This window comes from Zea mays, chromosome 7 (genome assembly GCF_902167145.1).
Source record: "Zea mays cultivar B73 chromosome 7, Zm-B73-REFERENCE-NAM-5.0, whole genome shotgun sequence".
Lineage (NCBI taxonomy): Eukaryota > Viridiplantae > Streptophyta > Magnoliopsida > Poales > Poaceae > Zea > Zea mays.
The window spans coordinates 177,226,205-177,298,293 of record NC_050102.1 but is presented as its reverse complement, the minus strand read 5'-3'; the positions used below and the strand labels follow the sequence as shown (position 1 = coordinate 177,298,293).

The window sequence follows — 72,089 nt, the reverse complement described above, 5'->3', positions numbered from 1 at the left end:
CAGCAGCAGCGCTGTCGTCGCTTGACAAGATCACTGAGAACTTGTCCTCGCTCCCGCTGTGCTCTCGTCCTGTTATATCCAACGACAAGGTAGTCATCAGGCCGTCGCTGGCAGGGAAGAAAGCCGGGATTTGCATGGCAAGTCGGGATTTTTATTTTCGGGTAGTAATAATGGAAACGATCCTCACATCCTTCTGAGTTCTGATTGAGAACTCATGCCAAATGATGCAAACTGGAAATGATTGCCACTGCAATAACTTGTGGCGTCAATGACTCTCTTGACAGAGAACTCAGTCCCGTACGTGATGCAATTGCACAGTTAGTACTGAAAACGGTTCTCATTGCAAAACTTGTCGCGCAATCAAATATAAATAAGTTATGCAGCTCAGACACTAAGCCAAAACTATGTCGGTGTACATAATGGATGGATACGTTCCAAACGCACACAGATAATGCTCGCGTGCCAGATCTTTCACCTTCAATTTCTTCTTTCATGTCCAGGTTTTCTAATTCAGCTAACAATGCAGAATCAGACGCCTAGCAAACTGTAGGTTCCTTGAGTCCTGTAAATCATCAGAGCCATATTATGTGCAGATAATCAACAGGGGTACATAACAAATAATTAACACATTGCACATAACAACTTAACAAGTCAAGGTAAAGAAAAAAAGTATTATACATGGAAAACAAAAGTTAGTTGAACAAAAAGGATCATGAACTTTGTGTACTCCTTAAGCTCCTCAATGACAAACTACAAAATCCCAGAAGTCAACAATATATCATATCATTCTTGCAATACACAAGCAAAATAATACAATTAACATAATGGAAAGAGCAGCAGTGAGCCAGTGAATACAAATGAGAATATTGGCAGATCAACTGAACATATTTTCTCAGTAAAGATCGGCATATGAAAATCTAGATTCAACATTGCCCTGTACTTTGTCTGTGAAAACTAACTCAAGGCATGTTTATAAAGGGGGCTGCCGAAGGCTCCCACATGAGTGGGGTCTAGGGAAGGGATAAGGAAAGCCTTCCCCCACAAATATGACATCTCTCACCACTGCACCTGGCCATGTTTATACGGCATGATTACTTACCTATGCTATAATATGGATTTGTTAGGACAGTGTACAGTACTCACTATATTATGAAGCTTCAGTGACTTACATTTCAGTGACGTTCCAGCAAGACAAGTTAGCCTTGCTTTTGTATTAGCCTCTGCTAATGGAGTAGGCTTTCCGTTCCCGATTGTTCGAATGTCCCATATCCTTATGACACCATCGGACGAAGCAGAAGAAATTAGATTGGAGAGCTGTGATCCATCATTGCTATTACCAAAAACAACAACCCCTTTTACACGAGTTGCATGGGCACCCTCAATGCGTGAGGAGACCTTGCCGCTGGACAGATCCCAAGCAGTAATACATCGGTCCTCGCCTCCAGTGTAAAGGACCCCACTCTGACAAATTGACAACCAACATATGAGCAAAGTGCAGTGGGAATACAATAAGGTAGTGGAGATAGATCAATCTGAGACCTAATGCATGGCCACATGGAGCATCTAAGCTGATGTATACATACATACAGATGTAATGAGTGCCTACGCTCTGAAGTCATAATATGAAGCTGCGCATAGAGGTCAATGCAGCATGTTATGGGCAACCAAAAATCTGATGAAAACTGGGGTTGCATTCAAGGAGACAACAAGTTTCAACAATTTGCATGTTAATTCACTTGTACAGTCATAACAATAATACGAAGCTGCACCTAGATGTCAATTCAGCATGCCATGGGCTTTGACGGAAGCTGAAGTTGCATTTGAGAAGACAATAAATTCCAACAATTTGCATTCTGACTCACACATAAAGTCTATAATAAAAATATGAACCGGCATCTAGATACCAATTCATTATGTTAGATGCCAATTCATTATGTTATGGGCAACCACAAGGCCAACGGAAGCTGAATTTGCAATCGTCAAGATGGAAGATTTCAACAAATTACCAGCGGCTGCATGCTAATCCACTTGTAATAATAGTTAAATCCTAAACATTCCCGAAACCTGATGACCAGGCAATGGTGGCAGTGGCTGTACCTTTGCGGGCGCCATGGCGAGCACCTTCTTGCCACAGTCCATATCATGAATAACCCTGGCATCCACGGAGTCGTGCACGCTGACCTTGTTCTCGGCAGCCATCACGAATCGGTCCCCGCCGTCCCTGTCCTCGGCGTAGGCGATCGCGGACGCAGGGTGCTCGAGGCGGCATGCGAAGCTGCGTCGGCCGCGGACGAGGTTGAGCATGGCAAGCGCCCCCGCGCGGCCGACGGCGAGCGCGACCCGGCCCGACGGGTGCACGGCGAGCGCCTCGGCGGCTTCGTGGCGCGGGAAGGCGCGGAGCGTGGAGAGCAGCGCGAAGCCGTCGGCGTCGTAGATGTGGAGCGAGCCGTCGTCGCAGGCGGCCAGGAGGTTCCGCGGCACGGGGCCCCGGGAGTAGAAGGCGAGCGCGGAGACGGCGGCCGAGGGGTCCAGGAGCGGGCCGAGGTCCGCGGCGGAAGGGAGGTCGTAGAGGCGGACGGAATCGTCCGCGCCGCCGGAGGCCACCAGCCCCGCCCGCGGCGCCGCGGCCACGCAGCGCACCGGGCCCGTGTGGGCCGGGTACGAGAAGAGCGGCGCGAGGGTGAGGGTCTCGGAGGGCGAGGCGCCGGTGGCGGAGGGGGACGTCAGGGTTTTGAGAGAGAAGCCCCAGATGAAGCGCTCGTAGGAGCCGGCGACGAGAGCCATGGATGCAAAGCGAAGCCCTCGCGCGGTCGCGCCGCCGCCGGTTGTTTGGGGAGGAAGGGTTTTGGGGTTCACGGGAGTGGGCGAGTACTGGACGTCTGTACACAGAATTGGGTTGCTCTGTGACGCCGACGTGTGGGGCCCACGATGTCCACCGTTGGAGTAGCATGAAACTTGACGCGCTTCGTCTCGGGCTGGCAAGCGGGCCCCAAGAACTGCCGGCCGGCGGTTCATTCGGTCGTGTCGAGAACCAGGATTGCGCACGGGCACGGCCGCCGCCGGGCAATCTCAACGTTTGAGGAATAGTCCATTATCTTTTCACTCCTCAATTTTTTATTTGGTTTATGAAATAGAGTGAGTTAATCTATCACCACATCATTCCTTATAGTTAGTTGTTTAGTACTAATATGTGAAATGTAGTCATCCTACTAAATTTGAGGAATGTACTCATGATGCACCACTTCATTTTGGATATAGTGATTCATCAAACCAAACATCTCATAATTTTACTATGGGATTCCTCTTTTCTCAATGAAAATGAACTAAATTACTTTGGATCCATTTGTTTCCCTTGATTTTGAGAAATTGGAACCTAACTATCAGAGTATGTTATCGTGACGTTCCATATTTTTTTAAAACTTATATATAACTCTATCAAAAATGAAAATTGATTTTATAAATTTACATGCTACTTTTCTAATGTACAACTTATAGCATATTCTTGTATTTATTTTTTTATAGCATAAGGGTAGTATATAACTGTCTATCTCATATAATTTAGGAGAATATACAAATAATTTATATATATAAATGTATTAACTTGATTAGTTTATGTTTAAATTATAATTATTAGAATAGAATTCAATTTCAACCAAACAAACGAGGTCTTGAGAAAATGGAAATCTCATAGTAAAATGGGGTTCTTAAATTAGCCCTAACAGAAGCAAATCGAGCACGGCACCCGTTGGGCGGAAGCTCTTAGAGGGGTAGAGATAAGATTGCGTGGGGAAGACGATGGTTCTAGGTTTCTGTTATTTCGCTGAGTTCCATTGTTGCCTTGGCGGCGCAGCACTCCGACACCACGCAACGGCACACGGCCACATGTTTTCACGACACACGCAAACGGCCACAATATTACACTGCCCACTGTGGCCATAGAATTTGTCGTTCCTGCGCCTTTCCCACGCTCCTCGTCAGCTGGAACGGCGATGTCTTTCTCCGATTGTTCCTCGTCTGTGCTCACATTTCCTCTCGCTTGGAACACAACTTGAGCAGCAGGGAACCGTGCGCGCAGCCGCGCAGGGCCTTGGCATCTTTCCATGTAGCAAGCTCCTCCAGCATGCCAGACCAACGGACTTTGACTTGAGCGATGAGCTCCCCTCCGTGATCAACCATGCGTCGCTGGAGAATCTGCACTGGCACCTGAACTGCAAGAACTTCAGTAGGCAATTGAGGAACCAATACGTGATTGTGTCCCACAGCATATTTCAATTGGGAGATATGAAACACCTGGTGCACTGTGCTAGAAGCTGGTAAATGGAGACGGTAAGCCACTGAGCCAATGCGTTCCAACACTTTATATGGACGGAAACGGAAGAATCTGAAGCATAGTTTGTTGTTTGAGCGAACGACCACTTAGGACTGAATATAAGGCCGGAGCTTGTGGTAAACCCAGTCACCCACGCTGAAGGAACGAGCAATGCGATCTGTCGCTTCATTCGGTCCCATGCTCTCTGCAAATGCAACTGAATGACCTCGGACATCAGTTCTCTTTCATGTACCCAATTAGCTAATTCTGGAGCTGAAACACCAAAGTGCTTTGCTTTGGGACATACCCGTAGATCGAGTACCTCGAATGGAGATCTGCCCAATGCTGAATGTGTCCAAGTATTATACTAATACTCCGCGATCGATAACCAGTGAGGCCATTTAGATGGACAAAACAGCGGAGAAAGGTTTCCAAGCATTGATTAAGTCGCTCCGTCTGGCCATCCGATTGCGGGCGGTAAGCCGACGACATGCACAACTTAGGGCGTGTTTGGTTCGGCTTTTTTCTGACTAGCTTTTCTGAAAAGCTGGCTGTGGGGAAAAGCTGGCTGTTAGGAAAAGCTGGTGGTTAGAATTTAGGTGTTTGGTTCGCCAGCTGTGCAGAAAAGCTGTTCGTGAAAATCTACGTGTTTGGATAACCAGATTGTGATAGTGCAGATTCTGTTCGAAGAAATGATAAAATAAAACTCATAACGATGAAAAGGTCATTACAGAATAAATAGAGCAGTTGATTACATCATTAGTCCCGTTACATTGTCATACTTAACTACGCCACTAAAGCATTAGCAATTGCATCTCGAAAAGCACTCATGTCTAACTCATCAGCTGTGGTACTACTCCTCTCACCTAAAGGTACATCCTGACTGCTGCTACTAGGTCCTACTTCATCAAAGTCTCTATCGTGTAGAGCACTCTCTCTAATGAAGTTATGCAATGTCATACAAGCAATAATTATCTTCGATTGTTTGGCAAGCGAAAATGAAGGGAGACTTAATAGAACTCTCCACTTCATTTTAAGAACCCCAAACGATCGCTCTATAACATTGCGTAGCGAAGAGTGTGCATAGTTAAAAACTTCTTTGCTGCCAACAGGCTGCCTCGCATTTTGCCATTCGGAAATGTGGTATTTCTGACCCTTATAAGGTGCAAGGTAGCCCTTTCTATTCGGATAACCGGAATCGACAAGATAGTATTTACCTGCACAAACATGAAATACATAAGTTCAATACGTAACCAAGTAGTTAATAGCATATGTCATAAAAACCAGATATATTGAATACCTTCTGGTGGGTGGGGGAACCTGTCCGCATAAGTTATCAAAGTATCTTGCAGTACTCTAGTGTCATGTACGGATCCAGGCCATCCTGTGACAACAAAAGTGAACCTCATATCGAAGTCACAAACGGCCATTACATTCTGCGAAGTGTAACCGTGCCGTCCAATATATTTGGCTTGCTCTGAGGCCGGGACTGCCGCTGGAAAGTGACTACCATCAATTGCTCCGATGCAGTCCTTGAAGTGTGGCCAAAATCTCGCCTCTCGCAAACGCGGATGAATCTCCGTGAAATATGGGTCTTTGGGCTTAATGATGTCAGATGACATCTTAAACAGTGCATCAAGGACTTCAGTATACTTGCGACTAATTGTTTCCAACGAGTGACCAAACTTATTCCTTAACTGCCTAAATGACTGTGGACCCCCACATGCCCACAAGAAAATGCCAAGTGCTTCCGTTGTACTGACACACCGGCTTGGAACTAGACCATAATTGTCCACCAATGTGTCATGCAATCGTCTAAACACAGTTCTTCGCATGCGAAACATATCGAAGCAGTCGTTACTATTCTGCAACGTTCTCTCCACCCATTGAATACCAGTTTCCACTAATGCTCTTCTAGGAACCTGACTGAAAGTCCTGCCCCAAACGTTAACTGCACATACAGCAATGATAAATTCTGCAGAAGTGTCATCCAATTCATTAACATCTGTGTCATCCAATTCATTAACATATGTGTCTGCAGAAGTGTCAGACATCTGCATGCACACAGATAACACAGACACATTACTAAAAACTGTACAACCACAGTTTACAAGCAACATTCATTATTATTCAGTTGTGACCGGAATACACAAAGTTCACAGACAAACATAGTTCACACTCGCACAACTCTGATTATTCAAATACAAGTTCAACTCAAAAATCTGCAAAACTGTTTGAAAGGGAACATTAAGCGAACGACAAGTTTAATCCTGACAACAATAAAACGACATGACTGTTGAAAACACATAAACAACGATAATAGTGAACATGTAGGCCTGTGTTGTCGGACGTCCAGCAGCTAAGTGCTCTTTTTATTAGTTTCTAACGCGTAAGCATTGCGAAGCCAAGCGATTCTTCCTTCTTTTGTCTGCAAGGTTGCAAAAACATCTCTATACTTCTTCTGAATCAAAAGATGAGTGGCAAACAAATGTAGTTCGCTCCCTTCTGGTGATCCATCATCCATTACTTGTTGCAACTGCTTTTTTAGCTCAAGGCGAACTGGGTCATTGTCAGCAGAGGTAATGGACTTGTTAGTGGTCATTGAGCGGGACTCAAATGCCTCCACTAGTCTTTTCATGTAGTCTTCCCTTGAATCTTTTTTCTTCTTTGGTTTAGGAGAATCATGACGCATCTTACGCTTCCCAGTAGCATTTGTACAGGGGTCAGGAGTGCTGTTTTCACCCCCACCTAAAGTGTACTCCAAATGATCATCAGAAGATGAATTAGCATCCTCCACGCCAGGAACCAGGGTTCTTTCATTTGTGCACACAATGGGTCCAAACATGACCTTTAGCTCGTCCTCATTCTCTAGGGGGGCTGTTTTGAACATAATACAACCTGGCATTGCCTGCACCAATTCGTAGTCCTACTTTTAGATGGCCAATACTAATGTTAGTCTACGAAAAAAAAAGTTGAACTTACTTCATTTTGCTTGGCCCACCACTCATCTGGCGCACTGATTGAACCAGTATGAGGGTCTCGACCAAGACCTGTAGCCCTTTCATTAAGAGTTTTCCACTGGGTGAACATTCTCTTCAACGAATCCCACCTATTCTTCATTTGATCCCTGGTGTAAGTGCGACCAGTGCGTTCCTTAAACTTCCTTATGAGGTTAGCATACCCTTCTGCATTTAGAAATTGTTGTGGCCTGTTCCGAGCATTGACCTCTTCTACACAAATTTCTGTGTAAATTTTTGTTGCTCTACTATCCCACTTTGCAATGACTTTGCCGGACTTGTCCATCTAGTGCATAACAAGTATATATAGTTTTCAACATTCGTAGTAGTGTTCTCCGATTGAAAACAACAAAGAAGATGAAGAATATACTGGGCATATTATGTTCAGACAATACCATTAGTACTAAGATTCCAATTTGCTTAATTACACAACAAGAACCTTAAATAAACTGGTACTCCACACAAAATGACAGGGAACACATTTACAGCAGCCCATTAACCAAAACAACAAACTGATTCCCTGTTTCCCTACGCCCTTAGTACACAAAAGCTACGGGACTTCAACCCTGTTATTGAAACACCTAACTCCAAGGTTCACTCCCTTCTACCTTAAACATCGTTGTCACTAAACGAAGGCATGTGATCGGAGTCATATTCAACTCCCCAGAAGTTTTGGAAATGCTCCGCAAAGTCCCAATGTGGAGTCAGGACGTCGTCAGATGGGGGTGGTGACGACAAGGTAGAAGGTTCATAGCTGCTGTCAACCGGGATGTTAAAGTTGTTCACGATGTCCAAATGCTCTTGCAACACCAGAGAGTCTTGCTCCAGCATGCAAGCTATCTCCTCCAAAGCTACACGAAGTTTTGTAGCATCAAATGAGGTCAACCCGCGTCCAGGACGGATTGTTTCCCTCGCTACGGAAAATATCTTGTCGGAAATCTCTTGCATCCGTCCAATTGCCTTGTCGGCTATGGAGTCTGCTGAATCCATCTGATGTGGATTAGGTCGTTAGTATAGCAGACATGGGGACTATCTACACAATTTAGTCGTACTTACATGTCCACTGGCAAGGCTGCTGACAAAGGAGGGTACAACTACGACGAATTACTAGTCTCCTATGCACTAATAACAATACGAAGAACGAAAACGTTAGTTCATCGATGGTAATCAGTTCTCATGTACTGAAAACCTGGACATGGTCTCAATCTACTACAATCCAGTTATTGAAATGTATTATTGCGTCGGCAGCTAACAAACAAAATTAGGGTACAATTACCAAATAAACAAATCATAGTGCAAAACACAGTTGAATGGTTTGCTCTAAACCGTGACCAACAATGGTTGAACACCATCTGTGCATCACGTTGGTACGAGTAAAAAAAGGGGGGATAAACATCTTAACCACGGACGTAGATGCAACCTAAACCCTAATCTTGACTAATGTTTGTGTTCTCTTATCCTAACCGTAGAGTCAAAAAAGGGGGGATAAACATCTAAACCCATAAACAATGTTTGTCTTCTCTTATCCTAACCGTCGACTAATTGTTCAGCTCTACTGACAAAGATTGAAGTAAAAGAAGCCATGGATCCACGTTATTGGAACAAATACACATCATGTATGCTGACAAATAAGTCATGAACAAATTGAGTGCTACGGTACCTTTGCTTCAGTGGAGGTTGCAACCGAAGTCCTCGAATCCCAGATGATCTTCGAACCCAACACCTACAACTCGAAGTGATACGAAAATCTGTACGCGGAAAGGAAGAAAAATGTTCTGTTATTACGTGGTTCATGAGAGTGGACCTACTGGACATGAGGGGAAGGGGTGTCGCGGGATCGAGGATGAACCCTAGCAACACGACATCACGCAGCGGGGTGGGTAACGATGGATTCCAGGTAGACCGTACCTTACGAAGATGCAGACGCGATGTTTGGGACGACGCGGAACCTTGAGGACGGTGCAAGGGCGTCGGCGTCACTGCGGCAACCATACGGAAATAGGAAAAGGGTGAAGGAAACGGGGCAATGCGAGGAAGAAGGTGCGGACGGCAAGGGAGGACGGATCCGTACCTGCGTACGCCGGCGGCGATGCGTGTTGTGCGGACCGGCGGCGGCGCTGCGTTCGGTTCGCGGAGGCGGCGGAGGACCGTGGGAGGGAACCCTAACTGCGCGCGGCTTCGGACGGAAGCCAACTGAGCGGCGCTTCGCGAGGTAAGTGAGCGGGCGGCTTCGTACCAAATCGCTTCGGCCAGAAGCCGCGGCAGAAGTTCGGCGTTTGGTATCAGCTTCAGCTTCTGGCGGCCAGAAGCCGCCCAGAAGCTGAACCAAACAGCCACTTAGTACCGTACCAGATAGTTGAAATAGGGTTTGCCCAAAATTGCCTGTGAAAATACGATCACGGTCGGCAATAATATTGGTAGGTAAACCATGCAACTCGTAAATATTATCCAAAAACAGTTTCACCACCTTGGCTGCAATGAATGGGTGGGATAACAGAAGGAAATGGCCATATTTTCAAAACTTATCAACGACCAATAATATGCACTTGACATGGTTCGATCTGGTCAGTGCTGTTAATTGGGGGTTTTCCCTTTATTAAAAAAAAGAGGAGAAAGGGGGTCAGCCAGACTGGGCCGCTAGAAGGCCTTACAGCCGAGCAACCCAGCTGGTGACTTAACCTAGACGCAAAGGCTGTATCCCGAGAGGCAAGGAAAAAATAGGGGCAGAGAGCTGGGCGGCGGCGGCGGCTGAACGGATCTCTGTTTTCAGTGGCTTGCTCGGCCGTAGCTTTCGTCCTCTTCTTGCGCGACTAGCTCCTGCTTGGCTCCTTATAATGGGAGTTCGATTTCCTGACTTGGGATCGGTATATGCGATATTCCTTCTCCTCTCTCTCCCTGTTCACTGCTCCAGTTGAGAACTGGATCGATTGACTCGATCTCTGGCCTTCCTGTGGTGATTCTTGCTGGTTGTGATTGGAAGAAAGCTGTAGCTGGTGCTGCGCACGTGCAGCAACGGTTCCTTGTGCTTTTCTTCTGTGCTCTGACGCCTGTGTGGTGCTGTTCTCTGATCTTTGTCCACCGTGGCCTGGTGTTTGGGCTCCCTACTGCGCGGTGTTCCTCTTCTCGGGCTGGTGCCGTGGACGTCTCTCTCGGCTCCGGCAGCGGCTCTAGTATCTCCGTCAACCTCCCGCCGTGCAGGCCCGGACGTGGGCGGCGGAATTGGTTTTCTGGGACAGAACCTTGTGTTCGCTGAGCTGGTCTTCCCACGTAGATTTTCTACGTGCTGTGAGTTACCCATTACCTCACTTTATTTACTGTTTAATTTTGTGCAATCTGCTAGTATTAAATACTTGGGTGTGATTGCACTGTTGTGGGCGGATTTGTGTGCTCGATGATGATAGCGGTGTAGTGAGACAGCGTGACAGTCTGGGTTTTAGTGTATTATCATTTTCATCATTGATATTATTTGTGCCTAATTAAATCTCTCTTTGTTGAGGCTGTTTACCTGTGTTAAATTCTGTTAATTTATTTAGTACACAGCTCCTTTCTATCAGTGTTTATATTTGATTATTAGGCTTATTACATCTGATCTAAAACCCTTATTTGGTAAGATACGACTGTCACGTTAGTCGAGGATCTCTGATCACCTTTTAGCGTTGGAGGGCTGTTTATTACAGCAACCCGCTATTTTGAGAGCAATAGTTTAAAATAAACAATTATGTTTATTTGTTTAATCTGCCTTCTTCATCTGCGAGCCATGTTTAATTATGAAATGGACCTGTGTAGCTATTTTACATGTTTACATGTCTTAGAATTGCTACTGTTCATTGCTGCTATAATTTCATATGGTATTTATCTGAGTTATATGATTGTTTTATTTGGAATTAGAATATTTAATTTATTTAAATATGAAGGAAGCATGTCACTTATTTCTATAATATTACAACAATCCAGAAAACCAATTCGTATAATGGCCTCCAGTTCTGATGTCATTAAGCCTGAAGCGTTCGACGGCGCAAGCTTTAAGCGCTGGCAGATTAAGACTCGCATGTGGCTCACTGACCTAAAATTATTTTGGGTAGTGACGTCGGCTGTTCCCCAGGCTGCATCAGATGATTCTGATGATGCAGCGAAGGCCGCCGCACTAGCGGAGAAAGCCAAGTGGGACGAAGCCAATGAGGCATGCTTGTCTCGTCTGCTGAACGTCTTGTCGAACCGCTTATTTGACGTGTACTCTGGTTTTACCTCCGCCAAGGGTCTATGGACTGAACTTGAGAACGAGTTCTCTGAAGTTGACAATGGCAATGAGTCATTCACAACGGAAAACTACCTCAACTATAAAATGGTTGAGGGAAGGTCTGTTATGGAGCAGCTACAGGAGATTCAACTCCTTGTTAGGGACTTGGTCCAATATGGTTGCGTCCTACCAGACAGTTTTCAGGTGAATGCAATACTGGCAAAGCTCCCGCCTTCTTGGCGAGACTTTGTGACTTCACGCCGCCACATGAAGAAGCAAATGACTCTCACTGAGTTGTCAGCTGCGATAAATGTGGAAGAGCGTGCAAGGTCCAGTAACAAGCCATCCCAGCAACTCCAGGCTCACGTTGTTGAGAAGGGTGGAGATAGAAAATTCCAGAAGAAGAAGAAGAACTCTCCACAGAAGAATATGAACCAACCTAAGTCCAAAAAGATGAAGAAGAAAAAGGAGGACTTTATCTGCTATGTTTGTGGAGTCTCCGGGCATACAGCTCGGAGGCGCAAACTTAGGAAGGGAAAAGGTCCTCCACCTCAGCGCAAAGAAGGGAACATGGTGGTTAACTCCACCCTAGGGTATGCACTTCAGGCCTTTATGGCAAGTCCATCAGATGACTGGTGGATGGATTCCGGTGCTACTGTTCATATTTGTGCTGATCGATCCATGTTCTCTTCATTCCAGGGATACATCAGCGCACCAGTCTTGATGGGAAATGGTGTTCCGGCAGCAGTTCGAGGTACTGGACAGGTCTACCTGAAGTTAACTTCAGGAAAGACGCTCGTGCTGAAGGACGTACTTTATGTGCCCTCGATGAGCCGGAACCTCATTTCAGTGTCGCTGCTATGTCGACAGGGTCTCAAATTAGTGTTTGAGTCTAATAAAGTGGTCCTGTCTAAGTTTGGTACTTTTGTTGGAAAGTCATATGAGTCAGGCGGTTTGTTCCGTCTTTCTGTTTTGAACAATCATTCTTCTTACCATGTTAATGTGGTCTGTAATAACGACTCCATTAATAATATATGGCATTCCCGTTTGTGTCATGTGAATTTTGAGGCCATTAAGAGATTAAGTGACATGTCTTTAATTCCTGAATATAAACATGTTAAAGGTGTAAAATGTGGTATTTGTGTGCAAGCTAAGCAGCCTAGAAAACCGTTTCATACGGTTGAAGGCAGAAGTACCACTCCTTTAGAACTAATTCACTCAGATATCTGTGAGATGAATGGTATAATCACAAAAGGCGGTAAAAGATACTTTCTTACCTTGATAGATGATGCTACCAGGTTCTGTTATATTTACTTACTCAGAACTAAAGATGAGGCACTAGAACACTTTAAGATCTATAAGACTGAAGTTGAAAACCAGTTAGACAAGAAAATTAAAAGGCTACGGTCTGATAGAGGAGGTGAATACCTTTCCAACCTTTTTGATGAGTACTGCAAAGAGTGTGGAATCATTCATGAAACCACCGCTCCATATTCACCTCAGTCAAATGGGGTAGCTGAAAGGAAGAACCGAACAGTGTGTGACTTAGCAAATGCTTTGTTGCAAAGTTCGGGGATGCCTGACATCTGGTGGGGTGAGGCAGTACTCACGGTGTGCTATGTCCTGAACAGGGTGCCGCCTCGCAACCGTGAGGCCACGCCCTATGAAGGATTTAAAGGAAGGAAACCAGATCTTTCGCATCTTCGGACTTGGGGTTGCCTTGCAAAGGTGAATGTCCCGTTGCCGAAGAAGAGAAAGTTAGGCCCTAATACCTGAAAGGGAAATGTGCCTTTGGGCCATTTCTAAGTATTTTGGTGATTGAGTGCCAACACAAGTGTTTAAATGTGAATCTATGCCCATGGGTGAACAAAGTGCAAATCAAGAGCAAAGGTATGTTTCTAAGTCTTAGTACATTGGTTTTGTGTACTAATATACTTGTCTAAGTATCAGAAACAGAAAGAAGAAGAAAAGAGAAGAGTTGGCTGTGTACAGCCAAGAGGCTGTTTCGGTCTGGGGCACCGGACTGTCCGGTGGTGCACCGGACTGTGTCCGGTGCGCCAGGCTGCCTCGAACGAAGTGGCCGCTCTCGGGAATTTGCCGACGGCGTACGGCTAAAATTCACCGGACTGTCCGGTGTGCACCGGACTGTCCGGTGAGCCAACGGTCGGCCGAGCCAACGGTCGGCCGCGGAATCTGCGCGCGACACGTGGCCTGGCCAACGGTCGGAAGGGGGCACCGGACTGTCCGGTGTGCACCGGACATGTCCGGTGCGCCAACGGCTCCCAGATCTGCAACGGTCGGCTGCGTTGTTTAAGGAAGGAAATCGGGCACCGGACAGTGTCCGGTGTGCACCGGACTGTCCGGTGCGCCCGACGACAGAAGGCAAGGATGGCCTTCCAGATTTGTTCTCAACGGCTCCTAGCTTCCTTGGGGCTATAAAAGGGACCCCTAGGCGCATGGAGGAATAGAACAAGCATTCCTACAACATTCCTAAGCACCAAGACATCGATCTCGCGCATTCGTTTCATTGTGATAGCATATAGAGCTCTTGTGGAGTTGTGAACTCTTTGAGTTGTGTTGCAAGCTCGTGTTGCTACTTGTGTGCATGTTGTTGCTCTGATCTTTTGAAGTCTTGTGTGCGTTGCTCATTCCCCCCCTTACTCCGTATTTCTTTGTGAATCTCAAGTGTAAGGGCGAGAGACTCCAAGTTATGGAGATTCCTCGCAAACGGGATATTGAAAGGCAAAGCAAAACACCATGGTATTCAAGTTGGTCTTTGGACCGCTTGAGAGGGGTTGATTGCAACCCTCGTCCGTTGGGACGCCACAACGTGGAGTAGGCAAGCGTTGGTCTTGGCCGAACCACGGGATAAACCACTGTGTCATCTCTGTGTTTGATCTCTTGTGGTATTGTGTTTTGTTGAGACTCATCTCTAGCCACTTGGCAATTATTGTGCTAACACTTAACAAGTTTTTGTGGCTATAAGTTTAAGTTTTACAGGATCACCTATTCACCCCCCCCTCTAGGTGCTCTCAATTGGTATCAGAGCCGTTCTCTTCAAGAAAGGGACTAACCGCCCGAAGAGATGGATCCTAAGGGGAAGGGAATCGTGATCAACGATAAAGAGAAGGAGTCCTTCGTCAACGAGCCCAAAGATGACAAGCCTACCGACTCCGGCTCGGGCCATAGACGGAAGGAAGGGAAGAAGAAGAAGACAAGGCGCATCAAGGAGATCGTCTACTACGACGACAGCGACGAATCTTCCTCTTCCCAAAAGGACAACAACGACAACGACTTTGACAAACAAAAGACGGTTAACTCAAACTTTTCTTTTGATTATTCGCGCATTCCACATAGCTCAAATGCTCATTTGCTCCCCATTCCACTTGGCAAGCCTCCTCACTTTGATGGAGAGGACTACGGATTTTGGAGTCACAAAATGCGTACTCACCTATTTTCTCTCCATCCAAGCATTTGGGAGATTGTGGAAAGTGGAATGAAATTTGATTGCTCGGATAGCCCTTCGTTTATTAATGAACAGATCCATAAAAATGCACAAGCTACTACTGTGTTGATAGCCTCTTTGTGCAGGGATGAGTATCACAAGGTGAGCGGCTTGGACAATGCCAAGCAGATTTGGGACACCCTCAAGATCTCTCATGAGGGGAATGATGTCACCTTACTCACCAAGATGGAGTTGGTGGAGGGCGAGCTCGGACGATTCGCAATGATAAGGGGCGAGGAGCCGACACAAACATACAACCGGCTCAAGATCCTTATCAACAAAATAAGGAGCTATGGAAGCACGCGATGGACGGATCACGACGTCGTCCGCCTAATGCTAAGGTCATTTACCGTTCTTGATCCTCACTTGGTGAACAATATTCGTGAAAATCCTAGGTACATCAAGATGTCGCCCGAAGAAATTCTTGGAAAATTTGTAAGCGGGCGAATGATGATCAAGGAGGCGAGGTACGTGGACGACGCGTTGAATGGCCCAATCCATGAGCCTCAACCCATTGCTCTCAAGGCAACAAGGAGCAAGGAGGCGCTACCCAGCAAGGTGGCGCAAATTGAGGCGGCTGGTCTTAATGATGAAGAGATGGCCCTCATCATCAAAAGATTCAAGACGGCACTAAAGGGTCGCAAGGGACAGCCAAGCAAGACTAAGATCAAGGGAAAGCGATGATGCTTCAAATGCGGTAAGCTTGGTCATTTTATTGCTAACTGTCCCGACAATGATAGTGACCAGGAACACGGGAGCAAGAGGGAAAAGAAGAAGCATTACAAAAAGGCCAAGGGCGAGGCACATATCGGAAAGGAGTGGGATTCGGATTGCTCCTCCTCCGACTCCGACAATGAAGGACTCGCCGCCACTGCCTTCAACAAGTCATCCCTCTTCCCCAACGAGCGTCACACATGCCTTATGGCAAGGGAGAAGAAGGTATGTAATCAAAACAATGTCACTTATGATTCTTCCAGTGATGATGAGTCTAGTGATGATGAAATAGATTACTCTAGTTTGTTCAAGGGATTGGATAGAACTAAAGTAGATAAAATTAATGAATTGATTGATGCCTTGAATGAAAAAGATAGACTCTTAGAAAAACAAGAGGACCTTTTGTATGAAGAGCACGACAAATTTGTAGAGGCACAAAAGTCTTATGCATTAGAAGTTAAAAGAAATGAAGTGCTTTCTAGTGAACTATCTTCTTGTCATGAAACCATTGCTACTTTAAAGAGTGTTAATGATGACTTAAATGCCAAACTAGAAGTAGCTAGTAAATCTAATTCTTGTGTAGAACATGTTGAGATCTGCACTAGGTGTAAAGATTTCGATGTTGATGCTTGTAGTGATCATTCAGTTTCAATTTCTAAATTAACTGAGGAATTGGCTAGTCTTAATGCCCAACTTAAGACTAGCAAGAATGAATTTGATAAACTAAAATTTGCAAGGGATGCCTACACGATCGGTAGACACCCCTCAATTAAGGATGGACTTGGCTTCAAGAGGGAAGCCAAGAACTTAACAAGCCATAAGGCTCCCATTCCCGCTAAGGAGAAAGGGAAGGCCCCTATGGCTACTAGTGATAAAAAGAACCATGCCATTTTGTATCATGATAGGAGACAAACTAGAAATGCTTATAGGAGTTATAATACGTACGATGATTTTTCTCATGCTATGTTTGCTTCTAGTTCTTCATATGTGCATGATAGAAATGTTGGTAGAAGGGATGTTGTTCATAATATGCCTAGGAGAAATGTTGTTAATGTTCCTAGGAGAGTTAATGAACCTTCTGTGAATCATCTAGGCCCCTTTGGTAATGTTTTGGTAATTAATGACAACTACTTGTGGACTAACGATTCTTGGAGAAATAAGAATGCAGGGTTGGACCACATAGAACAGGAAATGTAGAAGAGTCATTCGCATTGGTTGTGGATCAGATGAAGGCAAAGGTATAATATAGGTTTTACTTTTGCCGGTCTTGAGGAGTTTAGAGAAGATACCTGACCGGATTAGTAGGCTAGATAGCCGTACTATTAAGAGGGGTCAATGACTTAGATCTGTGTAAAACTTAGTGCCTCATAGAGCATCAAGTAGTTGCATTTGCATGAGGACTAACAGCGCTTCACATTTCGCAAGTCAAAAGTTCTTTCAAAAGCATGTTTGAAATTGTGAAGTCTTGGTCGCGCGGACCGTCCGGCCGTTGGGGGCGGACCGTCCGCGATCCTCCAGAGGGTCCGAAGTCTGACCAGTTGTGTTGGCAATGTGTTCTATTGCACTACGGACCGTCCGGGCTTTAGGGCCGGACCGTCCGCAGTCCTGACCAGAGGAAGGGTGGCGTCGGGTCAGTCCCTGAATTATAGGCGGACGGTCCGCCTGTGAGGCGCGGACGGTCCGCATGTGTCTAACTCGTTTTTGGACAGGGACTGTGTGTTTGTATAGATTTGTACTACGGACGGTCCGGGGGTCCAGTCCGGACAGTATTGTCTCAGGTCGCGGACGGTCCGGGATTTATAGCCGGACGGTCCGCGTGTGTTAACTCCGTTTCATCCGAGGCTCGAGTGTTTGAAATTGCCAGGTCGCGGACGGTCCGGCCTTGAAGGGCGGACTGTCCGGACCCACCTTTTGAGTCTGCTCTGACATGTTTCAACGGTCATTATAGCCGTTATGGTGTACGGCGGACCGTCCGGCCCTAGGGCGCGGACGGTCCGCGTGTGCGCAGACTTGCCCCCTTTTGCACATAACGGTTGGTTTTAGATGGGGGACTATAAATAGAAGGGTAGCTCGTGTGTGAGACCTCTCTTGGCCATTCCTTGCACACATTGAGCTCATTTGTGATCCTCCAACTCACTCTCTCACACTCTTTGCTTGAGATTGCATTCTAGTGAGAGATTGAGGGTTCCTAGTGCATTTGCATCATTTGGTGATTCTTGAGGCACTAGGTGGTACACCGAGCAAGCGTCGTTGGCTTGTTACTCTTGGAGGTTGTCGCCTCCTAGACGGCTCGGGTGATTGTCTCCGTCGAGCTCTCCAAGAAGATTGTGGAGAAGCCGCGGTGTTGATTGTGAGGGGTTCGCGCCTACCTCGCCGGAGCGGCAAAGGTGACATTTTGGAATCGAGGTATTGAGTGATTTCTTGTCCACTTGGCTCAAAGATCAAGTCGTGTCTTGATAGAGGAGCAAGTGAGAGCTTGAAGTCCACCTCAACGTGGATTAGGGGTGATCGGCAAATCACCGATACCACGGGATAAATTTCGGTGTCTATTCCTTCTCGCATTACTTATTGCCTTGCAATTGATTAGTGTTTTGCTTATTGTTCTTCAAGTATTCTATCTCCGTAGTTGTCTTTCATACATTGTTTACTTATTGACACTAGTAAATTTATTCCTCTTGTTGAATTGATTAAATTTACTTAGTATTGTTGTTTTTAGTCAAAACCGTCTATTCACCCCCCCTCTAGCCAGTGTCCTAGATCCTTCAAGTGGTATCGGAGCCGAGGACTCCATTGTTTGTGGATCTAATCATCCCGGAGTGGGACAAAATGGCTAGTAACAACAATGTGCACATTGGGAAGCCACCGCACTTTGATGGAAACAATTATGATTATTGGAAAATAAGAATGTCAATGCATCTTAGAGCAATGGGTGGAAAAATTTGGCCAATTGTTAGAGATGGATTTGTTGTATTGAAGGAAGATGAACCATCCGTTAGTGATAATGAGAATATCCTCACAAATGATCAAGCCATGAATGTCTTTTATGATGCTCTTGATATAAATGAGTTCAATCGTATCAAGAATCTCACAACCGCTCATGAGATTTGGGTAAAACTAATGGAAATTCATGAAGGAACTACAATTGTGAAGAGTGCCAAACTATATGTGTGCAAAGGGAAGTTTGAGCAATTTATTATGAAAGAAGATGAGAGTGTGTCCGATATGTTCAATCGGTTGAATGAGATAGTAAATGAACTCAAAGGACTTGGTTTTAATATACCGGATGTGGATTTCACACACAAGTTCCTTAGATCACTTCCGGAGAAATATGAGACTATTGTGACAATGCTAGTAAGGAGTGATCTATCTACAACCTCTCCAACCAAAGTATTGGGAGAAATTCTCACTCAAGATATATTTAAGAAGTCACAAGCCGATGCTTTAAGTTTGGCAAAGAAGGTGAAAAATGAATCTATTGCTCTCAAAGCCAAGGCCTCAAAGGCAATTGAAAAGGAAGATAGCAATGATGAAGAAAATGAAAGTGAGAGTGATGGTGACATGGCTTTATTTGTAAGGAAATTCAATAAATTCATGAAGATGAAAAGAGGTCAACCTAGAAGAGGTCAAACATCTAGAAGAAATGCTTTCAATGATAGAAAATGTTTTGAGTGTGGGGAACCCGGTCACATTGCCATGAATTGTCCAAGCAAGAAGAAGAAGGGCAAAGATGAAAGTGACAAGAAGAAAAAGAAATACTATAACAAGAAGAAAGATGGCAAAGCCTACTTAGTTGAATGGGACTCGGATGATAGCTCGGATGATGATGATGATGACACCTCATCCAAGCTTAATGTCGGAATTGCCATCAAGGAAGCTCCCTCACTCTTCTCATCCCCCCATTGCCTCATGGCAAAGGGAGATGCTAAGGTAAAAATCATCACCGATTTAAATGATATAAATGATGATGATGATATCGATGATGTTGATGATGATGGCTATTCATATGATGATCTTGTTAGAATGTTAGGTGAGGCCGATGACTACATGCACAAAGAAAAAGAAAAATTTAAGGCCTTGAAGGAATTGTATAAAAACCTCCAAGTGTCTTTTGAGGAGCTCAAGACCTCTCACAATGACCTCAAGGAAAATTGTGAGAAGCTTGCGGATGCTCAAAAATCATCTATTGTGCATGAAGTTGAGGTGGTCACTAAGGATGTTGGAGTCACTTGTGACTTACTTGATAGTCTTACAAGTGAACCACTACCTACTAACTCTATTTGTGATAAATGCAAAATTTCTCTCAATGATAATATTGCTCTTGATGAATCAAAAATTATTGTTGAGAATGAAGTGTTAGTGGATAGAATAAATACTCTAACTCATGACCTAGAAAAGGCATATGGTGGTAAGAAGAAATTGGATTTCATATTGGGAAGTCAACGATGCTCTCTTAACCGTGAAGGTCTTGGATATGTTCCCAAGAAAGGAAAGAATGCTTTTGTAAAGCAAAAGACATTGTTTGTGAAAGAATGTGACAAAGTGTGTCACAAGTGTCACAAAAAAGGACATGTTAAGAAAAATTGTCCCAAGTTCAAACATGTATCCTCCACTTGTTTTGAGCATTGTTATGTTCTTTCTCATAATGCAAAAGGTGTTCATGCTAAATTTGTTGGTACTTCAATTGTTGGAAACAAAAAGAAAGCTATTTGGGTGCCAAAGACCTTGGTCACTAACATCCAAGGACCCAAGCAAGTTTGGGTACCTAAAAGAGATTGATTTCCTTTTGTAGGTAAACTACAAGGCGGGAGGGAATCATTGGGTGTTGGATAGTGGATGTACTCAACACATGACCGGGGATATGAAGATGTTTACCCAAATGAGTGAGGAAGATTGCTCAAATTATGATAGTATCACATTTGGAGATAATCGTAAAGGAAAGGTTAAAGGTTTGGGTAAAATTGCTATCTCAAATGATCATTCTATATCAAATGTGCTATTGGTTGAGTCTTTGAACTTTAATTTACTTTTCGTAGCTCAATTATGTGATTTAGGATTTTGTTGCAACTTCACGGTTGAAGATGTTATTATCTCTAGTGTTGATGGTAGCAATCTTAAATTTAAAGGTTTTAGACATGAAAATCTTTATCTTGTTGATTTCTCATCTAATGAGGCAAAGCTCACAACTTGCTTATTTTCAAAAGCTTCACTAGGTTGGTTATGGCATAGAAGACTTGGTCATGTTGGGATGAAGCAACTCAATCGGCTAACCAAGCATGACTTAGTTCGAGGCTTAAAAGATGTGAAGTTTGAAAAGAACAAATTGTGTAGCTCTTGTCAAGCCGGTAAGCAAGTGGCAAACACTCATCCAAATAAAAGTCAAATGTCCACTCATCGACCTTTGGAATTACTTCACATGGATTTATTTGGGCCCACATCTTTTGTAAGTATTGGTGGTAATTCTTATTGTCTTGTGATTGTGGATGACTATTCAAGATTTACTTGGGTTTATTTTCTACGAGACAAATCCAATGTGTTTGAAACATTCAAGTCATTTGCTATATTGGCTCAAAATCAATTTGACTTTGACATCAAAAAGGTTAGAAGTGATAATGGGTCGGAATTCAAAAATGCAAGAATTGATAAATATTGTGATGACAAGGGTATCAAACATGAATTCTCTTCCAAATATACCCCGGAACAAAACAGTATTGTTGAAAGAAAGAATAGAACTCTTATTGATATGGCAAGGTCTATGTTAGCGGAATATAATATATCGGATTCTTATTGGGCCGAGGCAATAAATACCGCTTGTCATTCATCAAATAGACTATATTGTCACAAGCTCTTGAAGAAAACTCCATATGAATTGCTCATTGGTAGAAAGCCAAATATCTCATATTTTAGGGTATTTGGTTGCAAATGTTATATTTTGAGAAAGGGAAGCCGACTTTCTAAATTTGAGAAGAAATGTGATGAGGGTTTTCTTCTTGGATATTCATCAAATAGTAAGGCTTATAGAGTCTTCAACAAAACTCATGGTATTATTGAGGAAGCATATGATGTTGAATTCGATGAAACAAATGGGTCTCAAGATGAGAGTGATAATCTCGATGATGTTGGGGGAACTCAATTGATAAATGCAATGAAAACAATGGCCATTGGTGAAATAAAACCAAAGGAAGATGATGATGAAGATAGTGTGGTTGTCATTCCTTCATCCTCAACTATAAATGAGGAAGATCACCGAAGCCAACAACTCAATGAAACCATGGATACTCATGATCAAGGTACTTCAAGACCTCCAATTCCTCCTAATGCTTCAACAAGCAATTATCAAACGGTATCAAGAATTCATCATTCCATTGTGAAGGATCACCCGGTTGATCAAATTGTGGGTGATATTAGTAAGGGTGTTCAAACTCGCTCTCGCATAGCTTCGTTTTGTGAACATTTCTCTTTTGTATCTTGTATGGAACCTAACCGTGTAGATGAAGCTCTACTTGATGTTGATTGGGTGAATGCAATGCATGAAGAATTAAATAACTTCGCTCGAAATGAAGTTTGGGAGCTTGTTGAGAGACCAAAGAACCACAATGTTATTGGTACAAAATGGGTGTTTCGCAACAAGCACAATGAAGATGGTGTGGTAGTAAGAAACAAGGCAAGATTAGTTGCACAAGGATATACTCAAATTGAAGGATTGGATTTTGGGGAGACATTTGCTCCCGTAGCAAGATTAGAAGCAATCCGGATTCTACTTGCTTATGCTTGTGCACACAATATCAAGCTCTACCAAATGGATGTAAAGAGTGCCTTCCTAAATGGTAAGATTAGTGAACTAGTGTATGTTGAACAACCTCCCGATTTTGAGGACCCCAAAAGACCTAACCATGTGTTCAAGCTTTCTAAAGCTCTCTATGGGCTTAAGCAAGCTCCACGCGCTTGGTATGAAAGGCTTAGGGATTTCTTGCTTTCCAAAGACTTCAAAATTGGGAAGGTTGACACTACTCTATTCACTAAAAGAATTGGCAAAGATTTATTTGTTTGTCAAATCTACGTTGATGATATTATTTTTGGATCTACTAATGAACTATTTTGTGAGGAGTTCGGAAAAATGATGTCAAAAGAATTTGAAATGTCTATGATAGGAGAATTGAGCTTCTTTCTTGGCCTTCAAATCAAACAATTGAAAGATGGAATTTTTATAAGTCAATCAAAATATTTGAAGGACATGCTCAAGAAGTTTGGTTTAGAAAATGCTAAGCCTATCAAGACTCCAATGGCAACAAATGGTCATCTAGACTTAGATGAAGGAGGTACTATAGTTGATCAAAAACTTTATCGTTCAATAATTGGTAGTTTGCTTTATATTACCGCATCTAGGCCCGATGTTATGTTTAGTGTATGCATGTGTGCTCGATTTCAAGCTTCTCCTAGAGAGATTCACTTGAAGGCCGCTAAAAGAATTCTAAGATATTTGAAGTATACTCCCAATATTGGTCTATGGTATCCCAAAGGTGCTCAATTTGAATTAATTGGATATTCGGATTCGGACTATGCGGGGTGCAAAGTTGATAGAAAAAGCACCTCCGGTTGTTGTCAATTTCTTGGTAGATCTCTTGTTTCATGGTCTTCTAAGAAACAAAATTCGGTTGCTCTATCTACCGCCGAGGCGGAATATATATCGGCCGGAAATTGTTGTGCTCAACTTTTATGGATGAAACAAACCCTATTGGACTATGGAATTATTTTCAAGAATGTGCCTCTCATGTGCGATAATGAGAGTGCGGTAAAATTGGCTACCAATCCGGTCCAACACTCAAGAACCAAGCATATTGATATACGGCATCACTTCTTAAGAGATCATGTTGGCAAGGGAGATATCTCTATTTATTCCATTGGCACCGATGATCAATTAGCAGACATTTTTACAAAACCTTTGGATGAAACAAGATTTTGTTCTCTAAGAAGTGAAATGAATGTGATCGATATCTCAAATGTGGCTTGAAGTTGATCACACATGTGTCGTATTGCACCTCGGGTCTCAATATGCTCTTTATGCTATTTACTTGGTATTTTTGGTACATTTTTCATTCCAAACTATTCTAGTTCGTTTAAATTCAAAATTTTACATTTCTCAATTACATCATATGTATATGCATGCATACTAACTCTTGGATTGGTCAAAATGTCCATATATGAGCACCAAATCGGATTCGAAATTCAAAATCAGCAAGTGGACAGCAATTGGCAAAATGAGTATCAGGACGCGGACCGTCCGCCCATGGTCCGCGGACCGTCCGCAACATCAGGAAATGGACAGTCCGTTCAGCTTCGCAGACCGTCTGGATACATCAGGGCGCGGACCGTCCGCCGCCCTAGCGCGGACAGTCCGCGACAGGGCAGTAAAATAGCCCAGTGGCCGGAAACTTGACATTTGTGCTCACTCGCTCTATCTGTTTTGCTCTCCACTCGCCATATACTCTCTTGTGTCGAGTGTGCGCGGACCGTGAAGTGCAGTTGCGTGCGGACAGTTTGACAGCTTGCAGCAACATTCCCTCAACATGTCTTCATCACGGTATCTTCAAATCTTGTGGATTTAATCAAATTTCATCAACTTTGAGATTATTTGGGTTTCTTCTCTGATCTGAAATTGAGCAGTGGGTTTCAAAATCTGATTGGTGGGATTGATAGTTCTCCTCAATATCAATGCTATGCAAAATTTTGAACTTGTTTTGCTGGGTATTATCTGCAAAAACATCAAATTGAACACTTGTGGCGGCTAGGGTTCTTGGAGTCGCCCCTGGTCGGTCGCGGACCGTCCGCCTGGTGGACGCGGACCGTCCGGGCCTCTGGCGCGGACAGTCCGGCCCCCTAGCGCGGACCGTCCGGACCCTGGCAGAGCATTACCATTCCATTCTTTTTTATAAGTGGTGATTGGTATCAATTATTTATCTATGGATGTCTGTCACCTTGTTGCAGTGGTTTTGGTGGTCTCCGCAAGAAACTTGCAGGTCGCTTTAAATCCAAGCGCCCTCGTGGCAATGATGATGACTATACACCGACCACTGATTCAGAGGCCCAATCCTCAGCTGGGGGCACTGAATCCATGGATGCTGAAGATTTTCTTCATGTTCATCCTGATTATCCCATTGATATCCAAGGATGGACTTATCCCAAGCGGAGATTTTCTATGGCTGAGTACTGCTCTAGACGGACTGTGAACCAGTATGCTCTGCCATCTGATACAAATATCCAGTTTTTCCACACTCAGCTGCAGTTTGATGTCTTTTGAGGGCACCCTGGTGGATACCAACTTTCATAAGCATCAGGTGATTGATTGGTCCTTCTTGCTCAGTCAATCAGTCATGGAGGGTCTCATCCCCAAGTTTGAAACATGTGGACTATATCAGTTTATGGGGCAACGCACCGATTTCAATGAAATGGCAGTTAAGCAATTCCTGGCTACCTCTGAGATTGACATTGCAGAAGAATCTATCACCTGGATGACTGGCTTCAAGCGCTATTCTGCTTCTTTTGCTGACTTTGCCGCTGCCAACAGTCTGGACTATGGCATCATTTCTGCTGGGCTGGATCTTTATACTGAAGATAATTTTGAGGATTTTGTGCAGTTTTATGAGCCAGCCAGGCTCGGTATACCCAGGAGGTTTGGAGAGACAGCAGGACTCCGACATCATCCTGCTGTCATCAACAAAATTGCTAGAGTCACCATTCTTCCCAAAAGTGGTGATAAGAGTAAAATTCGAGATAAGTTCTGGAACATAATCCAGCACATCATGAACGGTGAAGTCATGAACATTGTTCTTTTCATGATGAGGCAGCTTAATGATTTAAAGATGGACAAGAATCAAAACTTGGCATATGCTCCATACATTATGGCTCTCATCAAATCCAAGACAAGATTTGAGGGCCCATGCGAGATTGTTCACACTCCATTCAGGCCTTTTAAGAATGAGATAGGGTTTCTCACCAGGCCACTCACTCCATTCCCAGATGATGAGGAAGACCCTGGCTATGAGGGTGGAGCAGCTCCTAATGTTGAGGAACAGCAGATGCCTCCTCCTCCACCTCCTCCTCAGCCTCAGCACTATTGGGAGCCTGCTCCAGGATATTTTGATCCTTATTTTCACAATATGCAGCAAGGGCTGGAGACTCATATTGATGCTCGCTTTGATGGCCTGATGTCACATGTGGATCACCGCCTTGATGACATGCAGTCTCGCTTTGACAGTAACTGGGATGCACTTAACTCTGAATTTTCTGAGTTTCGTGATCAAATTCACACTAATGTCACTGATCCCATCATGTCAAGGCTGAATAATATGCAACAAAGTTTTCAAGATAACATGGGTGCTCTCTCCAGTCAGTTTGACAATCTTTCTACCACTGACAACATGCATGATATAAGTCAGAGGCAGCAGCAGCTCCAGCAGGACTTTGGCCAGTTCTCCTCCCTGTTTGACACCTTCAGCACTCATTACTACAACATGCATCCTCCGCCGAGTGATCAGTGAGGCCTCTCCTTTCTGGCAATTGATGCCAAAGGGGGAGAGAAGTGGAAGAGAAGTTGTCTGGCGTTTCTTTCAGGGGGAGTTGGTGGTTCTATGTGGACATCAAGACCATGCATATGCATTTTACCTTTTCATGTCGCTTTAGTTTATGTCTTATGCATTTGGAACTTGGTTTGATCTATTAACTCTATGTCGTATGTCTGTGGACTATTATCTGTAATATTCTGTGGGATGAACTATGTTTTAGTTCAAATTACTCTGTGTGTGGTTAATCGAGATGTGATTATAATTGCTGCGCTCACTCTACGAATCATCTCTTGTATGCCTCGATAACCATGATTGTAGGAAAGTCTCCATCAAGCTCCAATATATTATGTGTGTTATATCTTCAACTTCAAATAATCCTGCACACACTTAGGGGGAGCCTTTCTTGCTTACTGAGTTTTTATTGGGATTTATCTATCTCTTGGACAGAACTTCAAATCAAGATAAGTCCTATGAAACTCATCTCCAAGATCTATCTTATACCTTAGGTATGAGAGAGATTTGGAGTAACTAAACTTCTCTTTAATATACTATGTGGTGTTGTCATCAATTACCAAAAAGGGGGAGATTGTGAATCATCTAGGCCCCTTTGGTAATGTTTTGGTAATTAATGACAACTACTTGTGGACTAACGATTCTTGGAGAAATAAGAATGCAGGGTTGGACCACATAGAACAGGAAATGTAGAAGAGTCATTCGCATTGGTTGTGGATCAGATGAAGGCAAAGGTATAATATAGGTTTTACTTTTGCCGGTCTTGAGGAGTTTAGAGAAGATACCTGACCGGATTAGTAGGCTAGATAGCCGTACTATTAAGAGGGGTCAATGACTTAGATCTGTGTAAAACTTAGTGCCTCATAGAGCATCAAGTAGTTGCATTTGCATGAGGACTAACAGCGCTTCACATTTCGCAAGTCAAAAGTTCTTTCAAAAGCATGTTTGAAATTGTGAAGTCTTGGTCGCGCGGACCGTCCGGCCGTTGGGGGCGGACCGTCCGCGATCCTCCAGAGGGTCCGAAGTCTGACCAGTTGTGTTGGCAATGTGTTCTATTGCACTACGGACCGTCCGGGCTTTAGGGCCGGACCGTCCGCAGTCCTGACCAGAGGAAGGGTGGCGTCGGGTCAGTCCCTGAATTATAGGCGGACGGTCCGCCTGTGAGGCGCGGACGGTCCGCATGTGTCTAACTCGTTTTTGGACAGGGACTGTGTGTTTGTATAGATTTGTACTACGGACGGTCCGGGGGTCCAGTCCGGACAGTACTGTCTCAGGTCGCGGACGGTCCGGGATTTATAGCCGGACGGTCCGCGTGTGTTAACTCCGTTTCATCCGAGGCTCGAGTGTTTGAAATTGCCAGGTCGCGGACGGTCCGGCCTTGAAGGGCGGACTGTCCGGACCCACCTTTTGAGTCTGCTCTGACATGTTTCAACGGTCATTATAGCCGTTATGGTGTACGGCGGACCGTCCGGCCCTAGGGCGCGGACGGTCCGCGTGTGCGCAGACCTGCCCCCTTTTGCACATAACGGTTGGTTTTAGATGGGGGACTATAAATAGAAGGGTAGCTCATGTGTGAGACCTCTCTTGGCCATTCCTTGCACACATTGAGCTCATTTGTGGTCCTCCAACTCACTCTCTCACACTCTTTGCTTGAGATTGCATTCTAGTGAGAGATTGAGGGTTCCTAGTGCATTTGCATCATTTGGTGATTCTTGAGGCACTAGGTGGTACACCGAGCAAGCGTCGTTGGCTTGTTACTCTTGGAGGTTGCCGCCTCCTAGACGGCTCGGGTGATTGTCTCCGTCGAGCTCTCCAAGAAGATTGTGGAGAAGCCGCGGTGTTGATTGTGAGGGGTTCGCGCCTACCTCGCCGGAGCGGCAAAGGTGACATTAGTGGAATCGAGGTATTGAGTGATTTCTTGTCCACTTGGCTCAAAGATCAAGTCGTGTCTTGATAGAGGAGCAAGTGAGAGCTTGAAGTCCACCTCAACGTGGATTAGGGGTGATCGGCAAATCACCGATACCACGGGATAAATTTCGGTGTCTATTCCTTCTCGCATTACTTATTGCCTTGCAATTGATTAGTGTTTTGCTTATTGTTCTTCAAGTATTCAATCTCCGTAGTTGTCTTTCATACATTGTTTACTTATTGACACTAGTAAATTTATTCCTCTTGTTGAATTGATTAAATTTACTTAGTATTGTTGTTTTTAGTCAAAACCGTCTATTCACCCCCCCTCTAGCCGGTGTCCTAGATCCTTCACCTTCTACAATATATCATGCTTTGAATACTTCCTTTGCTATTTGTAGAAAGGATAGGAAAATAGTTGCTAGGAAGTTAGGGGCAAAATGCAAGGGAGACAAAACTTGCATTTGGGTCCCTAAGGAGATTTGCACTAACCTTGTAGGACCCAACATAAGTTGGGTACCTAAGGCCCAAGCCTAAATTTGCCTTGCAGGTTTATGCATCCGGGGGTTCAAGCTGGATTATCGACAGCGGATGCACAAACCATATGACGGGGGAGAAGAAGATGTTCACCTCCTACGTCAAGAATAAAGATTCCCAAGATTCAATTATATTCGGTGATGGGAATCAAGGCAAGGTAAAAGGGTTAGGTAAAATTGCAATTTCTAATGAGCACTCTATATCTAATGTGTTTTTAGTAGAGTCTCTTGGATATAATTTGCTATCGGTTAGTCAATTATGCAATATGGGATATAACTGTCTATTCACAAATGTAGATGTGTCTATCTTTAGAAGAAGTGATGGTTCACTAGCTTTTAAGGGTGTATTAGACGGCAAACTTTATTTAGTTGATTTTGCAAAAGAAGAGGCCGGTCTAGATGCATGCTTAATAGCTAAGACTAGCATGGGCTGGCTGTGGCATCGCCGCTTAGCACATGTGGGGATGAAGAACCTTCACAAGCTTCTAAAGGGAGAACACGTAATAGGTTTGACTAACGTTCAATTCGAAAAAGATAGACCTTGTGCAGCTTGTCAAGCAGGTAAACAAGTGGGAGGAGCACATCACAGCAAGAATGTGATGACCACCTCAAGACCACTGGAGCTGCTGCATATGGACCTCTTCGGACCCGTCGCCTATCTGAGCATAGGAGGAAGTAAGTATGGTCTAGTTATTGTTGATGACTTTTCCCGCTTCACTTGGGTGTTCTTTTTGCAGGATAAGTCTGAAACCCAAGGGACCCTCAAGCGCTTCCTCAGGAGAGCTCAAAATGAGTTTGAGCTCAAAGTGAAGAAGATAAGGAGCGACAACGGGTCCGAGTTTAAGAACCTTCAAGTGGAGGAGTTCCTTGAAGAGGAAGGGGTCAAGCACGAGTTCTCCGCTCCCTACACACCACAGCAAAACGGTGTGGTAGAGAGGAAGAACAGGACGCTCATCGATATGGCGAGGACGATGCTAGGAGAGTTCAAGACCCCCGAGTGCTTTTGGACGGAAGCCGTGAACACGGCTTGCCACGCCATCAACAGGGTCTACCTTCATCGCCTCCTCAAGAAGACGTCGTATGAGCTACTAACCGGTAACAAACCCAATGTATCTTACTTTCGTGTATTTGGGAGCAAGTGCTACATTCTAGTGAAGAAGGGTAGAAATTCTAAGTTTGCTCCCAAAGCTGTAGAAGGGTTTTTGTTAGGTTATGACTCAAATACAAAGGCGTATAGAGTCTTCAACAAATCATCGGGTTTGGTTGAAGTCTCTAGCGACGTTGTATTTGATGAAACTAATGGCTCTCCAAGAGAGCAAGTTGTTGATTGTGATGATGTAGATGAAGAAGATGTTCCGACGGCCGCTATTCGAACCATGGCGATTGGAGAAGTTCGGCCACAGGAACAAGATGAACGAGATCAACCTTCTTCCTCAACAATGGTGCATCCCCCAACTCAAGACGATGAACAGGTTCATCAACAGGAGGCGTGTGATCAAGGGGGAGCACAAGATGAGCATGTGATGGAGGAAGAAGCGCAACCGGCACCTCCAACCCAAGTTCGAGCGATGATTCAAAGGGATCATCCCGTCGACCAAATTCTGGGAGATATTAGCAAGGGAGTAACTACTCGGTCTCGATTAGTTAATTTTTGTGAACATTACTCCTTTGTCTCTTCTATTGAGCCTTTCAGGGTAGAAGAGGCCTTGCTAGATTCGGACTAGGTGTTGGCCATGCAAGAGGAGCTCAACAACTTCAAAAGGAATGAAGTTTGGACGCTGGTGCCTCGTCCTAAGCAAAATGTTGTGGGAACCAAGTGGGTGTTCCGCAACAAACAAGACGAGCACGGAGTGGTGACAAGGAACAAGGCTCGACTTGTGGCAAAAGGTTATGCCCAAGTCGCAGGTTTGGACTTTGAGGAGACTTTTGCTCCCGTGGCTAGGCTAGAGTCCATTCGTATCTTGCTAGCATATGCCGCTCACCATTCTTTCAGGTTGTTTCAAATGGATGTGAAGAGCGCTTTCCTCAACGGGCCAATAAAGGAGGAGGTGTACGTGGAGCAACCCCCTGACTTCGAGGATGAACGGTACCCCGACCACGTGTGTAAGCTCTCTAAGGCGCTCTATGGACTTAAGCAAGCCCCAAGAGCATGGTATGAATGCCTTAGAGATTTCTTAATTGCTAATGCTTTCAAGGTTGGGAAAGCCGATCCAACTCTTTTTACTAAGACTTGTGAGGGAGATTTGTTTGTGTGCCAAATTTATGTCGATGACATAATATTTGGCTCTACTAATAAAAAGTCTTGTGAAGAGTTTAGCAGGGTGATGACGCAGAAATTCGAGATGTCAATGATGGGCGAGTTAAACTACTTCCTTGGGTTCCAAGTGAAGCAACTCAAGGATGGCACCTTCATCTCTCAAACGAAGTACACGCAAGATTTGCTAAAGCGGTTTGGGATGAAGGACGCCAAGCCCGCAAAGACTCCGATGGGAACCGACGGACACACCGACCTCAACAAAGGAGGTAAGTCCGTTGATCAAAAAGCATACCGGTCAATGATAGGGTCTTTACTTTATTTATGTGCTAGTAGACCGGATATTATGCTTAGCGTATGCATGTGTGCTAGATTTCAATCCGATCCTAAGGAGTGTCACTTAGTGGCGGTGAAGCGAATTCTTAAATATTTGGTTGCTACGCCTTGCTTCGGGCTCTGGTATCCAAAGGGGTCTACCTTTGACTTGATTGGATATTCAGATTCCGACTATGCTGGATGTAAGGTCGATAGGAAGAGTACATCGGGGACGTGCCAATTCTTAGGAAGGTCCCTGGTGTCATGGAATTCTAAGAAACAAACCTCTGTTGCCCTATCCACCGCTGAGGCCGAGTACGTTGCCGCAGGACAGTGTTGCGCGCAACTACTTTGGATGAGGCAAACCCTCTGGGACTTTGGCTACAATCTGAGCAAAGTCCCACTCCTATGTGATAATGAGAGTGCTATCCGCATGGCGGATAATCTTGTTGAGCACAGCCGCACAAAGCACATAGACATCCGGCATCACTTTTTGAGAGACCACCAGCAAAAGGGAGATATCGAAGTGTTTCATGTTAGCACCGAGAACCAGCTAGCCGATATCTTTACCAAGCCTCTAGATGAGAAGACCTTTTGCAGGTTGCGTAGTGAGCTAAATGTCTTAGATTCGCGGAACTTGGATTGAATTGTAGCATACATGTGTTTATGCCTTTGATCATGTTCATTCTGCATTTTTGTTGCTTATTATGGTGCTCGAGTTGTACAAACACTCCCTGGACCTCACCAGTCCATTGCAAAGTGATGCACATGTTTAGGGGGAGATGTATTACAACTTGACCCTTTGAGACTAACCATATGCTTGAGTTTGATGATTTAGTCTCGAAGATGGATTGAAAGGGAAAAAAGGTGGACTCGGACCATGAAAGACTTCCACTGCACTCCGATGAGAGGGTAACTTATTCCAAGTTCATCTTTAGACTCTTATTGCCTATTTGCTCTTAATTGAAGATTTTGGTGAGGCAATGGGGTTAAAGGGCCAAGATTGATCCCGTTTTGGTGCTTGATGCCAAAGGGGGAGAAAATAAAGGCCAAAGCAATAGATGGATCAGCTACCACTTGAGAAACTTTGAAAATAGTAGAATAGAGCTTTTGGTTTGTCAAAACTCTTGCATTGTCTCTTTTGTCAAAAGTTGGCCTCTTGTGGGGAGAAGTGTTAATTATGGGAAATAGGGGGAGTTTTTGAAATCTTTGATCAATCTCTTTTGGAATGACTCTCTTATGCTTCAACATGTGTGTTTGACTTAGAGATAGAGATTTGAGTTTGATTTGCAAAAACAAACCAAGTGGTGGCAAAGGATGATCCATATATGCCAAAATTGAATCAAAATAAACTTGAGTTTTTATTTGAAGTGATTTTGCACTTGTTCTAGTTGCTTTATGTTGTGTTGGCATAAATCACCAAAAAGGGGGAGATTGAAAGGGAAATGTGCCTTTGGGCCATTTCTAAGTATTTTGGTGATTGAGTGCCAACACAAGTGTTTAAATGTGAATCTATGCCCATGGGTGAACAAAGTGCAAATCAAGAGCAAAGGTATGTTTCTAAGTCTTAGTACATTGGTTTTGTGTACTAATATACTTGTCTAAGTATCAGAAACAGAAAGAAGAAGAAAAGAGAAGAGTTGGCTGTGTACAGCCAAGAGGCTGTTTCGGTCTGGGGCACCGGACTGTCCGGTGGTGCACCGGACAGTGTCCGGTGCGCCAGGCTGCCTCGAACGAAGTGGCCGCTCTCGGGAATTTGCCGACGGCGTACGGCTAAAATTCACCGGACTGTCCGGTGTGCACCGGACTGTTCGGTGAGCCAACGGTCGGCCGAGCCAACGGTCGGCCGCGGAATCTGCGCGCGACACGTGGCCTGGCCAACGGTCGGAAGGGGGCACCGGACTGTCCGGTGTGCACCGGACATGTCCGGTGCGCCAACGGCTCCCAGATCTGCAACGGTCGGCTGCGTTGTTTAAGGAAGGAAATCGGGCACCGGATAGTGTCCGGTGTGCACCGGACTGTCCGGTGCGCCCGACGACAGAAGGCAAGGATGGCCTTCCAGATTTGTTCTCAACGGCTCCTAGCTTCCTTGGGGCTATAAAAGGGACCCCTAGGCGCATGGAGGAATAGAACAAGCATTCCTACAACATTCCTAAGCACCAAGACATCGATCTCGCGCATTCGTTTCATTGTGATAGCATATAGAGCTCTTGTGGAGTTGTGAACTCTTTGAGTTGTGTTGCAAGCTCGTGTTGCTACTTGTGTGCATGTTGTTGCTCTGATCTTTTGAAGTCTTGTGTGCGTTGCTCATTCCCCCCCTTACTCCGTATTTCTTTGTGAATCTCAAGTGTAAGGGCGAGAGACTCCAAGTTGTGGAGATTCCTCGCAAACGGGATATTGAAAGGCAAAGCAAAACACCGTGGTATTCAAGTTGGTCTTTGGACCGCTTGAGAGGGGTTGATTGCAACCCTCGTCCGTTGGGACGCCACAACGTGGAGTAGGCAAGCGTTGGTCTTGGCCGAACCACGGGATAAACCACTGTGTCATCTCTGTGTTTGATCTCTTGTGGTATTGTGTTTTGTTGAGACTCATCTCTAGCCACTTGGCAATTATTGTGCTAACACTTAACAAGTTTTTGTGGCTATAAGTTTAAGTTTTACAGGATCACCTATTCACCCCCCCCCTCTAGGTGCTCTCAAGACCGTAGACTGTGTCTTCCTGGGTTATGCACATAACAGTGCAGCTTATAGATTTCTAGTGGTCCATTCCGAGACAAGCGAAATCGCTGTAAATGTAATAATGGAGTCTCGGGATGTGACATTCTTTGAGAGCATCTTCCCTATGCGGGATAAGGAAGTAGTAGCCCCAGATGGTCCATCTCGGACATATTCTCTGCCCTCGAGTGTCCATGACCAGACTCCAGATTTGGAGTTAAGGAGGAGTAAGAGACAAAGGACTGAAAAGTCTCTGGGTGATGATTATATTATTTATCTAGTGGATGAAGAACCACGCTCCCTCATAGAGGCATATACATCTCCGGATGCAGAGTACTGGAGGGAGGCTGTCCGTAGCGAGATGGATTCCATCATCTCGAACGGAACTTGGGAGATAACTGATCTCCCAGCTGGTTGCAAGCCTGTGGGCTGTAAATGGATCTTTAGGAGGAAGAGGAGACCTGATGGTACTATTGAAAAGTACAAGGCCCGTCTTGTGGCTAAGGGTTTTACTCAAAAGAAAGAGGAGGATTATTTTGATACTTATTCTTCGGTGGCTCGATTGCCCACAATCTGTGTGCTTTTAGCGCTGGCAGCTGCGTATAAACTTCTTGTTCATCAAATGGACGTAAAGACAGCATTCCTAAATGGAGAGCTGGAAGAGGAAATTTATATGCAGCAACCAGAAGGATTTGTGGTTAAAGGACAAGAAAGCAAAGTGTGTCGCTTGATTAAATCCTTATACGGTCTGAAGCAAGCTCCCAGACAATGGCATGAGAAGTTTAATAATACTCTGACCACTGCCGGGTTTTGTGTAAACGAAGCCGACAAGTGTGTGTATTATCGCTTCTCTGGGGGCAAAGGTGTCATCATGTGTTTATACGTTGATGACATATTGATATTTGGGACCGATTTGGAGGCTATCATGGAGACAAAATTATTCCTCTCCAAGAACTTTGATATGAAGGACTTGGGTGAAGCTGATGTTATACTGAACATCAAGCTAATAAAGGGTGAGGATGGGATTACTATGTCACAATCCCATTATGTGGAAAAGGTCCTGACTCGCTTTGGACATATGAACTGTAAACCAGTCACCACGCCCTATGATCCATCCTACACGCTCAGTAAATATGAAGGCGAGCCTGTGAACCAGCTACTATATTCGCAGATCATCGGATCTCTCATGTACCTGAGCAGTGCAACTAGACCAGATATCTCATATGCAGTATGCAGACTGGCTCGTTATTCGGCCAGTCCAGGAGATAGACACTGGGTAGCCTTGTACAGAGTGCTTCGGTATTTGAAGGGAGCGATGAATCTTGGTATTAAATATACCAGATTTCCGTCAGTACTTGAAGGATTCAGTGATGCAAACTGGATCTCTGACTCGGATCAAATGAAGTCTACAAGTGGCTATGTGTTCACTTTAGCTGGTGGGGCCGTGTCATGGAGATCGTCTAAACAATCAGTGTCGACACGTTCCACCAAGGAGGCTGAATTAGTTGCACTTGATTCAGCAACATTGAAGGCTGAATGGTTGAGAGACCTATTGTCAGACCTTCCAATGCTAGCAAAGCCGATACCGGCTGTCCTAGTATACTGTGACAACACTTCTGTGTTGCTGAAAGTGAACAGTAGAAAGGACAACCAAAAATCCTCGAGGCATATCAGAAGACGACTTGATTCATGTCGGCATGCTAGAGAGACGGGTGTAATAACCGTAGATTACATCAAGTCTGAAAGGAACCTTGCTGATCCTTTCACCAAAGGGCTGGCTCAAAAGCCAATCCAAGCAGCGTGCATGGGAATGGGACTCGTACCCTGTTAGCGGTTTCAACTGCGGATAACTGTCCTGTGTGACCGGAGATCCCGAGATCCAGGCTCCAGGAAACGAAGCACTGTGGAACCAAGAGCACAAAAGATAAAGAGTCTCATGAGCTGCTGTGCTCTGACTGTATGGCAGGTTGAGCGATATGCTCTTAATGAAGTCAATGCTATAAGCAGTGAAATTGTCCTACAGAATTTCCTTAACGATTTCACCTATATGAGCTGATTGTGGGGTCGCAGTCCAGGAGAGAATGGGGTTTTCTCTCTAGTGAGCTCATGAATAGATATTAAAGGGCATGACCGTAACGCCCTGCCCCGTAAGAGAAGCAGATAATCTGCCTAGTACTATGTGCCTTTTGTGCGAAGATTCTCACACTAGGGTTTGTGGATCAAGGCGTAGTCCTCCGCTTACTCGTGCAGGGTCGAAGTACACTGGGATAGGCTTTGGTTCAAACCTAACAAGTACCTCTGCCGAAAAGTAGTATATAAACAGTACGGGAGCTCAATGACATTGATAAGAAAATAAGAGTGAAAATGGTGGGGATTGCTGTTAATTGGGGGTTTTCCCTTTATTAAAAAAAAGAGGAGAAAGGGGGTCAGCCAGACTGGGCCGCTAGAAGGCCTTACAGCCGAGCAACCCAGCTGGTGACTTAACCTAGACGCAAAGGCTGTATCCCGAGAGGCAAGGAAAAAATAGGGGCAGAGAGCTGGGCGGCGGCGGTGGCTGAACGGATCTCTGTTTTCAGTGGCTTGCTCGGCCGTAGCTTTCGTCCTCTTCTTGCGCGACTAGCTCCTGCTCGGCTCCTTATAATGGGAGTTCGATTTCCTGACTTGGGATCGGTATATGCGATATTCCTTCTCCTCTCTCTCCCTGTTCACTGCTCCAGTTGAGAACTGGATCGATTGACTCGATCTCTGGCCTTCCTGTGGTGATTCTTGCTGGTTGTGATTGGAAGAAAGCTGTAGCTGGTGCTGCGCACGTGCAGCAACGGTTCCTTGTGCTTTTCTTCTGTGCTCTGACGCCTGTGTGGTGCTGTTCTCTGATCTTTGTCCACCGTGGCCTGGTGTTTGGGCTCCCTACTGCGTGGTGTTCCTCTTCTCGGGCTGGTGCCGTGGACGTCTCTCTCGGCTCCGGCAGCGGCTCTAGTATCTCCGTCAACCTCCCGCCGTGCAGGCCCGGACGTGGGCGGCGGAATTGGTTTTCTGGGACAGAACCTTGTGTTCGCTGAGCTGGTCTTCCCACGTAGATTTTCTACGTGCTGTGAGTTACCCATTACCTCACTTTATTTACTGTTTAATTTTGTGCAATCTGCTAGTATTAAATACTTGGGTGTGATTGCACTGTTGTGGGCGGATTTGTGTGCTCGATGATGATAGCGGTGTAGTGAGACAGCGTGACAGTCTGGGTTTTAGTGTATTATCATTTTCATCATTGATATTATTTGTGCCTAATTAAATCTCTCTTTGTTGAGGCTGTTTACCTGTGTTAAATTCTGTTAATTTATTTAGTACACAGCTCCTTTTTATCAGTGTTTATATTTGATTATTAGGCTTATTATATCTGATCTAAAACCCTTATTTGGTAAGATACGACTGTCACGTTAGTCGAGGATCTCTGATCACCTTTTAGCGTTGGAGGGCTGTTTATTACAGCAACCCGCTATTTTGAGAGCAATAGTTTAAAATAAACAATTATGTTTATTTGTTTAATCTGCCTTCTTCATCTGCGAGCCATGTTTAATTATGAAATGGACCTGTGTAGCTATTTTACATGTTTACATGTCTTAGAATTGCTACTGTTCATTGCTGCTATAATTTCATATGGTATTTATCTGAGTTATATGATTGTTTTATTTGGAATTAGAATATTTAATTTATTTAAATATGAAGGAAGCATGCCACTTATTTCTATAATATTACAACAGTCAGTCCTTCAATGAAGTCAAGAGAGATGGTATGTCAAGCCTGTGGGGGTAGTACTGGCAAGGGCTGTAAAATACCTGGGTACTCGACCCTCTTAGGTTTCGCCTGTTGGCAGATTGAGCAAGCTTGAACATATGCACGAACATCATACTTCATACCAGGCCAGTAAAACAGTTGTTTGAGGCGACTATATGTAGCTGGGATAGCCTGATGTTGTAATGCTGAGTCGTGCATGGCCTGAATAGCCTGATGTTGTAATGCTGAATTGCCCGCCAACCATATTCTACCTTTGTAGCGGATGCCACCTTGAAGCAATGTATAAGGACCTGCATCATCTGGTTTCAAAGATAAACTGGCCAGCAGTTGTTTAGTGGAAGGATCCTTATCATAGCCGTCGACCAACTCTTGCAACCAATTTGGCGTACATTGGGACACTGCCAAACATGACGCTGATGGTTGAGGCAACCGAGAAAGGGCATCAGCAGCAGCATTGTCCGAGCCCTTCCTATAAACAGTTTTATACTAAAGATCCACCAGATTGGTATAAACCTTCTGCGCCACAGCGTATATATGAAGTTGTCGTTCATTCAGTTGTCAGACTGATGTGGTCCGTGAAGATGACAAATTCGGCCAGCTGAAGGTAAGAACACCATTGATTGATAGCTAGCAAAATGGCCCATGCACCCTTTCTCATAGGTAGAAAGACCCTGGTTTTGGGTCCAAGAGCTCGGCTGAGGAATGCCAATGGGTGATCTTGTTGCATAAGAACAGCCCCGACACCGTACTAACAAACATCAGTATGTATATGCTGAATGTTTTGGAGAAATCCGGCAACGCTAGTACCGGTGCAGTAACTAGGGCGATATGAGAATGTCAAAGGCATGCTGATGGTTGACTGTCGAAATGAAACAATACGTTCTTCTTCGGAAGAGTGAAAAGAGGCCTACCGATCACCCCAAAGCTGCATACAAACTTGCGGTAGAAGCCTACCAAACCCAAGAAACTACGTAAGTCCTAACATTAGTAGGTTTTGGCCACTGCTCAATGACTTGGACTTTAGCAGGATCTGTTGAGACTTGAGACACCTTGGCCACTGATGAGATGCCTGAGGTAAGATATATGCTGCTTAGCAAAGTCACGTTTAGATAGCTTTACTTTCTAGTTATCACGCAATAATAGAGTCAAAACTTCAGCTAGGTGAGACAAGTGTGCTTCGAAAGAAAAACTAAGGCACACCGTCGGAGCACTGTTTTGTGTGTATCATTCATGGCTCCTAAGAAAGTGTTGGGTGCACCAGTTAAGCCAAAAGCCATGGCACGGAATTCATAATATCCAATATGTGTATGAAAAGTTGTTTTTATACTCTTCACCAGCCTTCAGTCGGATTTGATGGTACCCTGCCTTAAGGTCTAGCTTGCTGAACCACTAAGCATTGGATAACTCGTCCATCAATTGGTCAAACACCGGAACAGAATATTCACTCTTGAGAGTGAGACCATTTGAATACTGATAATCCACACAAAAAATGCCAAGTATTATCCTTTTTCTTTACCAACAAGACATATGAGGCAAATGAGCTATGACTCTTTTAGATGACACCTTGCATTAGCATGTCAGTTATCTGTTTTTCTATCTCATCTTTGAGTCGAGGAGGATATCGATAAGAATTAACAGTAAATGATTGAGCTCCATCAATCAATGGAATCATGTTATCACGAAGAGGTGGTAGACCATGAGGGTCCTCGAACAGAACAGAAAACCACTTCAGAATGGATTGCACTACACTGGGCAGGTTGGACTGTACATCATCCGAAATTGTATCAGATATCAATAGAAGCTCCACTAGCGTACTGGCTGGCACTTGAGAAAACATCCCATGGAGAGTAACAGTCTGTCCATTGTAAGGGATAGATAACCACTTTTGTGCCCAGTCCACTCTCATAGGACTAAAAGATTGAAGCCAATCCATAGCAACCACCATGTCATAGCAAGGCAAGGGTAAGAATACCATATCTGACAAGAACATGCAGTCCTGAATTTTCCATGGTGTCTGCACCACCTTGTGTTGACACTACAACAATTGTCCACTAGCCACACGAACATGTAACGAAGAAGGCCTCAAACTGTCTTCAGGAAACATATATCTGAATTTTTCATGTAAGAAAGTGTGGGAACTTCCACTGACAATCAAAATAAGAATCGGTTGTGACAAAAGTTGACAATGAAATTTGAGAGTACCAGAAACATCAGTACCTCCCCAAGCAGCCTGAGAAAGTGCCATAAACAATTGTTCTGGAGTAGTGTTAGGTGGTCGTTCATCAGGTGGTTCAGGTTCTTCAGACACCAATAACTCCCAAACTTCTTCCAGTGCGTGAAGATGAGCAGCAGCAGCACATTTGTGGCCATGAGTCCACTTGTCGGCACATTTCTCACAAAGGCCACAGGCACGCCGAAATCGACGCAACGCAGCCAACTTATCATCCGATGAAGAAGGCTTAGTGTGTTCAGACGTTTGATCCCATTTCGGTAGATTGGAGTTGTCTTATGCTCGATGAACACTCTGAGAGCTGGGTGCATTGCCACGACGCCAACGTCCTGACGCCAACACTTCCTCCTGTATCCAAAGCAAGAGCACACGCAATATCAAGTGTAGATGGTCGTTGAACCATAATAACAACTTTAACATCATCATGCAAACCATCAATGAAGTGCATCATATAATACAAGGGATCGACGTTGGCTTCATAAGCAGAAAGTTGATCAACAAGAATAGAAAATCGTTCCACATATTCAGTAGCAGTGCATGTCTAACGTATGTGAAACAACTTCCTAATCAAGGAGTTGTCTGATCACGGCCAAAGCGATCTTGAATTTGGGCGCAAAATTTAGACCACGACTAGAATCTGATGTGATGGCCTACTGATTGCAACCATCCCACAACAAGCCCTGAGAAGTCCATGGTGGCAACACGAATCCAGCGAGAGGAGTCTACGTTGTACATGTCAAAATAATTTTCGCAACATGTCTTCCACAACTATGGGTTGACCCCATCGAAAACCAGAAAATTCTGTCAGGGAGGGCTGTCGTAACCCCCTCGAGACCCATCCGGACCCGTCACCCTCAGGAAATTGCAGATTGTCATGGGGGAAGTCTCATGGAGCTTACCCTTGACCAGGTCATGAGTTTGGGACGAGATTCGACCAAACTCACACTCCCGGTGGTTGTGATCCATGTGGTGGCCATCTGGCCCGTCGACTCCACTGATTCCGACATATGGGCGCCTGAACACCGACCCCGATGAAGGAATGATTCCTGGCTTGGCGAAATCGGAGGCGAAGGTGTCGCGCTCCATGAATTTGTTCGCCCGGTTTAGCTCGAGGGAGAGATTGTCGAGGCGTTTCTCCACGTCCGGGCGCCAACCTTCAAATTGCGCCTGATCCATTTCGAGGGAAATGAACCGGGCATCCGCCTTCTGCTCGGATTCGTCGATCCGTCGCTCGAGATCATCACAACGCCCCAACATGCGTTAGTCAAGCGAGTATCCATCTGGTGCAGCTGATCGAGCTTCCTAGATCATCACAACGCCTTTCCTACGCTCCTCGTCGTTCCCTGCCGTTTGTGGCTACCTTCCCAGCTGGAACGCCGATGTCCTTTTCCGGTTGTCCCTCATATGTGCTCTCATCTTCGCGGTCTTCGGTCCTCTCCAACTCTGCGGGCTGCGGTTTTGCCTGCGCCTCTGCCTCCTAGAGACCTCACCCACACGGTTGTTGCCTGTTGCACCCGTCGGCAGGCTACCGCCGCTCTCTCGCCTTGGTGCCCGTAATCCCCCGCTAGACCCGGCAACCGCGTCGTCCGTGCTCGAGGAGGAACAAGCAAGCAGGCATCAGACACATCTTGGCAGCTAATTTCATTCTACTCAGTCTTGCAACATTATTTTTCAAGCATTCAACAGCAACTGACACTTTGATTTTGTGAACATGAACCATAGTCCGAAATCAAGTTTATTGGGTCCCTTACGAGTGTTTGGTTTGAGGAATAAGCCAGTCCATCGTCTTCTCACTGCTCACTTTTTTGTTTGATTTGTGGAATGAAATTAGTTGATCCATTACCGTCGTTTTCCTCGTAGTTAGTTAGTACTAACATGAGAAATAAGGTCATCCCACAAAATTTGAGTAATGAACTCATAATGCACCATATCATCTTTGACGTAGTAATTCCTCAAACCAAACACCCCCTTAGTGATCCGAGGCGTTGGTAGTTTGTGTTGCTGCTTAAACTTGGTACTCATTTCTTTGCAATTTTGTTTCTTTGGTAATGAAATTCGGGTTTCCTATTGTCGAAAGAAAAGAAGAGAGCCAATATATTCTGGTTAGAAATGTATGCTCAGAATTTATTTCAAGCGCGGTTTGAATGCATTAAATCTAATAATTAGTCGGCTAAAAAGTTATTAGTAGAATTAGACTATATTTGAATGCACTAGAGCTAATATTTAGTTGACTAAAAAATTGTTATTAACTAATTTTCTAAAAGTAACTAATAGTTAACTATTAGCTAGACTATTTGGATGTTTTCAGTTAATTTTAGCATTTAACAATTAGGCCCGGTGCATTCAAACATGTCCACTAAAGACATCCTAACAGTCTAGCTAATAGTTTAGCTATTAGCTACTTTTAGCAAATTAGCTAATAGTTAGCTAGATACTCCCTCTATCTCAAAATATAGTTCTTTCTAGTCATCTTTTTTATGTCCACATTCGAATGTACAATGATAAATACATACAAACTACATTTGTAGGTTAATTAATGAATGCATGTATAGTCTAAAACAAATTATATTTTAGGACGGATGGAGTATTTCTTAGTTAGCTAATTTTACTAGCGATTTTTTAGCCAACTATGTATAGGTCTAGTGTATTCAAACATCCTGTTTAGGCTGTTTGAATGTTGTAGCAAAATATTAGTAGCTAGTACTATTAGCTCCAGTCCATTTAAACTTGACCTTAGTTGTGTGTTCCCCATTTTATCTAAATTTAGATATTATTATGCACGTCGAGTTGGCATTGCTGCTGAAGGTGAAGACGGGAGCCTCGAATATAATGCACCATTCTCCCAAAGGACACGAAGGGGATTTTGAGCTATATGAGCAGCTGGGTGTCGAGGTCTTCCAGATCCACTCCACAATTGACGAGGCCCTCAGAGCCATCAACCTCAAGCTGTTCGACAAGATGCTGCAGCGGGCGATGGAATCCTTCGCCTCGGTCGGCGTGGCATCATGAAACTGCACAACGCTGACGAAGTTAAGGATGCGTTGTGATCTGCAGAAGGATCCCCACAGCATTCGTTCTCACCAAGAATGCTGAGTTTGTTGATGATATCACAGCATTTTATGATTTCTCAAGGCATATGAAGTCCAATGGATGTCACATAGTCAAACTGTCAGCAGCTGAATTATCAGCAAAACCTAGAGCTAGCTTGTAGTTGCTACAGGAGCCTATTGAGCAGCTACTATCCGATGTAGTGGTGAGCACAGCAATGAAGAATGGTTCTTGATGCATCGGCTGAGTGGTGCCCGATGAAATTAAGGATGTGTCAGTCAGAGATTTACAAATTGTTTGGTTCGCTACCTAACTTACTATATTTTGTGTAAGGTTGTTTTTTAAATTCGAACAACTAACTTTAGATAAAATATAACTCAGTTAACCACGAACCAAATAGACGCTTAAACTTAGCCCAGGCCTGTTGCGGCCATGGAATCGCCTCAATCATTTCCGGCGGAACCCTTTGTGCGTTATCGTCTCCTCTTCTTTACTGAAAAGTGAAAACAAAGCTTTTGCCTCGAGCCTTTTGTTTTTGCTAACATGTTGCTTTTTCCTTTTGATGGCTAAGTGTGCTGTTTGAAATGCATGAATTTCACAGAAGTTTTACATAAACCAATCCTGCAAATTTCGAAGGAAACCCGTCAACTCCTTCAGCAAGGTTAAAAAATCACGGCATAGTCGCTGTCGCTGTCGCTGTCGTATGCGGGCGTTTTGCAGTCAAGCCCCTGCATGCTACTGTGCAGGGCTGCAGGCGTCGCAGCACCGGCCCGAGTACTCCGCTGTCCGCTCCCACTCCACTCCGGCCCAGCTGCGTGCTGCTCCGGCACCGGCAGGCGGATAAGCCCAGCAGGTAAAGCAGGCAGGAGAGGAGGAGAGCTCAGCACTGCACGCGCGCTCCCCTCCCCTTCCCTTGCTGGCCAAATCGATCGGTCCCCTTCAGGCTCCAGGCTCCGGAGCTTGCTTTACTTCAGGTGAGATTACTTCCCCTCACCTCCGACATCGATTCCATTCCTTTCTTTTGTTCGCTAAGGATTCGGTTTAGCCACCAGGTAGAAACCTCTCCTCTCCGACTCCATTCATTTCATTTCACTTCACTTGCATCGATCTCTCCCCTCCTCTCGTGCTTCATCTTCATGCCGCATTTCCCGATCGATCGAGATCCGAACAAATTTGACGAGCTGCGTGTGCGTGTGCCTGCCTTGGGGAACTACTCCGTTCGTGGATACGTTACTGACATTCAGCTACCAGTATTATTCCGCTCCCTGAATGCTTCCTACTTCGTTCTTCTTGGCGAAGAACTGAAGATGATGAGTAGTCAAGGGCTGCCTTCATGATTTGCCCAACGACTCTGCGCAGGCTCTCTTCAGTTTACCAGATTTGGCGATAAGATGTTCGTATATTTATTTGAGCTCCGAATCTTCGTCTTTTTTGCACGCTTTTTTCTGGCAGCGAGAGTGTGGTTCGGCTGTAAATTAGGTCAGCGTGGTCACTGTAAAGCTGGACAGCTGGAAAAGGGCCGGCACCGTGAATTTACAAGAACAGCATCCTCTCTATGTGTGTTCATTATTTATTTTTCGGATTCCTGTTGCTTTCAGTAGATTCCATTCACAAAAGCCCCTGCACTTTTTTACCGACTGCGATTGTGATTGTGATTGCTAATCAATTTCAGTTCTAGGAGATTTTCAGTCCCGCGCAAGATTTTCTGAACTCTTTTTTCGCAACAATTTCGCTATCTGATTTGTTTCTTCCAGATTTGCGCGATTCCCCTTCCAAAAAGAACCAATCGGTTTGCTACTAGATCGGTGCGCGAGGCTAGACTTTTTCTGGGAATTCAACCGGCGAATGGGCAGGGACGGCGGCCGCGTGCGCATGAGCCGCGTATTGGCAACTGGGGATGAGCGCGGCATGGGCGAGGTAGCAGGCGTGGAGCGCGCCGCCTGCAAGCGCCCGCGCGGCGCGCTCGACGGCGGCGGGTCGGGGTCTGCGGCCGCGTGGCCGGCGTGCCGGGTGGCGCGCGCCGCGGCCGGCGGCAAGGACCGCCACAGTAAGGTGGTGACGGCGCGGGGGCTCCGGGACCGCCGCGTCCGCCTCTCGGTGCCCACGGCCATCCAGTTCTACGACATCCAGGACCGCCTCGGCGTCGACCAGCCCAGCAAGGCCATCGAGTGGCTCATCCGCGCCGCCGCCGCCGCCATCGACGGCCTCCCGTCGCTCGACTGCTCCTTCGTCTTCCCCCACGCCGCCGCATCTCCGCCGGGCGGCGCTGCCGACGACGCCGAGCTCAGCACCTCCGAGACCAGCAAGAGCTCCGTTCTCTCGCTTGCCAACGCCCCGGTTGACAACACCGCCGCTCACTCTCAGCAAGACAGTCACGCCTACAACAACAACGCCGCCGCCGGTGGTGGCGCGTTCGCCGACCTGATCCTGCACTGCTCCGCCAACAACAGCAGCAAGCCAGTGCAGCAGCAGCCGACGCTCGCTTACTACGCCACCCAGCCCCCGAACGCGCACTCCGCGTCGGCCATATCCTTCGAGACGATGCTGCCCCACTTCTCCTTCCTTCAGGAGCAGCCTCACCACGCAATCGCCTTCGACCGGGGCACACTTCAGTCCAATGCCGCCGTTGCTGCGCCGCTGTGGCCGACGTCTCAGCATGCGTGCCTGCTGCAGAGGTTCGCCGCTTCTCCAGCTGATGCCACCGGACTGCCGTCGTTCTTTCTTGGAAGCGGTGCTGCTGGTGCTTCTCCGGTGGTGCCGGCCAATGCAGAGCCGAGGCTTCAGCTCTGGGACTTCAAGCAGGAACGGAAGACCTGAACAGTGGCACCCAGAGCTTGGCGTTTCATAAGACTATTTCTCAGAGGTGAGATCTTGATTTCCTCCCCAAATCCGCATAATTTCGTCCTGAGCAGCATTAGCTTTTCCTTTAGAACTAGCAAAAGTACACAGCTCCTGAATATGACGAAATGGAAGAAGCTCCAACAAATTCAAAAAAATAAATACACGCGGATTAACATTGTGATCAAGAAAGAGAGTTTGAGGTTTTATAATGTTTTCTGAACTGGATGTATTGGATTTACAACCTTGCAGCAATACTATTCATGATCAGAGATAAAATCCAGCAGTGAGTTCACAAACACGACTTGAAAGTTAATCATGGGTGGAAAAAATGAATTCATCATTGAGATCAATTTGAATTGAATGATCTTCTTGGTTCTCGCTTCTAGCAATAGATTAAGGTGTATCTATTTATCCAGCATCCATCGACTCTCCCATTAGAATGAGCTGGTTAATGGTGCATGCATATTGTTTTTTGTGAGATAATGTGTTATAAAATCATGCTAGTCAAAAGACTACTAACGTCCTGACCTTCAGTTCATAGGGGCTATTTATTACTGTTATATTTCTAAGCTTATATTCACTAATTTGGAATTGTATTGCGAAGTTCAAGGCGTAGCTGAATACATTTGAGGAAATGAGGTAACCTTTTTAGAATGCATAAGCAGTTCAATGCTCTCAGTATATCGAAGTTTCATGAATGGTTTAATCATCTGCATTTCCATGCTTAAAAAAATTAGAACCAGATGCTGGAGCTAAAAAAAGTATATCATAGTCTAAAGAAGTTTCTTCTAAGTGATGTACAGAGAAATCCAGTGAATTCTGATACATATGCTTCAGTCTTGGTGTCCTGCATTGGTAACCATGCTTGGTGTAGGCGGTTTTCGATGCTTTTTTTTTGCTAACATGCAACGGACGTGTTTCATAAAGAGAAAAGAGTTAAAAATTCAAAACAAAGACTAAGAATGAACAATAAAACAAAGAACCTAAATGCCTAATAAATATGAGCTAAGCATGATCGGGTACTCCTAATAAGAGAGACACACTACACCTAGAGCCTACAGCTACAAGCAAGGTGGCTTGCCATTGGTATTAGCAATTAAGCAGATGGGTTCGACTAAGGGTAGAGTCTTTTTGGATTCCCTCCTCTAAACTTGGGAACATATCCTATGCAATCGTGCAATCAAACCATCCAAAACTTCCAATCTAGATCCAAAGTTTTCATATTGAAGAGATTGAATGTAAAATGGGTACTAAGTTTCTGGTGGAAGGGGTTTGAATTTTGATTGGATGCACTAGATCGCTTGATTGCACGCTTGCACCAATATGTTTGATTGCATAGGATATATTCTCTCTAAACTTAGAGCTAAATCTCTAAACAAGTGGTCTAAAGTTAGCTCTAAACTTTAGCCCACCTTACATTAGGGCGTCTCCAAATGGCTAGCTGGCTAGCTATTTGACTAACTAGATTCACTCTCTTTCCTACGTGGATAGAAAATGTAGGGAAAACGAGAATAGCTAGCGACGAGCAAATAGATAGGAGATATCATGTATTCCAAGAAACTGAGCGTGTTACGTGTGAAATCAAGTACTAGTGATGAGATAAATTACTATTTTTATCCTTCTCTCAGCTCCACATCAGCTAGCTATTTGAGACAACCATCGCGAACACGCCCTTAGACCTTTAGAGCTCAAAAGTAAGCTTTACTCCAAAGCTTTTAGAGCTCTATAGTCTAGAGGAGTGGATCTAAACAGGCCCTAAGCAAGCACAAGACAAGATATCCAAATTTGCACTACACAGTGACTATCCACCTTGCAGTTCTTTGCCGAACAACAGTTTCAATCTACACTCCTCGATCACATTATCGTATCTGCACTACGCAATGTCACTTGCTGGAAATGTTACATTGATATATTCATACCTGACGACGTTTTATCTAAATCCTGCCGGACATTGATTATCTGTGTTAGCTATCTCTCATTCCTTCCGCTGTCTTTCCTGGCCGACCCTCTTTTGCTGATGCATTTGTTGTTTTCGTTTCGTGATGATGATACAGTGTGTAGACTGCAACTGCGCCTGGGACTGAAGACCTGCAGAAACCAACGCATCAGCCGCATCTTTCATTCGTCAGTAGCTTCCGGGCTTGTCTGTGACATCTGCTGTGATGAGAAGCCATTCTTTTTTTTTTCTTTTATTTCTTCATGGGTTTTGTACTCTGGTATCTACATCCCACTCGGACAAAACGTGAAGGTTGACTTGGTTGGCTGATTGATTGTCACACGAATCTTCTTGACTGCCAGTGTCTCGGTATTGAATCTCACCCGTGCACCAAACGGAAGCCATGGTGTTTGCATATGAGGATTCTTAGCAGGATAAAATGTTGATTTAGCAATTAAGAGTCCAAACTAGAACTCCAGCATTCTTTTTCTGCCTTAACAAGTTAACATCACCCAAGTGATCCTCAACTCTGAATATCTGATGAACTTCTTCTGAACTTTATGTGCACCTAAGCTCTGAAATCTGAAAGTCCGACCGACGAACTCGTGTCTGCACGCTAGGTCGCTAGCCTTGTAGTGCTCCGACTATCTAACCAACTCAGTTTTCGCTAGAGGATGTGTTACTGATGGAGGCAGGGTTTACATCCATCTCATCCAGCGACCCGTTTTCCTGTCCGGTAAAAACTTTGTCGTGGCTAAAGAATTGTCTTGCCGCTATCTTATTATGTTTCATTCATACGCGTGATCGTCACGCATTCCTTTGTGGGAAACAGGCTAGGCATGGCGGCAATCGTGTGACGGAGACGATGGATTAGCGGAGCCGTGGAACCGGACGAGGCGGAGCGAACTTGGGCGATGGTAGGGAGACGGCGGCTGATGAGGTTGCGCATTCGGTGCTTTTTGGAAAAAAAAGGCCCAGTTGTAAAAAACACACAAAAGATTTGTGGCTGCTGGGATTCGAGCCCAGGTCTCCACGGCCACAACGTGGAATTCTCACCACTAAACTACAGCCACAATTGATGTTACTGACAAGAATTTTTAATTACTAAACTTTCTTTAGTGGACGGTTTTAGCCATCCCGTATCCTAAATTATGGTTATTTCCTTTACCTTTTCTAAAAAAAACTTTTGTTCCAGTTCTGTACAACTTTAGTATTATCAACCTGTTGACGCCTTTTCGGAGCGCCAAACACTCAACAAGAACTGTGGCGGTGCTCTCTACACAGGGGCGGACGGTCCGCGGTCTGGTGCGAGGCGCGGTGGTGCTCTCTGCGCAAGGGCGGACTGTCCGCGGCCTGGGGCCGGACGGTCCGCGGCCTGGTGCGTGGCTAGGGCTCCTGCCTGACGGCCGGACGGTCCGCGCCCTGGGGCCGGACGGTCCGCGCGTACGCAGGGACGGCGGAAGATCGCCGACAGCGCCTGGATCTCGCTCCCGGGAGGGACCCCGTCGGGGAGTAGAGATCCTAGGTTGTGTCTAGGCTCGGGCTGGCCGACCTAGACTCCTCTAATCGACGTAGAGCCGAAGAGAGACGAAGAATTTGGGGATTGGATATCTAAACCTAAACTAGACTAGAACTACTCCTAGGATAAAATGCGAAATAGAAGTTGTATTGATTCGATTGTTGATTACAAATCGGCCGTATACCTCTCTATTTATAGAGGAGGGGGGCTGGACCCTTTACAAACTAATTTCCGAGCTTATCCCATGATTTTAGCTAACAACCATAGCACAAAACTCGGAACCCTAATCTGTTCTGCGCACGCGCGGACCGTCCGGCCCACAGACGCGGACTGTCCGGACCGCGGACCGTCCGGCCTCAGGGCCGGACCGTCCGGCCGCTCAATATGGTGCTCAACATATGCCCCCCTGCCTTTTGGTGGAGCTGAGCAAACCAAAAGCAACTAACTCGATGTGATTACATCGGTTCTCTTAGGCATCCTGCCACATACTAGGATAGTACTGTTTGAGGAAACGCCCATTCAAAGCCTTAGGCAAGTCCTTGCCTTGTAATGTTTGTAGCAAATAGGCGTTGCCAGACATCACCTGTTTTACTTTATAAGGGCCTTCCCAACTTGGTGACCATTTCCCGAACTTCCGGTCTTTATTCCTTAGAGGCAGAATGGTCTTCCACACCAGGTCCCCTACTTGAAATGATTTTGCTTTGACCTTCTTGTTGTAGGCCCCGGCTACCATGATTTTGTCCTTTTCTATTGCTCCCAAAGCTATCATCCTTTTGTCAGTCACCTCATCAATATTATCCATCATTGAATCATAATAATCGGTAACAGTTAGATCATTTTGTCTGGCGAACCTGATAGCATTCAAACTTATTTCCACAGGCAACACTGCTTTCTGCCCATAGACAAGCTCAAAAGGAGATACTTTAGTAGCCCTATGTTTAGATATTCTATGAGCCCATAAAGCCTCAGACAAAATCTTATGCCAATGTTTAGGATTATCAGATATTTTCTTTTTTATCAAATTAATCAATGTCCTATTGCTAGACTCGGCCTGACCATTGGCCTGAGCATAATATGGAGATGAATTAAGCAGCTTAATTCTGTATAATTCAGCAAATTCACGTACCTCCTTTGACATAAAAGAAGTACCTTGATCTGTAGTTAAGGTCTGGGGAATGCCGAATCTATGAATGATATGCTCAGTTATAAACTCAATTACCTCCTTGTGTGTCATGTTCTTTAGAGCAACGGCTTCAGTCCATTTGGTGAAGTAGTCAGTGGCAACTAACACAAACCGATGTCCCTTTGATGATGAAGGATGAATTTCTCCAATAAAGTCTAATCCCCATCCTCTGAACGGCCAAGGCTTGATGATAGGATGTAATTCGGCTGCAGGGACCAACTGTAGGTCGCCGAATTTTTGACACACTTGGCAACCCTTGTAGTACTTGAAACAATCAGCTATCATACTAGGCCAATAAAAACCAGACCTTCGCAACAACCACTTCATCTTTGGAGCTGATTGATGAGTACCACAAATTCCCTCATGTACTTCGGCCATGGCTAATATAGCGTCATCTGGGCCCAAGCACTTAAGCAGGATGTCATTGACTGTTCGGCGGTAAAGTTCATCACTCATCAAAACATACTTGAAAGTTGTTCGCCGAATGTTCTTATCTGTCCTGATATTGGGATTTCGTAAATAATTAAGTATAGGTGTCCTCCAATCACTGGCATCGGCTTCATTGTCATCTGAATTAATGAAAAGAACATTTCTGGTAACCCCGGACGGTCCGGCGTCATCACGCGGACGGTCTGCGACCTGGGAATTTGGCTTTGCACTGGTTATCAGATTTTCAGTTTTGTGAAACTTCCCTCTCTTTATCCGATAACCTGATGCATCTTGTGCCAAATCATTAGCTCTATGATTCTCAACTCTAGAGATATGCCGAATACTGAATTCGTCAAAAGAATGGATTATGCTCCAACATTTCTCAAGATAACTATTTAGAGTACCATCAAGACATTGATATTCTTCTAACACTTGTTGGACAACCAGCTGAGAATCACCAAATACCCTCACATGTTTTACTCCCATACCATTAAAAAGTTCTAAGCCGAATAGGAGGGCCTCATATTCAGCTTGATTATTAGTGCAATAAGTTTTCAATCGGCTAGAGAAGTCAAAGGAGACATTACTTGGTGAAACAAGCACAATGCCAATTCCTTGCCCTTCATTGCAAACCGATCCATCAAAATATAAAGTCCAAGGAGTAATAGTGAGGTATGACATGTCTAGTTCATGAATATTATTAACCCGATGTTCTACAATAAAATCCGCTACGACTTGTCCTTTCATAGATTTCAATGGTTCATAGGCCAAGTCATATTCTATGAGTGCATAAGCCCACTTACCAATTCTACCACTCATAATTGGGTTATGCAACATGTATTTGATTACATCGGCTTGACCAGAAACAGTGCAATGACTAGACAGTAAATAACATCTACATTTGGTGCATGCATAAAACAAGCATAAGCATAACTTTTCAATAAGAGTGTACCTTGTTTCAGCATCCACCAACCTTCGGCTTAGATATGTCACCACATGCTCCATTCCCTCAGTTTCTTGTGTCAGAACAGCCCCAATTACCTTGTCTTCAGCTGCAATGTATAATTTGAATGGTGCTCCTACTTGTGGTGCTTTTAACACGGGAGCCGAAGACAAGTATTTTTTAATGAGATCAAATGCTTCCTGCTGCTCTGCCCCCCAAGTGAATTCAGCATCATTCTTAAGCCGAAGGATAGGGGAGAAGGCATCAATCTTTCCGGCTAGGTTAGAAATAAACCTTCGTAAATAATTCACCTTGCCGAGAAACCTCTGCACTTCGACCTTACAAGTCGGAGGCCCCACATTCCGAATAGACTTGATTCGGTCAGGGTCTATTTCTATACCATGTTCATGGATTACAAATCCTAAAAACTTACCAGCCGACACTCCAAAAGCACATTTACGTGGGTTCATTTTCAAACCATACCGACGCATTTTATCGAAGGCTTTGCGCAAATCAGCTATATGAGAACTAAACTCAGCCGATTTGACTACAATGTCATCAATGTAGATTTCCACAGTGTTACCTAACAACTCATGGAAGATCAGATTCATAGCCCTCTGATAAGTAGCACCAGCATTTTTAAGACCGAATGTCATGACAACCCATTCAAATAAACCAATGAAGCCTGGACATATAAAGGTCGTTTTAGACGCATCTTCTTCGGCCATGAAAATCTGATTATATCCGGCATTACCATCAAGAAAGCTAATAATTCTATTTCCTGATGCATTATTGATTAATGTGTCGGCTATGGGCATGGGATATTCATCTTTAGGAGTTGCTTTATTTAAATTACGAAAATCAATGCATACTCTAAGCTTACCTGACTCCTTCTTCTCCATCGGCACAATATTGGAGACCCATTCTGCGTATCTGCAAGGTCTAATAAAATTAGCTTCTAGCAGCCGGTGGATTTCGTCCTTGATTCGTGGGAGAAGATCTGGACGAAATGTTCTAGCTTTCCGCTTGAAAGGTCTGAAACCAGACTTAATAGGCAGCCGATGTTCGACAATCTCTCGGCTTAGTCCAGGCATTTCAGTGTAATTCCAAGCAAAACAATCTGAATACTCCTTCAATAGACCGATCATCTCATTTCTAGAATCGGCCTCCAGGGTCTTGTTTACAAAAGTCGGCCTTAGAGTTTTATCATTTCCTATGTCAATCTCCTCCAAAGGATCAGCCGATGTAAACCCCTGTCCTAGTTTATCAAGATCTCTGAATTCCTCTATCATGTCCCCCACAGAGGAATCAGATGATCTTTGTGTGATGGCGGACTTTCCGGTCTCGGGGACCGGATCATCCGTAATATTATCTTTTCGCTGTGTTAGATGTTCGGTCTTAAAGTCCGAACTGTTCTGTGAAAGACCAGACCATCCGGCTTTGAGAGCCGAATTGTCCGTGATCAAAGACTCATGAACTTTGTGTGTATACATCATTTAAACTCTATTTAGGATTTAGCCGATTCTCCATCGGCTCTAGCATTACAGGAATGAAACCTTTCTTATCTATACTTATGAACTGATAATCAGAAAAATCTACCCCTGTGAGACATGTAGCAGTCTCATAAGTCCAAAGTACAGGGGCATCGGCCACAGCGATGCAGGCTGATACATCAGCATGTACTTGTTCTACCTCATCGCCTACCCATTGTATTAGCATTTGATGTAATGTAGAAGATATACATTGATTGGCATGAATCCAATCTCTGCCTAGAATTAAACTGTAATTCCCTTCTACATCAGCGACGAAGAATGCAGCAACAAGGGTCTTAGTTCCGATGGTTAATTCAACGGACGTGACTCCCTTGGCTTTAATCGAACTATCCCCAACACCGCTGAGGGTCATGTTGGTTTTGACAAGTTCGTCATCTTGTTTACCTAATTTTCTGTATAATGAATAAGGCATTAGATTTACAGCCGCCCCTCCATCCACCAACATCTTAGCAATCGGTATTCCATCAATGTGACCGCGCACGAAGAGCGGCTTTAAATGATTTACCGATTCCTTTGGTTTAGTAAAGGCGGCTTCTTTAGAACCAAAATCAAACTGGGCAGCAACAGGTTCATCGTCACCAATGATAGTACAATCGGAAGAAAATGTAATAATATTTACATCCATACCTGGGCGTTCTGGAGAAGCCTCGTAGTCGACCAGGTCTTCTCCTAGCAGGTCGTCCTCTTCCATTGATGTTGTCGTGTTGTTGGAGGCTTCCTGATGAACGGCGGACGGTCCGCGCGCGGGGGCCGGACGGTCCGCTGAAAGGGAAATGTGCCCTTGGGCCATTTCTAAGTATTTTGGTGATTGAGTGCCAACACAAGTACTTAAATGTGAATCTATGCCCATGGATGAACAAAGTGCAAATCAAGAGCTAAGGTATGTTTCTAAGTCTTAGTACATTGGTTTTATGTACTAATATACTTGTCTAAGTATCAGAAACAGGAAGAAGAAGAAAAGAGGAGAGTTGGCTGTGTACAGCCAAGAGGCTGTTTCGGTCTGGGGCACCGGACTGTCCGGTGGTGCACCGGACAGTGTCCGGTGCGCCAGGTTGCCTCGAGCGAAGTGGCCGCTCTCGGGAATTTGCCGACGGCGTACGGCTAAAATTCACCGGACTGTCCGGTGTGCACCAGACTGTCCGGTGAGCCAACGGTCGGCCGGGCCAACGGTCGGCCGCGCGATCTGCGCGGGACACGTGGCCGAGCCAACGGTCGGAAGGGGGCACCGGACTGTCCGGTGTGCACCGGACATGTCCGGTGCGCCAACGGCTCCCGCATCTGCAACGGTCGACTGCGCTGTTTAAGGAAGGAAATCGGGCACCGGACAGTGTCCGGTGTGCACCGGACTGTCCGGTGCGCCCGACGACAGAAGGCAAAGATGGCCTTCCTGGTTTGTTCTCAACGGCTCCTAGCTGCCTTGGGGCTATAAAAGGGACCCCTAGGCGCATGGAGGGAGACACCAAGCACACCAAGCATTCCTACAACATTCCTAAGCACCAAGACATCGATCTCGCGCATTCGTTTCATTGTGATAGCATATAGAGCTCTTGTGGAGTTGTGAACTCTTTGAGTTGTGTCCCATATCTGCTTGGCATTGTCCAAGCCGCTCACCTTATTGTACTCTTCCCTGCACAAAGACGCTAAGAGAACAGTAGTAGCTTGTGCATTTCTATGAATTTGTTCATTTATAAGCATAGGGCTATCCGAGCTATCAAATTTCATTCCATTCTCCACAATCTCCCATATGCTTGGATGGAGAGAGAATAAGTGACTACGCATTTTGTGACTCCAAAATCCGTAGTCCTCCCCATCGAAGTGTGGAGGTTTGCCAAGAGGAATGGAAAGCAAATGCGAATTCGAACTATGTTGAATACGAGAATAATCAAATGAAAAGTTCGAATTGACCGTCTTTTTGTAGTCGTTGTCATCATCCTTTTGGGAAGAAGTAGACTCATCACTATCGTCGTAGTAGATGATCTCCTTGATGCGCCTTGTCTTCTTCTTCTTCCCTTCCTTCCGTCTATGCCCCGAGCCGGAGTCGGTAGGCTTGTCGTCCTTCGGCTCGTTGACGAAGGATTCCTTCTCTTTGTCGTTGATCACGATTCCCTTCCCCTTAGGATCCATCTCTTCGGGCGGTAAGTCCCTTTTGTGAAGAGAATGACTTTGATACCAATTGAGAGCACCTAGAGGGGGGGGTGAATAGGTGATCCTGTAAAAACTTAACTTATAGCCACAAAAACTTGTTAAGGGTTAGTACAATAATTGCCAAGTGGCTAAGGAGGAGATCTTGCACAATACGACAATCACAAAGAATTCAACACAGAGTAGACACGGTGATTTATCCCGTGGTTCGGCCAAGTACAAAACTTGCCTACTCCACGTTGTGGCGTCCCAACGGACGAGGGTTGCAATCAACCCCTCTCAAGCGGTCCAAAGACCCACTTGAATACCACGGTATTTTGCCTTGCTTATCTTTATCCCACTCGCGAGGAATCTCCACAGATTGGAGTCTCTCGCCCTTACACTTAAGATTCACAAAGAAGCACGGAGTAAGGGAGGGAAGCAACACACACAAATCCACAGCGAAATGCGCACACACACGGCCAAGAATCGAGCTCAAAGACTATCTCACAGTTTCTCACAAGAACGGAGCTCGAATCACTTAGAATCACAAACGGATGCGCAAAGACTGAGTGTGGATGATCAAGAATGCTCAAAGGTTGCTTGGTGTACTCCTCCATGCGCCTAAGGGTCCCTTTTATAGCCCCAAGGCAGCTAGGAGCCGTTGAGAACAAATCTGGAAGGCCATCTTTGCCTTCTGTCGTCGGGCGCACCGGACAGTCCGGTGCACACCGGACAGTGTCCGGTGCCCGATTCCTTTCCTTAAATGGCGAAGCCGACCGTTGCAGATGCGGGAGCCGTTGGCGCACCGGACATGTCCGGTGCACACCGGACAGTCCGGTGCCCCCTTCAAACCGTTGGCTTGGCCACGTGTCCCGCGCAGATCGCGCGGCCGACCGTTGGCCCTGGCCGACCGTTGGCTCACCGGACAGTCCGGTGCACACCGGACAGTCCGGTGAATTTTAGCCGTACGCCGTCAGCAAATTCCCGAGAGCGGCCTCTTCGGCCGAGGCAGCCTGGCGCACCGGACACTGTCCGGTGCACCACCGGACAGTCCGGTGCCCCAGACCGAAACAGCATGTTGGCTGTACACAGCCAACTTTCTTCTCTTCTTCTTCTTCCTGTTTCTAATACTTAGACAAGTATATTAGTACACAAAACCAATGTACTAAGACTTAGAAACATACCTTTGCTCTAGATTTGCACTTTGTTCGTCCATGGGCATTGATTCACATTTAAGCACTTGTGTTGACACTCAATCACCAAAATACTTAGAAATGGCCCAAGGGCACATTTCCCTTTCAATCTCCCCCTTTTTGGTGATTTATGCCAACACAACATAAAGTAGCTAGAACAAGTGCAAAATCACTTCAAATAAAAACTCAAATTGGTTTTGATTCAATTTTGGCATATATGGATCATCCTTTGCCACCACTTGGTTTGTTTTTGCAAATCAAACTCAAATCTCTATTTCTATGTCAAACACACATGATGAGGCATAAAGAGAGTCATTCCAAAAGAGATTGATCAAAGATTTCAAAAACTCCCCCTATTTCCCATAATCAACACTTCTCCCCACAAGAAGCCAACTTTTGACAATAGAGACAATAAGAGACAATAAAAGCTTTTGACAAAACAAAAACTCTATTCTACTATTTTCAAAATCTCTCAAGTGGTAGCTGATCCATTTATCACTTTGGCCTTTATTTTCTCCCCCTTTGGCATCAAGCACCAAAACGGGATCAATCTTGGCCCTTTAACCCCATTGCCTCACCAAAGTCTTCAATTAAGAGCAAATGGCAATAAGATTTCATGAGATGAACTTGGAATAAGTTACCCTCTCATCGGAGTGCAGTGGAAGTCTTTCATGGTCCAAGTCCACCTTTTCCCTTTCAATCCTCCTTCGAGACTAAATCATCAAACTCAAGCACATGGTTAGTCTCAAAGGGTCAAGTTGTAACACATCTCCCCCTAAACATGTGCATCACTTTGCAACGGACTTGTGAGGTCCAGGGAGTGTTTGTACAACTTGAGCACCATAATAAGCAACAAAATGCAAAAAGGAACATGATCAAAAGCATAAATACATGTATGCTACAATTCAATCCAGGTTCCGCGAATCTAAGACATTTAGCTCACTACGCAACCTGCAAAAGGTCTTCTCATCTAGAGGCTTAGTGAAGATATCGGCTAGCTGGTTCTCGGTGCTAACATGAAACACTTCGATATCTCCCTTTTGCTGGTGGTCTCTCAAAAAGTGATGCCGGATGTCTATGTGCTTTGTGCGGCTGTGCTCAACAGGATTCTCCGCCATGCGGATAGCACTCTCATTGTCACATAGGAGTGGGACTTTGCTCAGATTGTAGCCAAAGTCCCGGAGGGTTTGCCTCATCCAAAGTAGTTGCGCGCAACACTGACCTGCGGCAACGTACTCGGCCTCAGCGGTGGATAGGGCAACGGAGGTTTGTTTCTTAGAGTTCCATGACACCAGGGACCTTCCTAAGAATTGGCACGTCCCCGATGTACTCTTCCTATCGACCTTACATCCAGCATAGTCGGAGTCTGAGTATCCAACTAAGTCAAAGGTAGACCCCTTTGGATACCAGAGCCCGAAGCAAGGCGTAGCAACCAAATATCTAAGAATTCGCTTTACCGCCACTAAGTGACACTCCTTAGGATCGGATTGAAATCTAGCACACATGCATACGCTAAGCATAATATCCGGTCTACTAGCACATAAGTAAAGCAAAGAACCTATCATTGACCGGTATGCTTTTTGATCAACGGACTTACCTCCTTTGTTGAGGTCGGTGTGTCCGTCGGTCCCCATCGGAGTCTTTGCGGGCTTGGCGTCCTTCATCCCAAACCGCTTTAGCAGATCTTGCGTGTACTTTGTTTGGGAGATGAAGGTGCCGTCCTTGAGTTGCTTCACTTGGAACCCAAGGAAGTAGTTCAACTCGCCCATCATCGACATCTCGAATTTCTGCGTCATCACCCTGCTAAACTCTTCACAAGACTTTTGGTTAGTAGAACCAAATATTATGTCATCGACATAAATTTGGCACACAAACAAATCACCATCACATGTCTTTGTAAAAAGAGTTGGATCGGCTTTCCCAACCTTGAAAGCATTAGCAATTAAAAAGTCTCTAAGGCATTCATACCATGCTCTTGGGGCTTGCTTAAGTCCATAGAGCGCCTTAGAGAGCTTACACACGTGGTCGGGGTACCGTTCATCCTCGAAGCCAGGGGGTTGCTCCACATATACCTCCTCCTTGATTGGCCCGTTGAGGAAAGCGCTCTTCACATCCATTTGGTACAACCTGAAAGAATGGTGAGCGACATATGCTAGCAAGATACGAATGGACTCTAGCCTAGCCACAGGAGCGAAAGTCTCCTCAAAGTCCAAACCTGCGACTTGGGCATAACCTTTTGCCACAAGTCGAGCCTTGTTCCTCGTCACCACCCCGTGCTCGTCCTGTTTGTTGCGGAACACCCACTTGGTTCCCACAACATTTTGCTTCGGACGAGGCACCAGTGTCCAAACTTCATTGCGCTTGAAGTTGTTGAGCTCCTCCTGCATGGCCAATACCCAATCCGGATCTAGCAAGGCCTCCTCTACCCTGAAAGGCTCAATAGAAGAGACAAAGGAGTAATGCTCACAAAAATTAGCTAATCGAGATCGAGTAGTTACTCCCTTGCTAATGTCACCCAGAATTTGATCGACGGGATGATCCCTTTGAATCATCGCTCGAACTTGGGTTGGAGGTGCCGGTTGCGCTTCTTCCTCCATTACTTGATCATCTTGTGCTCTCCCTTGTTCAAGCGCCTCCACTTGAGGTACCTGTACGTCATCTTCGGTTGGGGAATGCACCATAGTTGAGGAAGAAGGTTGTTCATCTTTTTCCTGTGGCCGCACTTCTCCAATCGCCATGGTTCGTATAGCGGCCGCCGGAACATCTTCTTCATCTACATCATCACAATCAACAACTTGCTCTCTTGGAGAGCCATTAGTCTCATCAAATACAACGTCGCTAGAGACTTCAACCAAACCCGATGATTTGTTGAAGACTCTATACGCCTTTGTATTTGAGTCATAACCTAACAAAAACCCTTCTACAGCTTTGGGAGCAAACTTAGAATTTCTACCTTTCTTCACTAGAATGTAGCACTTGCTCCCAAATACACGAAAGTAAGATACATTGGGTTTGTTACCGGTTAGTAGCTCATACGAAGTCTTCTTGAGGAGGCGATGAAGGTAGACCCTGTTGATGGCGTGGCAAGCCGTGTTCACGGCTTCCGACCAGAAACACTCGGGGGTCTTGAATTCTCCAAGCATTGTCCTCGCCATATCGATTAGCGTCCTGTTCTTCCTCTCTACCACACCATTTTGCTGTGGTGTGTAGAGAGCGGAGAACTCGTGCTTGATCCCTTCCTCCTCAAGAAATTCCTCCACTTGAAGGTTCTTGAATTCGGACCCGTTGTCACTCCTTATCTTCTTCACCTTGAGCTCAAACTCATTTTGAGCTCTCCTGAGGAAGCGCTTGAGGGTCCCTTGGGTTTCAGACTTATCCTGCAAAAAGAACACCCAAGTGAAGCGGGAAAAGTCATCAACAATAACTAAACCATACTTACTCCCTCCTATGCTCAGATAGGTGACGGGTCCGAAGAGGTCCATATGCAGCAGCTCCAGGGGTCTTGAAGTGGTCATCACATTCTTGTTGTGATGCGCTCCTCCCACTTGTTTACCTGCTTGACAAGCTGCACAAGGTCTATCTTTTTCGAAATGCACGTTAGTCAAACCTATCACGTGTTCTCCCTTTAGAAGCTTGTGAAGGTTCTTCATCCCCACATGTGCTAAGCGACGATGCCACAGCCAGCCCATGCTAGTCTTAGCTATTAAGCATGCATCTAGACCGACCTCTTCTTTTGCAAAATCAACTAAATAAAGTTTGCCGTCTAATACACCCTTAAAAGCTAATGAACCATCGCTTCTTCTAAAGACAGGCACATCTACATTTGTAAATAGACAGTTATATCCCATATGACATAATTGACTAACAGATAGCAAATTATATCCAAGACTCTTTACTAAAAATACATTAGAGATAGAATGCTCATTAGAAATTGCAATTTTACCTAACCCTTTTACCTTGCCTTGATTCCCATCACCGAATATAATTGAATCCTGGGAATCCTTATTCTTGACGTAGGAAGTGAACATCTTCTTCTCCCCCGTCATATGGTTTGTGCATCCGCTGTCGATAATCCAGCTTGATCCCCCGGATGCATAAACCTGCAAGGCAAATTTAGGCTTGGGACTTAGGTACCCAACTCTTGTTGGGTCCTACAAGGTTAGTGCAAATTTCCTTAGGGACCCAAATACAAGTTTTGTCTCCCTTGCATTTTGCCCCTAACTTCCTAGCAACTATTTTCCTATCCTTTCTACAAATAGCAAAGGAAGCATTTAGTGCATGATAAATTGTAGAAGGTCCATGAACTTTCCTATGAGCATTAACAACATTTCTCCTAGGCATATTGTGAATAACATTTCTTCTACCAACCTTTCTATCATGCACAACATGAGAACTAGAAGCAGTCATAGCATAAGAATCATAAGCATGTGAATCAAAATCATTATAAGCATTTCTAGCATGTCTCCTATCATAGTACAAGAAAGCATGGTTCCTTTTAGCACTACTAGCCATAGGGGCCTTCCCTTTCTCCTTGACGAAGATGGGAGCCTTATGGCTTGTTAAGTTCTTGGCCTCTCTCTTGAAGCCAAGACCATCCTTAATTGAGGGGTGTCTACCCACTGTGTAGGCATCCCTTGCAAATTTTATTTTATCAACTTCACTCTTGCTAGTCTTAAGTTGAGCATTAAGACTAGCCACTTCATCATTTAGTTTTGAAATTGAAACTAAGTGTTCACTACAAGCATTAACATCAAAATCCTTACACCTAGTGCAAATTGTAATATTTTCAACACACGAGTTACTTGCTACTTCTAGTTTAGCAGTTAAAACATTAATTTCACCTTTTAAAGAAGAAATGGTTTCATTACAAGTAGAAAGTTCACAAGAAAGTATTCCATTTCTTTTAACTTCTAGAGCAAGTGAATTTTGTGCACTAACAAATTTATCATGTTCTTCATATAAAAGGTCTTCTTGTTTCTCTAAGATTCTATCCTTTTCATTTAAGGCATCGATCAACTCATTAATCTTAGCTATCTTAGTTCTATCCAATCCCTTGAATAAACTAGAGTAATCAATTTCATCCTCACTAGATTCATCATCACTAGAAGAATCATAAGTATTAGCATTACGAGTGATTACCTTCTTTTCCCTTGCCATGAGGCAAGTGTGATGCTCGTTGGGGAAGAGAGCCGATTTGTTGAAGGCAGTGGCGGCGAGTCCTTCGTCGTCGGAGTCGGACGAAGAGCAATCCGAATCCCACTCCTTTCCAAGGTGTGCTTCGCCTTTGGCCTTCTTGTAAACCTTCTTGTTCTCTCTCTTCCCATTTTTCCCTTGCTCCTGGTCACTATCATTTTCGGGACAGTTAGCAATAAAATGACCAAGCTTACCGCATTTGAAGCATGATCGCTTTCCCTTGGTCATGTCCTTGCTTGGCTGTCCCTTTCGACCTTTTAGCGCCGTCTTGAATCTCTTGATGATGAGAGCCATCTCTTCATCATTGAGCCCGGCCGCCTCAACTTGCGCCACCTTGCTAGGTAGCGACTCCTTGCTCCTCGTTGCCTTTAGAGCAATGGGTTGGGGCTCGTGGAGTGGACCGTTCAACGCGTCGTCGACGTATCTTGCCTCCTTGATCATCATCCGCCCGCTCACGAATTTTCCAAGTACTTCCTCGGGCGTCATCATCGTGTACCTGGGATTCTCACGAATATTGTTCACGAGATGAGGATCAAGAACGGTAAAGGACCTGAGCATTAGGCGGACGACGTCGTGATCCGTCCAACGCGTGCTTCCGTAGCTCCTTATTTTGTTGATAAGAGTCTTGAGCCGGTTGTAAGTTTGAGTTGGCTCCTCTCCCCTTATCATGGCGAATCGTCCAAGCTCGCCCTCCACCAACTCCATCTTGGTGAGCATGGTGATGTCGTTCCCCTCGTGAGAGATCTTGAGGGTGTCCCATATCTGCTTGGCATTGTCCAAGCCGCTCACCTTATTGTACTCTTCCCTGCACAAAGACGCTAAGAGAACAGTAGTAGCTTGTGCATTTCTATGAATTTGTTCATTTATAAGCATAGGGCTATCCGAGCTATCAAATTTCATTCCATTCTCCACAATCTCCCATATGCTTGGATGGAGAGAGAATAAGTGACTACGCATTTTGTGACTCCAAAATCCGTAGTCCTCCCCATCGAAGTGTGGAGGTTTGCCAAGAGGAATGGAAAGCAAATGCGAATTCGAACTATGTTGAATACGAGAATAATCAAATGAAAAGTTCGAATTGACCGTCTTTTTGTAGTCGTTGTCATCATCCTTTTGGGAAGAAGTAGACTCATCACTATCGTCGTAGTAGATGATCTCCTTGATGCGCCTTGTCTTCTTCTTCTTCCCTTCCTTCCGTCTATGCCCCGAGCCGGAGTCGGTAGGCTTGTCGTCCTTCGGCTCGTTGACGAAGGATTCCTTCTCTTTGTCGTTGATCACGATTCCCTTCCCCTTAGGATCCATCTCTTCGGGCGGTAAGTCCCTTTTGTGAAGAGAACGGCTCTGATACCAATTGAGAGAACCTAGAGGGGGGGGGGTGAATAGGTGATCCTGTAAAAACTTAACTTATAGCCACAAAAACTTGTTAAGGGTTAGTACAATAATTGCCAAGTGGCTAAGGAGGAGATCTTGCACAATACGACAATCACAAAGAATTCAACACAGAGTAGACACGGTGATTTATCCCGTGGTTCGGCCAAGTACAAAACTTGCCTACTCCACGTTGTGGCGTCCCAACGGACGAGGGTTGCAATCAACCCCTCTCAAGCGGTCCAAAGACCCACTTGAATACCACGGTATTTTGCCTTGCTTATCTTTATCCCACTCGCGAGGAATCTCCACAGATTGGAGTCTCTCGCCCTTACACTTAAGATTCACAAAGAAGCACGGAGTAAGGGAGGGAAGCAACACACACAAATCCACAGCGAAATGCGCACACACACGGCCAAGAATCGAGCTCAAAGACTATCTCACAGTTTCTCACAAGAACGGAGCTCGAATCACTTAGAATCACAAACGGATGCGCAAAGACTGAGTGTGGATGATCAAGAATGCTCAAAGGTTGCTTGGTGTACTCCTCCATGCGCCTAGGGGTCCCTTTTATAGCCCCAAGGCAGCTAGGAGCCGTTGAGAACAAATCTGGAAGGCCATCTTTGCCTTCTGTCGTCGGGCGCACCGGACAGTCCGGTGCACACCGGACAGTGTCCGGTGCCCGATTCCTTTCCTTAAATGGCGAAGCCGACCGTTGCAGATGCGGGAGCCGTTGGCGCACCGGACATGTCCGGTGCACACCGGACAGTCCGGTGCCCCCTTCCGACCGTTGGCTTGGCCACGTGTCCCGCGCAGATCGCGCGGCCGACCGTTGGCCCTGGCCGACCGTTGGCTCACCGGACAGTCCGGTGCACACCGGACAGTCCGGTGAATTTTAGCCGTACGCCGTCAGCAAATTCCCGAGAGCGGCCTCTTCGGCCGAGGCAGCCTGGCGCACCGGACACTGTCCGGTGCACCACCGGACACTGTCCGGTGCACCACCGGACAGTCCGGTGCCCCAGACCGAAACAGCCTGTTGGCTGTACACAGCCAACTTTCTTCTCTTCTTCTTCTTCTTCCTGTTTCTAATACTTAGACAAGTATATTAGTACACAAAACCAATGTACTAAGACTTAGAAACATACCTTTGCTCTAGATTTGCACTTTGTTCGTCCATGGGCATTGATTCACATTTAAGCACTTGTGTTGACACTCAATCACCAAAATACTTAGAAATGGCCCAAGGGCACATTTCCCTTTCAGGGTGAAGGCATCAATCTTTCCGGCTAGGTTAGAAATAAACCTTCGTAAATAATTCACCTTGCCGAGAAACCTCTGCACTTCGACCTTACAAGTCGGAGGCCCCACATTCCGAATAGACTTGATTCGGTCAGGGTCTATTTCTATACCATGTTCATGGATTACAAATCCTAAAAACTTACCAGCCGACACTCCAAAAGCACATTTACGTGGGTTCATTTTCAAACCATACCGACGCATTTTATCGAAGGCTTTGCGCAAATCAGCTATATGAGAACTAAACTCAGCCGATTTGACTACAATGTCATCAATGTAGATTTCCACAGTGTTACCTAACAACTCATGGAAGATCAGATTCATAGCCCTCTGATAAGTAGCACCAGCATTTTTAAGACCGAATGTCATGACAACCCATTCAAATAAACCAATGAAGCCTGGACATATAAAGGTCGTTTTAGACGCATCTTCTTCGGCCATGAAAATCTGATTATATCCGGCATTACCATCAAGAAAGCTAATAATTCTATTTCCTGATGCATTATTGATTAATGTGTCGGCTATGGGCATGGGATATTCATCTTTAGGAGTTGCTTTATTGAAATTACGAAAATCAATGCATACTCTAAGCTTACCTGACTCCTTCTTCTCCACCGGCACAATATTGGAGACCCATTCTGCGTATCTGCAAGGTCTAATAAAATTAGCTTCTAGCAGCCGGTGGATTTCGTCCTTGATTCGTGGGAGAAGATCTGGACGAAATGTTCTAGCTTTCTGCTTGAAAGGTCTGAAACCAGACTTAATAGGCAGCCGATGTTCGACAATCTCTCGGCTTAGTCCAGGCATTTCAGTGTAATTCCAAGCAAAACAATCTGAATACTCCTTCAATAGACCGATCATCTCATTTCTAGAATCGGCCTCCAGGGTCTTGTTTACAAAAGTCGGCCTTGGAGTTTTATCATTTCCTATGTCAATCTCCTCCAAAGGATCAGCCGATGTAAACCCCTGTCCTAGTTTATCAAGATCTCTGAATTCCTCTATCATGTCCCCCACAGAGGAATCAGATGATCTTTGTGTGATGGCGGACTTTCCGGTCTCGGGGACCGGATCATCCGTAATATTATCTTTTCGCTGTGTTAGATGTTCGGTCTTAAAGTCCGAACTGTTCTGTGAAAGACCAGACCATCCGGCTTTGAGAGTCGAATTGTCCGTGATCAAAGACTCATGAACTTTGTGTGTATTCATCATTTAAACTCTATTTAGGATTTAGCCGATTCTCCATCGGCTCTAGCATTACAGGAATGAAACCTTTCTTATCTATACTTATGAACTGATAATCAGAAAAATCTACCCCTGTGAGACATGTAGCAGTCTCATAAGTCCAAAGTACAAGGGCATCGGCCACAGCGATGCAGGCTGATACATCAGCATGTACTTGTTCTACCTCATCGCCTACCCATTGTATTAGCATTTGATGTAATGTAGAAGATATACATTGATTGGCATGAATCCAATCTCTGCCTAGAATTAAACTGTAATTCCCTTCTACATCAGCGACGAAGAATGCAGCAGCAAGGGTCTTAGTTCCGATGGTTAATTCAACGGACGTGACTCCCCTGGCTTTAATCGAACTATCCCCAACACCGCTGAGGGTCATGTTGGTTTTGACAAGTTCGTCATCTTGTTTACCTAATTTTCTGTATAATGAATAAGGCATTAGATTTACAGCCGCCCCTCCATCCACCAACATCTTAGCAATCGGTATTCCATCAATGTGACCGCGCACGAAGAGCGGCTTTAAATGATTTACCGATTCCTTTGGTTTAGTAAAGGCGGCTTCTTTAGGACCAAAATCAAACTGGGCAGCAACAGGTTCATCGTCACCAATGATAGTACAATCGGAAGAAAATGTAATAATATTTACATCCATACCTGGGCGTTCTGGAGAAGCCTCGTAGTCGACCAGGTCTTCTCCTAGCAGGTCGTCCTCTTCCATTGATGTTGTCGTGTTGTTGGAGGCTTCCTGATGAACGGCGGACGGTCCGCGCGCGGGGGCCGGACGGTCCGCTGAAAGGGAAATGTGCCCTTGGGCCATTTCTAAGTATTTTGGTGATTGAGTGCCAACACAAGTACTTAAATGTGAATCTATGCCCATGGATGAACAAAGTGCAAATCAAGAGCTAAGGTATGTTTCTAAGTCTTAGTACATTGGTTTTATGTACTAATATACTTGTCTAAGTATCAGAAACAGGAAGAAGAAGAAAAGAGGAGAGTTGGCTGTGTACAGCCAAGAGGCTGTTTCGGTCTGGGGCACCGGACTGTCCGGTGGTGCACCGGACAGTGTCCGGTGCGCCAGGTTGCCTCGAGCGAAGTGGCCGCTCTCGGGAATTTGCCGACGGCGTACGGCTAAAATTCACCGGACTGTCCGGTGTGCACCGGACTGTCCGGTGAGCCAACGGTCGGCCGGGCCAACGGTCGGCCGGGCCAACGGTCGGCCGCGCGATCTGCGCGGGACACGTGGCCGAGCCAACGGTCGGAAGGGGGCACCGGACTGTCCGGTGTGCACCGGACATGTCCGGTGCGCCAACGGCTCCCGCATCTGCAACGGTCGACTGCGCTGTTTAAGGAAGGAAATCGGGCACCGGACAGTGTCCGGTGTGCACCGGACTGTCCGGTGCGCCCGACGACAGAAGGCAAAGATGGCCTTCCTGGTTTGTTCTCAACGGCTCCTAGCTGCCTTGGGGCTATAAAAGGGACCCCTAGGCGCATGGAGGGAGACACCAAGCACACCAAGCATTCCTACAACATTCCTAAGCACCAAGACATCGATCTCGCGCATTCGTTTCGTTGTGATAGCATATAGAGCTCTTGTGGAGTTGTGAACTCTTTGAGTTGTGTTGCGAGCTCTTGTTGCGACTTGTGTGCGTGTTGTTGCTCTGATCTTTTGAAGTCTTGTGTGCATTGCTCATTCCCCCTTGCTCTGTGTTTCTTTGTGAACTTCAATTGTAAGGGCGAGAGGCTCCAAGTTGTGGAGATTCCTCGCAAACGGGATTGAGAAAAAGCAAGCAAAACACTGTGGTATTCAAGTGGGTCTTTGGACCGCTTGAGAGGGGTTGATTGCGACCCTCGTCCGTTGGGACGCCACAACGTGGAGTAGGCAAGCGTTGGTCTTGGCCGAACCACGGGATAAACCACTGTGTCATCTCTGTGATTGATCTCTTGTGGTATTGTGTTTTGTTGAGACTCCTTTCTAGCCACTTGGCAATCATTGTGCTAACACTTAACAAGTTTTTGTGGCTATAAGTTTAAGTTTTTCACAGGATCACCTATTCACCCCCCCTCTAGGTGCTCTCAATTGGTATCAGAGCCGTTCTCTTCAAGAAAGGGACTAACCGCCCGAAGAGATGGATCCTAAGGGGAAGGGAATCGTGATCAACGACAAGGAAAAGGAGTCCTTCGTCAACGAGCCAAAAGATGACAAATCCAACGACTCTGGCTCGGGCCACAGACGTAAAGATGGGAAGAAGAAGAAGACAAAACGTATCAAGGAGATCGTCTACTACGACAACGACGAGTCTACTTCTTCCCATAAGGACGACGACTACGACAAACAAAAGACGGTTAACTCAAACTTCTCTTTTGATTATTTGCGCATTCCGCACAGCTCAAATGCTCATTTGCTCCCCATTCCACTTGGCAAGCCTCCTCACTTTGATGGAGAGGACTACGGATTTTGGAGTCACAAAATGCGTACACACCTATTTTCTCTCCATCCAAGCATTTGGGAGATTGTGGAAAGTGGAATGAAATTTGATAGCTCGGATAGTCCTTCATTTATTAATGAACAGATCCATAAAAATGCACAAGCTACTACTGTGTTGCTAGCCTCTTTGTGCAGGGACGAGTATCACAAGGTGAGCGGCTTGGACAATGCCAAGCAGATTTGGGATACCCTCAAGATCTCTCATGAGGGGAATGATGTCACCTTACTCACCAAGATGGAGTTGGTGGAGGGCGAGCTCGGACGATTCGCGATGATAAGGGGCGAGGAGCCGACGCAAACATACAACCGGCTCAAGATCCTTATCAACAAAATAAGGAGCTACGGAAGCACGCGATGGACGGATCACGACGTCGTCCGCCTAATGCTAAGGTCATTTACCGTTCTTGATCCTCATCTCGTGAACAATATTCGTGAGAATCCCAGGTACACGAAGATGACGCCCGAGGAGGTACTCGGAAAATTCGTAAGCGGGCGGATGATGATCAAGGAGGCAAGATACGTGGACGACGCCTTGAATGGACCAATCAACGAGCCTCAACCCCTTGCTCTCAAGGCAACAAGAAGCAAGGAGGCGCTACCTAGCAGGGTGGCACAAATTGAGGCAGCCGGACTTAATGATGAAGAGATGGCCCTCGTCATCAAAAGATTCAAGACGGCGCTTAAAGGTCGCAAGGGACAGCCAAGCAAGACCAAAGCCAAGGGGAAGCGTTCGTGCTTCAAATGCGGTAAGCTTGGTCATTTTATTGCTAACTGTCCCGACAATGATAGTGATCAGGACCAAGGGAACAAGAGGGAGAAGAAGAAGAATTATAAGAAGGCAAAGGGCGAGGCTCATCTTGGCAAGGAGTGGGATTCGGACTGCTCCTCGTCTGACTCCGACAATGAGGGACTCGCCGCCACTGCATTCAACAAGTCATCCCTCTTCCCCAATGAGCGTCACACTTGCCTCATGGCAAGAGAGAAGAAGGTAATCACTCGTAATGATGTCACTTATGATTCTTCTAGTGACGATGAGTCTAGTGATGATGAAATAGATTACTCTAGTTTGTTCAAGGGATTAGATAGAAATAAAATTGATAAAATCAATGAATTGATTGATGCCTTGAATGAAAAGGATAGGCTTTTAGAAAAGCAAGAGGATTTGTTGTATGATGAACATGATAAGTTTGTAGAGGCACAAAAATCCTATGCTTTAGAAGTTAAAAGAAATGAAGTGCTTTCTAGTGAATTATCTTCTTGTCATGAAAACATTGCTACTTTAAAGAGTGTTAATGATGACTTAAATACTAAACTAGAAGTAGCTAGTAAATCAACATCCTGTGTAGAAATTGTTGAAACGTGCACTAAGTGTAAAGATCTTAATGTTGATGCTTGTAGTGAACACCTAGTTTCAATTTCCAAGCTTAATGATGAATTGGCTAGTCTTAATGCTCAACTTAAGACTAGCAAGAATGAATTTGACAAGCTGAAATTTGCAAGGGATGCCTATACGATTGGTAGACATCCCTCAATTAAGGATGGACTTGGCTACAAAAGGGAAGCCAAGAACTTGACAAGCCATAAGGCTCCCATCTCCGCCAAGGAGAAAGGGAAGGCCCCTATGGCTAGTAGTGTGCAAAAGAACCATGCCTTTATGTACTATGATAGAAGACAACCTAGAAATACTTATAGAAGTTGTAATGCATATAATGCCTTTGATTCTCATGCCATGTTTGCTTCTAGCTCTTCTTATGTGCATGATAGAAATGTTGGTAGGCGAAATGCTGTTCATAATATGCCTAGAAGAAATGTTGTTAATGTTCCTAGGAAATTAAATGAACCTTCTACAATATATCATGCTTTGAATGCTTCCTTTGCAATTTATAGAAAGGATAGAAAGGTGATTGCTAGGAAATTAGGGGCAAAATGCAAGGGTGATAAAACTTGCATTTGGGTCCCTAAGACAATTGTGACTAACCTTGTAGGACCCAACAAGAGTTGGGTACCTAAGTCCCAAGCCTAAATTTGCCTTGCAGGTTTATGCATCCAGGGGTTCAAGCTGGATTATCGACAGCGGATGCACAAACCATATGACGGGGGAGAAGAAGATGTTCACCTCCTACGTCAAGAATAAGGATTCCCAAGATTCAATTATTTTCGGTGATGGGAATCAAGGCAAGGTAAAAGGGTTAGGTAAAATTGCAATTTCTAATGAGCATTCTATCTCTAATGTATTTTTAGTAGAGAGTCTTGGATATAATTTGCTATCTGTTAGTCAATTATGTCATATGGGATATAACTGTCTATTTACAAATGTAGATGTGTCTGTCTTTAGAAGAAGTGATGGTTCACTAGCTTTTAAGGGTGTATTAGACGACAAACTTTATTTAGTTGATTTTGCAAAAGAAGAGGCCGGTCTAGATGCATGCTTAATAGCTAAGACTAGCATGGGCTGGCTGTGGCATCGCCGCTTAGCACATGTGGGGATGAAGAACCTTCACAAGCTTCTAAAGGGAGAACATGTGATAGGTTTAACTAACGTGCAATTCGAAAAAGATAGACCTTGTGCAGCTTGTCAAGCAGGTAAACAAGTGGGAGGAGCGCATCACAGCAAGAATGTGATGACCACTTCAAGACCCCTGGAGCTGCTGCATATGGACCTCTTCAGACCCGTTGCCTATCTGAGCATAGGAGGAAGTAAGTATGGTCTAGTTATCGTTGATGACTTTTCCCGCTTCACTTGGGTGTTCTTTTTGCAGGATAAGTCTGAAACCCAAGGGATTCTCAAGCGCTTCCTCAGGAGAGTTCAAAATGAGTTTGAGCTCAAGGTGAAGAAGATAAGGAGCAACAATGGGTCCGAGTTCAAGAACCTTCAAGTGGAGGAGTTCCTTGAGGAGGAAGGGATCAAGCACGAGTTCTCCGCTCCCTACACACCCCAGCAAAATGGTGTGGTAGAGAGGAAGAACAGGACGCTAATCGATATGGCAAGGACGATGCTTGGAGAATTCAAGACCCCCGAGTGTTTCTGGTCGGAAGCCGTGAACACGGCTTGCCACGCCATCAACAGGGTCTACCTTCATCGCCTCCTCAAGAAGACTTCGTATGAGCTACTAACCGATGAAGAAGATGTTCCGACGGCCGCTATACGAACCATGGCGATTGGAGAAGTGCGGCCACAGGAACAAGATGAACGAGATCAACCTTCTTCCTCAACTATGGTGCATCCCCCAACCGAAGATGACGAACAGGTACCTCAAGTGGAGGCGCTTGATCAAGGGGGAGCACAAGATGATCAAGTGATGGAGGAAGAAGCGCAACCGGCACCTCCAACCCAAGTTCGAGCGATGATTCAAAGGGATCATCCCGTCGACCAAATTCTGGGTGATATTAGCAAGGGAGTAACTACTCGATCTCGATTAGTTAATTTTTGTGAGCATTACTCCTTTGTCTCTTCTATTGAGCCTTTCAGGGTAGAGGAGGCCTTGCTAGATCCGGATTGGGTATTGGCCATGCAGGAGGAACTCAACAACTTCAAGCGCAATGAAGTTTGGACACTGGTGCCTCGTCCCAAGCAAAATGTTGTGGGAACCAAGTGGGTGTTCCGCAACAAACAGGACGAGCACGGGGTGGTGACAAGGAA

The 72,089-nt window shown here is 45.2% G+C and overlaps 2 protein-coding genes and 1 non-coding gene across 5 annotated transcripts in view; 1 reads left to right on the top strand and 2 right to left on the bottom strand.

Annotated features, from left to right (window-relative positions):
• Positions 1 to 2,957, bottom strand: part of LOC100193458 (p21-activated protein kinase-interacting protein 1-like) — a 3,245-nt gene extending 288 nt beyond the window's left edge. The window contains exons 1-4 of one of the 3 annotated variants that reach the window (XR_004851184.1): positions 2,098 to 2,957; positions 1,170 to 1,461; positions 188 to 562; positions 1 to 69 (exon numbers count right to left, since the gene is read on the bottom strand). The exon at positions 1 to 69 is cut by the window's left edge and continues 278 nt beyond it. Coding sequence is in view for 1 of the 3 variants with exons in the window: in NM_001364548.1 (NP_001351477.1) it covers positions 561 to 562; positions 1,170 to 1,461; positions 2,098 to 2,784 (981 nt within the window). In the remaining 2 variants the exon portion in view is untranslated. Of the gene's footprint in view, positions 70 to 187; positions 563 to 1,169; positions 1,462 to 2,097 lie in introns of those variants that run through there. The other 2 variants (XR_004851185.1, NM_001364548.1) reach the window with 2 other exon arrangements.
• Positions 2,958 to 43,908: 40,951 nt separating this feature from the next.
• LOC103633471 (transcription factor PCF8) lies at positions 43,909 to 48,285 on the top strand. Its single transcript, XM_008655165.4, has 3 exons — positions 43,909 to 44,121; positions 44,902 to 46,010; positions 48,043 to 48,285. The coding sequence occupies exon 2, from the start codon at positions 44,993 to 44,995 to the stop codon at positions 45,962 to 45,964; it is 972 nt and encodes a 323-aa protein (XP_008653387.2). The 5' UTR covers positions 43,909 to 44,121; positions 44,902 to 44,992; the 3' UTR covers positions 45,965 to 46,010; positions 48,043 to 48,285.
• Positions 48,286 to 48,925: 640 nt separating this feature from the next.
• On the bottom strand, positions 48,926 to 48,997 carry TRNAH-GUG (transfer RNA histidin (anticodon GUG)). The gene has a single exon. It is a non-coding gene; the product is annotated as a tRNA-His (tRNA).
• Between the last annotated feature and the right edge of the window lie 23,092 nt (positions 48,998 to 72,089).

What these genes read in the sequence shown, in the direction of transcription:
- LOC103633471 (XM_008655165.4), top strand. Translation starts at nt 44,993, where the DNA reads ATGGGCAGGGACGGCGGCCGCGTGCGCATGAGCCGCGTATTGGCAACT.